The following is a 72,089-nucleotide window of genomic DNA, read 5'->3' on the forward strand; positions in this document are numbered from 1 at the left end:
TTTCCAAATTTTTTCCTTTGGGGTCAAACTTTCTTATGCTTAGTTTAGCCCTAAAAATTATTCTGGTGGGAAAATGTCAGAATAAATATAACTTCAGCAGTTGTTGCATAATGTGCATATTAAAAATAATGCATGTTTAAGGAGATTTAAAAAAAATTTCTTTCCTTTATTTTCATTTTTGTGTCCGTCCAGAAAACTCAAAGGTAGGATTGATTTGAAACTTCAGGCTTAGACTATATGTATTCCTGAATTATAAAGGTAAGCTTTGCAAAATTTTGGGGAAAAAGAGTTTGAAATAATTTTTGAAGCTTCAAAATGATATTACACACATACACAGTATTTTGTTTTGCTGATTAACAGTTGTCATGAATATAAAGGGAAGGGTAAACACCTTTAAATCCCTCTTGGCCAGAGGAAAAACCCTTTCACCTACATTCGGGCTGCGGAATGCACCCGCCACCTTCCAAAGACTTGTAGATGGTCTCCTAGCGGGATTAGGAGAATATGCAGTCGCCTACCTTGACGATGTGGCCATATTTTCGGATTCCTGGGCAGACCACCTGGAACATCTACAAAAAGTCCTTGAGCGCATAAGGGAGGCAGGACTAACTGTTAAGGCTAAGAAGTGTCAAATAGACCTATACAGAGTGACTTACCTTGGACACCAGGTGGGTCAAGGAACTATCAATCCCCTACAGGCCAAAGTGGATGCTATACAAAAGTGGCCTGTCCCAAAGTCAAAGAAACAGGTCCAATCCTTCTTAGGCTTGGCTGGATATTACAGGCGATTTGTACTGCAATACAGCCAAATCGCCGCCCCACTGACAGACCTAACCAAAAAGAAACAGCCAAATGCCATTCAGTGGACCAAAGAGTGTCAAAGGCCTTTAACCAGCTTAAAGCGACATTCATGTCTGACCCTGTACTAAGGGCCCCAGACTTTGACAAACCGTTCCTAGTAACCACATATGCATCCGAGCGTGGTGTGGGAGCAGTTTTAATGCAGGAAGGACCGGATCAAGAATTCCACCCTGTAGTGTTTCTCAGCAAGAAGCTGTCTGAGAGGGAAAGCAACTGGTCAGTAAGTGAAAAAGCATGTTACGCCATTGTCTACGCTCTGGAAAAGCTATGCCCATACATTTGGGGACGGCGTTTCCACCTGCAAACCGACCATGCTGCGCTACTGTGGCTTCATACCACCACGGAAAATAACAAAAAACTTATTCGGTGGAGTTTAGCTCTCCAAGGTTTTGATTTCGACATCCAATGCATCTCAGGAGCTTCTAACCAAGTGGCTGATGCACTCTCCCATGAAAGCTTCCCAGAATCAACTGGTTAAAATCGTCCTTGAAATGTGAAAAATATTGTTAGTCTTGGTAGTATATTTAGAGGTGCACGTGTCTTATTAATTCTGTTTTCTCCTAGAGCTCCAGGAAGAAATCACAGCCAGCGTTTCACCCTATCTGTGATTTCGGGGGCGTGTCATAAATATAAAGGGAAGGGTAAACACCTTTAAATCCCTCCTGGCCAGAGGAAAAACGCTTTCACCTGTAAAGGGGTAAGAACCTAACACAACCTCGCTGGCACCTGACCAAAATGACCAATGAGGAGACAAGATACTTTCAAAGCTGGAGGTGTGGGGGGGAAACAAAGGGTTCTCTGTTGTCTGTGTGTTGTTTTTGCCGGGACCAAAGCAGGAATGCAGGTCAGAACTCCTGTAAAAGGTCAGTAAGCAATCTAGTTAAATTCTGTTTTGTTTAAATGGCTGATAAAATAAGTTGTGCTGAATGTGATGTATATTCCTGTTTTTGTGACTTTTTGTAACATAAGGTTTGGCCTAGAGGGATTCTCTATGTTTTGAATCTGATTACCCTGTAAGGTATTTATCATCCTGATTTTACAGAGGTGATTCTTTTACTTTTTCTTCAATTAAAATTCTTCTTTTAAGAACCTGATTGCTTTTTCATTGTTCTTAAGATCCCAGGGTTTGGGTCTGTGCTCACCTATGCAAATTGGTGAGGATTTTTATCAGGCCTTCCCCAGGAAAGGGGGTGTAGGGCTTGGGGGGATTTTGGGGTGAAAGAGGTTTCCAAGTGGGCTCTTTCCCTGTTTTATTTGTTAGACGCTTGGTGGTGGCAGCAATAAAGTCCAGGGACAAAAGGTAAAATAGCTTGTACCTTGGGGAAGTTTTAACCTAAGCTGGTAAAAATAAGCTTAGGGGGGTTTTCATGCAGGTCCCCACATCTGTACCCTGGAGTTCAGAGTGGGGAAGGAACCTTGACAACAGTATCTGCACATTGTGATATGTTATGATAGTAATAATAATGCAATGTCTGTCAATGGGATTATAGTCCTGAACCCTCAATGCAGCTAACAAAGGCTGTTTTGTATGCTTCATGGAGGATGTGTTCAGACTGAAGAACAACTGACCTTTTAACTCCAACAGCATTTATGTAAAAAGAATTTCTCATTTACCTTTTGGTAATCAGATTTGCACTGAAACATAGCAAAATAGTTGGATTTTATATGCAAGTAAAACTCACTTTGTAGAAAATAAGGCTTGCGTAAATAAAGGGGCTCAGTCAGTTTCAGTATAACTATACAGCAGGCCAAGGCTGTTTAAAGATTCTGGACACAGACCATCTGAAATGACAAGGGTCATCTTAAGTGGAAGTTGCGTTGCTAGGAGACTGAAGCCATGGAGTATCATGATAATATGTAGTCTTCTGGTTTAAATAAGAGATGTTGACAGTGAACCTACTCACCAGACTGTGCTACATTTTCACCTGGTCTGCACAATCTTACAGGGGAATAACTGGGAGCACAACCACTCCTTACTGCTCTACCTGGGCTACCCAATCCTTGGGTCCAAGCACACAAGGGTAAGGGGAACCTGCATGCAGCCTTACTTCCTCCTGGAGTGGGTAATGGATCGAGCCTGGGCACTACCCCACCCAATCCACCAGCTGATGGTAATACCAGAGGTGATAATAGGCAAGCAATAAAATTTCTACCCACTCCCCACCTTAGCAGCAGTGAGAGAAACATGACTCCCAGAGCTGCTCCTGGGCCAGTACTATTATACTAAAGGCTGTGTCCTAGAATAGAATCTAGCTCATGATGAAAAAAGGTGTTTGTTATAATAGCAAAGACTGTATTAAATAAAACAATTGAAATAAAAGTGTTCAAGACAAACCCTGCCAAAGTGTCTCATAACAACTAAATGGCCACAGAGACTTGTTTACTGCTTGATTGCAAAGTCAAAGGAGTGATACCAGCATAAGTGAAATAAGAATAATTAGAAAGAATAAACAGGTACTGATATATAGAAAGGGGAAAGATTTATGCAGCTGTGCCAAGGTAAGGCTGCTGGAGAATGGATGGTTCAAGTGACTCTGTTTGACTGATGGACTGATTAAATATGTTTCAAAAATAGCAAAGAATGCAGAGACGTTTATAAAGTCTAGAAAACTTCAAAAGGGTGACTCAGTATCAGAAAAGAATGGGGCAAAGTCATGCAAAGTTACCCAAGGAGGTTACACCATGGAACAGAGTACCTCATAGAAGTTTCCAAAGCCTGCAGAGCTATGTATGGCAAAACACAAGACCCTAGAAAAATGCTCAGACTACAGGTATTCATCAATGGCCAAATAGTTTAAAATACCACTTTGAACTAAACTTACCTTGAATTGAGCTGAACTTTCTCTCTCTCTCTCTCTTGAAAGGCTAATCAGCGTGGACTGACAAGCTGAACTGAACAATTTAGCTATATATCTGTTTCTCTTGATAAGTGACAATGACTTATACATGCATTTTCTTCTAACCAAGTAACATTCTGGTTATTCTAAATTAAATACTTCCCAGAGTGTTTGTAGCTAAATAAGGGAGCCTATAAACAACTTAAAACTATAACTGGAATTTGTGTTTCACTAACACGTTTCAACATAGCAATCTAGAAATAAATGGTTAGGAAGGTTGACACTAGAAAATTTGTTATACTATGCAGCATAACCCTACTTTAACAGGAAAGTGTTTTGCAGGCAGAGAACCAAGATATGAGTGAAACCGTGCACACCTAGAGCAATTTCAGCCTATCATCTTTAGATAATGCATGAATTGTGATGTTAAGCAAAACTGACAGCAAATTCACAGAAGGTGGAATTACTGCATTATATACTAAAGCATTTAACTTTGTTTAAACACATAGTTAGGATAGTCCAGAACCTAACAAGAAACCAGCTTTTGGTTACAGATTACCTGTGGTTACAGCTAGTAGTCAAAGTAGATTAAAACAGGAGAAGAAGCTCTCCTCACAAGAGGCAAGGTGAGTTGCTCCGCCAAACCAAAAGGAGACCTGCTTATGGCCCCACGTGAATTGCTAGGGAAAATAGGAGTGTATACCAGGGGTTATTGTGTGTGATATTTGCATGTCTATGAAAGGAAAAGGCTTGGCCATGGATTAACATTATCTGAAAAGGCAATTTTAAATTTTATTGACATTTTAGTAGTTGTTTGAATGTCTACATTTCTAACTTTAGAGTTACTTTCAGCTGAACTGTCATATTTTTTCACTGGCACAGAAAGCTTGATCAGCAAGTTAATAAGGACCTTTATTATGATCAACAGTTTCAGCTTCACATCAAAATCATCTCCTCAGAACTGTATAGAATTGAATAATACTTAGATTTGATGTGATTTCATTCATTACATCTACGTTTTTCACATCCCATGATATATGTATTCTTCATTTAAACTTTGTAAACACTATTAAAACACAACACTCTACTCAGCACTGGTGAGGCCTTAGCTGGAGTACTGTGTCCAATTCTGGCAACCACACTTAAGGAAAGAGGTGGGCAAATTAGAGAGAGTTCAGAGGAGAGCAACAAAAATGATAAAAGGTTTAGAAAACCTGACTTATGAGGAAAGGTTAAAAAAGTGGGCATGTTTATCTTGAGAAGACTGAGGGGGGACCTGATAAGTCTTCAAATATATTAAGGACTGTTATAAAGCGGATGGTGATGACTTATTCTCCATGTCCACTGAAGGTAAGAGAAGACGTAAGGGGCTTAATCTGCAGCAAGGGAAGTTTTAGGTTAGATATTATGAAAAACTTTCTAACCATAAGGATAATTAAGATCTGGAATAGGCATCCAAGGAAGGATGTGGAATCTCCATCACTGGAGGTTTTTAAGAACAGGTTGGACAAAAAAAAATGTCAGCGATGGCCTAGATTTACTCAATCCTGCTTCAGACCAGAGGGCTGGATTTAATGACCTTTAGAGCCCTGTATGTCTGATTCTATGACTATTTCACTTTCTTTTGGACCCTCACCTGTCAATTTCATCACTTTATTACGTTTAAAGAGGAATATGATATGCTGCAATTTCATTTTCAATGTTCAAATCTGACATATAAGGGTCTTTGGGGATATGAATTATTAAAAACAAACCCAATGTTTAGTTCATTTTTAAGGGACCTACACTAAATAGATCAGTACCAATTAGTGTTCTGCTTCATGGGATCTAAGCTAAACACGCAGAGTTTGAAAACCCCTTGGCTGGCCAATCTGAGAGGCGACTGTTGCTTTGCATGATGGCTTTGTATTCATGCTGTGTTTTGGTTTCCTGGTGATACTGTGTCTGAAGATTTTCCATTTGGCAAGGAGGGCAATGCTAAATGTCATGTCCATCCATCATCTTCATGGCTTTTAATCTCAAGATCATATGCCCATTGTTTGGTTCCTTCTTGAGGGTCATGATAATGAAAAAACTCTGAGTAGGAATAAAATAAGTCTGAGATTGAGAGGGGGAGAGAGAGAGAGAGAGAGAGATGTGGCTATGATTTATCTAATCAATTCTCCAGCACTGCACAGGCCATAGGATATTACTAATGATTCTTGTGTGTAGCCCAACAACCTGGGGTTCAGTTTTTTTATATCGCTGTCATTCTGTACTCATGGATTTGTTTTGTATCATCATCTCCTTAGCTCTCTTTGAGCATGATCCTACTCCCACTAAGTGAAGGAAAAACTCCCACTGAAATCAATGGGAGCAACATCAGGGTCTTTATAAATCTTCCCTCATGCTTATTCTCACTGATGTTTTCTGAAGGAACAGAAATGGACACCAAGTAGAGTCAAGCACGAGGGTTTATTACGCAGAGTGCTGGCGGAGTGTCACTTTGCTGATTAGGCTCAGTGAGACACTGCTAAACAATTGATTACAATAGATTATATAGGGTGCCAATGGGCGGAGAGAAGCGATGGGGTGGGACTTCCTGAGCCCCTGGATAGGTTCTAGCAGCAGGACCAGATTAGCACAATAAGCCAATGGTCTAAAAGATAACCTGAGCTATGGACGGAGCCATTATGTAAACATGTTGCTAATACACAGGTGTTTTCCCTCAAACTGTTCCTTTTGCAATGTGTAGGTTAAATTCTGATTTTTGGATCCATAGGAATGAGGTAGCACTTCCGGTTGGCCACCAGGTACATTCCTGGGGGTTTAAAGCAAAAAGACAGTGAAAAGTACACAGCAATATCAATTGTTTTAGGATTCACCATTGTGTTTCTGAGAACTAGAAGTGGCATCTGTGAGGGACGCTATATCTGTGGCAGGGAGGGTGTCATATCTCATACTGACATGTTAGGCCTCTCCCTGGACTCTGGTTGGCATTTGGGGAGTGTGTCCGCATCTCCTTCCTGCACCGGGGAGTAGACTTTGAGGCTCCTCTCAGTGCATTGTGTGCCTGTAACTCATGATAAGGACTCCCAATTACTTCTCCCCGTCTGGAATTATGCTGACTCCGCTTATCTAGTTGAAACAAAACAAGGTTGTCTTCTGTTCACCCAGCTTTCCCTTAGCCATATATTGTCTATTGTTAGCCAGGCCTCATGCCTCACACCAGGCCATGAAGTTTGGGCCTGTGAGAGAGATTTTTTTTTAACAGACACTGTAGTCAAGATCTTACATACATACGACTGGGATTTTGGCCCTTCATTTTTTATTCCCATCCTATCTCCCCTTCTTCTTTCCTCTCTGCATTAAATGCAGCCAGAACCATGCAGCATTATTGTTATTAGGATCTGGTCCTCATTGGGCTGAGCACTAGCCAGATACATACCAACAGACAGTCCCTGCCCCAAACAGTTTACAGTCTCAGATGAGACACAAATGGCTTCAGCAAACTAATCTAGGCAGGGCTCGGATAATACTGATGGGAACATTTTTTACACCGTTGAGCTGTGTGCAGAACTAGTAGAGTCCCCAATATAAACAGGAAATACTACAGTCAGTTATTACAAATACCTCATGGGTTAATGAATTTTCGTCGGTGGATATGTGATCAGTGGTGTTCCCTGCATTGCCAGTCATTATTCTACCAGACCTTAATTATTACACATGCTGAAAAGATTAATGAGGCATTTGTTCTCAGGGAATTACCTTGTTAGGAAGATACATTTTTTCCAGTGAGTTGTGCAGATTAATTAATAGCAAATGACTTTATTTATGCAAGGATAATTTGTGTATTCCATCTCAATACTGCCCTAGCAGTTCGTATGCTGGTGATAGAATGACACAATAATTATGGTAAATTAAATGCTCTGAGAACAGTACAGCCCTGACTCTTTGCAAGAGGACTAAGAGCTTTGTGCCTTGAGTAGGAGACTTTTACAAAGCCAAAGCCCCACTTTTGACATGGAGAGTGCAGGACAGAAAGAAACCGTAAAAGGTTTACTTTGGTCGCAGGACTCAACTTAGCCATGGCAGGACAAGTAGCTGACTAGGTCACTATTTTTCAGTGATTATTGTGGCTCAGATAGAGAACTTCCAGAGCAGAATGAGAAAGTGCAGTCCAAAGATATTTGCCACCAGGGAGCTCATCCTTAAAATGCAGGCAGAGGGAGATGTCCATCTGGTGAGAAGATAAGTTACCCAACTGAAGGTTGCGGGGAGAGAGATGAGGCCTCCAGAGAAGCAAGGAGGGTGAAAAAAAGACAGGGACCTCGCTAGAAATAGTCCTCACAAAAGAACTATAAGCTATGGACACCAGGGAGCTATTTTTCAGTGTGTGTTATGTATTCCCTGCTCTTGGTTGGACCACAGAAATATGAGTCTGCTACTGATGCTAGCTGGTGTATTTAGTCTATGGCTCAAGCTGTAACATCTTGTGCTTTAGCTACAGAGGCCTGACATTCATCCCTGGTGATGACTAAGGCGACAGTTATTGCAAGTGCACCTAAGACTCAACTGAACAGGCCTCAACGAAAATATTAAGTAGTAGAACTGCATATTAAATGATTTTCCTGTCCTGTGAAACACTTCAAAGATTTCAAATATTGTTCCTGTTCTGCAGCAGGATGAAACCAAGGCCTTTTGACCTTTTTCATGAAAGCATGCCTACTTGAGAATAGCCAGTAGCCTGGTGGTTTGGGTAGTGAGCTGGGTTGTGGGAGACCAGCCCTCAAGCCCCTACTCTGTGTTATGCAGAACAGGGACTTGAACATGGGTCTTCCGCATCCCATGTGAGGACCCTAATCACCTGGCTAAGGGCTATTCTGGCATGGGGGAGCTCTCTGTTTCTTCTATTGGAGCTGTTCCAGTTTGCATAAATAATGAATTATCCTTTGGGCCAGAGACTCTAGTGCCTGGTGGTCATGGCACTTGAGCCTAGGAAATGGCAGACCCCGGGACGTGAACCCGAGAAACCTTCCCTGATTAAAGTTTTATCGTAACTGGAACCTTCTCAAGAAAAGTTTTGGTTTTGACAAATCCACATTTTCCAACAGAAAAGGTTCTATCACAAAATTCCTAATTAGCTCTAATAAGAAGCCATTTCCAAAAAATAGGGGAGGTTAGTCGGAGAAGTGTGTAAGGATGTCTATTTTCCCCCTGCTGTCAGGAATCAGGCTGTGCAGCAGAGTTAGTCTCCAGGCAATCTAATGAGTACAGCTGGTCTGTAGTAGGCTGCCTGATTGACTACACTGGTTGGAGGAATCAGGAGACCAGCTCTTAGGCCCAGCAGCAGCAATTCATTGCTATTCAAAGTATTTGCCCCCAGCTGTAAGAACTCCTGCCTTGGACCCAGACCTGTCCCTGCATTGCCTCACTGTAGGTAACTTGAGTCCTCACTTCTGATGCTGGCTCTGGCATGTGATCCCTGACTCTCGTTCTGACCCTGATTCCTGGCTAGTAACTCCTGCCCTGACCATTAGGCCTGATTCCTGCTCCAGCCTCCGGGCATGTCTTTCCATATCGTGTGACACCCGTTTTCCAGAAAGGGCTTTTCAGGGAGGAATATTGATGAACTCTACCATCTTCACTCCAACCTGTGAAAAAACAAAACTGAAATGTAGCTTGGCTGCAATAACAGTATCTGGAGCCCTAGCTCCATCAAAATAAATGGAGGCCCTGGGTGCACCCCCGCCCTGATGAAATTTCCGTATAGAACTTAATGGACAATTGTATCAGCAACAGATAATCTTTCTGTTGCTTTTAGGGTTATATCATCTCTATCCTATTCTATAAGAAGGCTTAAAACCACTAGAATGGAAATAGTTCTACATTAAAGTCTAGCAATCTCTGGAATGATCCCTCTCAAACCTTTATTAAGAATCTATAAAACATTATTGGTTCCATCCCTGATGAATGAGAGAAACTGCAGGGTGCTTATCTGAAGGAAACCATTTGATATTCACTTATTGCTACTAATCATGTTACCAGCAGTGTTACAAGGCCAACAATCCCCCACCCATCCCATAGCTGATTGTGTGCTCCTGCCTGATCATCAGGGATGAGATCCCAGAGAGCAGTGCGGATCCTCTTCTGTCGTTGGGTTCATAAGATTGAAGGTCTGGAGCAACAGATAACGACCCTGCATTGCATACGAGAAACTGAGGATTTTCTGGACAAAACTCAGGATAGGCTTCTAGGGGCACAAAGCTCTAAAGATATAGAGCAGGTTGCACAGAGGAGCCAAGAGGCCAGTGAAGATGCTTGGCAACATGTGACCTCCAAAAGAGGTAAGCGGAATGTCCGGGTTCCAGTAACACAGACACAGGTAACTAACCGCTTTCATGTTCTCTCCACAGGTACCGTTGCGGAGAGTGGACCAGATGATATGTCTGGGGCGAGGAAGCAGAAGGAGACTCCGCTGGTTGGAAGGCATGAGATGCGATGTCCTGAGGTTGGGGGTTCCACGACCACCACTCCCAAGAGGAGAAGGCGGGTGGTGGTGGTCGGGGACTCTCTCCTCCGGGGGACTGAGTCATCTATCTGCCGCCCTGACCGGGAAAACCGAGAAGTCTGCTGCTTGCCAGGGGCTAAGATTCGCGATGTGACGGAGAGACTGCCGAGACTCATCAAGCCCTCGGATCGCTACCCCTTCCTGCTTCTCCACGTGGGCACCAATGATACTGCCAAGAATGACCTTGAGCGGATCACTGCGGACTATGTGGCTCTGGGAAGAAGGATAAAGGAGTTGGAGGCGCAAGTGGTGTTCTCGTCCATCCTCCCCGTGGAAGGAAAAGGCCTGGGTAGGGACCGTCGAATCGTGGAAGTCAACGAATGGCTACGCAGGTGGTGTCGGAGAGAAGGCTCTGGATTCTTTGACCATGGGATGGTGTTCCATGAAGGAGGAGTGCTGGGCAGAGACGGGCTCCATCTTACGAAGAGAGGGAAGAGCATCTTTGCCAGCAGGCTGGCTAACCTAGTGAGGAGGGCTTTAAACTAGGTTCACCGGGGGAAGGAGACCAAAGCCCTGAGGTAAGTGGGAAAGCGGGATACCGGGAGGAAGCTCACACAGGAATGTCTGTGAGGGGAGGGCTCCTGCCTCATACTGAGAATGAGGGGCAATCAACAGGTTATCTCAAGTGCTTATATACAAATGCACAAAGCCTTGGAAACAAGCAGGGAGAACTGGAGGTCCTGGTGATGTCAAGGAACTATGACGTGATTGGAATAACAGAGACTTGGTGGGATAACTCACATGACTGGAGTACTGTCATGGATGGTTATAAACTGTTCAGGAAGGACAGGCAGGGCAGAAAAGGTGGGGGAGTAGCACTGTATGTAAGGGAGCAGTATGACTGCTCAGAGCTCCGGTACGAAACTGTAGAAAAACCTGAGTGTCTCTGGATTAAGTTTAGAAGTGTGTGCAACAAGAGTGATGTAGTGGTGGGAGTCTGCTATAGACCACCGGACCACGGGGATGAGGCAGATGAGGCTTTCTTCCAGCAGCTCACGGAAGCTACTAGATCGCATGCCCTGATTCTCATGGGTGACTTTAATTTTCCTGATATCTGCTGGGAGAGCAATACAGCGGTGCATAGACAATCCAGGAAGTTTTTGGAAAGCGTAGGGGACAATTTCCTGGTGCAAGTGCTAGAGGAGCCAACTAGGGGGGGCGCTTTTCTTGACCTGCTGCTCACAAACCGGGTAGAATTAGTGGGGGAAGCAAAAGTGGATGGGAATCTGGGAGGCAGTGACCATGAGTTGGTTGAGTTCAGGATCCTGACGCAGGGAAGAAAGGTAAGCAGCAGGATACGGACCCTGGACTTCAGGAAAGCAGACTTCGACTCCCTCAGGGAACGGATGGCCAGGATCCCCTGGGGGACTAACTTGAAGGGGAAAGGAGTCCAGGAGAGCTGGCTGTATTTCAAGGAATCCCTGTTGAGGTTACAGGGACAAACCATCCCAATGAGTCGAAAGAATAGTAAATATGGCAGGCGACCAGCTTGGCTTAATGGTGAAATCCTAGCGGGTCTTAAACATAAAAAAGAAGCTTACAAGAAGTGGAAGGTTGGACATATGACCAGGGAAGAGTATAAAAATATTGCTCGGGCATGTAGGAATGATATCAGGAGGGCCAAATCGCACCTGGAGCTGCAGCTAGCGAGAGATGTCAAGAGTAACAAGAAGGGTTTCTTCAGGTATGTTGGCAACAAGAAGAAAGCCAACGAAAGTGTGGGCCCCTTACTGAATGAGGGAGGCAACCTAGTGACAGAGGATGTGGAAAAAGCTAATGTACTCAATGCTTTTTTTGCGTCTGTCTTCACTAACAAGGTCAGCTCCCAGACTGCTGGACTGGGCATCACAAAATGCGGAAGAGATGGCCAGCCCTCTGTGGAGACAGAGGTGGTTAGGGACTATTTAGAAAAGCTGGACGTGCACAAGTCCATGGGGCCGGACGAGTTGCATCCGAGAGTGCTGAAGGAATTGGCGGCTGTGATTGCAGAGCCATTGGCCATTATCTTTGAAAACTCGTGGCGAACCGGGGAAGTCCCGGATGACTGGAAAAAGGCTAATGTAGTGCCAATCTTTAAAAAAGGGAAGAAGGAGGATCCTGGGAACTACAGGCCAGTCAGCCTCACCTCAGTCCCTGGAAAAATCATGGAGCAGGTCCTCAAAGAATCAATCCTGATGCACTTGCATGAGAGGAAAGTGATCAGGAACAGCCAGCATGGATTCACCAAGGGAAGGTCATGCCTGACTAATCTAATCGCCTTTTATGATGAGATTACTGGTTCTGTGGATGAAGGGAAAGCAGTGGATGTATTGTTTCTTGACTTTAGCAAAGCTTTTGACACGGTCTCCCACAGTATTCTTGTCAGCAAGTTAAGGAAGTATGGGCTGGATGAATGCACTATAAGATGGGTAGAAAGCTGGCTAGATTGTCGGGCTCAACGGGTAGTGATCAATGGCTCCATGTCTAGTTGGCAGCCAGTATCAAGTGGAGTGCCCCAAGGGTCGGTCCTGGGGCCGGTTTTGTTCAATATCTTCATAAATGATCTGGAGGATGGTGTGGATTGCACTCTCAGCAAATTTGCAGATGATACTAAACTGGGAGGAGTGGTAGATACACTGGAGGGGAGGGATAGGATACAGAAGGACCTAGACAAATTGGAGGATTGGGCCAAAAGAAATCTGATGAGGTTCAACAAGGGTAAGTACAGGGTCCTGCACTTAGGATGGAAGAATCCCATGCACCGCTACAGACTAGGGACCGAATGGCTAGGCAGCAGTTCTGCGGAAAAGGACCTAGGGGTGACAGTGGACGAGAAGCTGGATATGAGTCAGCAGTGTGCCCTTGTTGCCAAGAAGGCCAATGGCATTTTGGGATGTATAAGTAGGGGCATAGCGAGCAGATCGAGGGACGTGATCGTTCCCCTCTATTCAACATTGGTGAGGCCTCATCTGGAGTACTGTGTCCAGTTTTGGGCCCCACACTACAAGAAGGATGTGGATAAATTGGAGAGAGTCCAGCGAAGGGCAACAAAAATGATTAGGGGACTGGAACACATGAGTTATGAGGAGAGGCTGAGGGAGCTGGGATTGTTTAGCCTGCAGAAGAGAAGAATGAGGGGGGATTTGATAGCTGCTTTCAACTACCTGAAAGGGGGTTCCAAAGAGGATGGCTCTAGACTGTTCTCAATGGTAGCAGATGACAGAACGAGGAGTAATGGTCTCAAGTTGCAGTGGGGGAGGTTTAGATTGGATATTAGGAAAAACTTTTTCACTAAGAGGGTGGTGAAACACTGGAATGCGTTACCTAGGGAGGTGGTAGAATCTCCTTCCTTAGAGGTTTTTAAGGTCAGGCTTGACAAAGCCCTGGCTGGGATGATTTAACTGGGAATTGGTCCTGCTTCGAGCAGGGGGTTGGACTAGATGACCTTCAGGGGTCCCTTCCAACCCTGATATTCTATGATTCTATGATCCTCTTTCCAAATCTTTTTTTCTGGGGATGGTTTTGCAGTGTGCATAGCAAGTCTGCTTGTCACTTTCTTTTTGCTTCCCACACTCCATAATGGTCTCCAGAGCATGGGTCATCAGCCGCAGTAAAATGATCAGCCTCCTCCAGCCCTTGCCTATGGATGGCTCTTAGAGCTCAGGCTCACAGCTGGCCTTGATAGTGCTCTATTTCAAGCATCAGCCAGATCATCCTCAAGGCTGTTGTGGAGAAGCCAGAATGCCATTCTAACTCAATCACTTTCTGTCAAGAAGAAAAAGCACTTACAAGATCTTTTGACACTCAATTCCCCATTCACATCTCCCTCACTTGGTCTTATTGTGATTCACATCTTGGTTCACATATATCTCAGCCATAATTACAATCAGAGTGAGATCATGGTACATAAACTCATTCTGTCCTTACCTGATATTCCCTGCAAGGTCACTGGCTCACACATGAGGATCAACTTTAAATGGTCTGGCTCTTCAGCAGCTCAGTATCAAGATTTTTGACCCACTATGGTAGTAAGTTTTAGGGGTTTGTGTGTGTGTGTGTGGTGTGCATGCACGCACGCATGCATTAGATTCTGTCAAACAGCTCAGCACAGCTGTTTACTTAACACTCCTTTGATGTGTATTTTCTAATTTATCAGTGCTCAATTATCTTAAGTAAGACTGCAGTGGGAATACCCTGAACTACCACATTGGTCATCTCACTTTAATGAACAGCTGTATAGACCTATTTAAGAGGGAAACAAACTATGGAGATTTAATAAGCGTAGGTACTGTAGAGGATTGAAAAATGAATGATTGTTGGTTACATTATACTACAGGCAAAAATGGCTTTCCTTCTTGAGAAATAACTATACATGTTTATATCTGATGATTCCAGTAAAGTAGCTTGTTTGAAGTGATTGGGAAGAGTTTTGCAAAAATAAACTTGACTATTTTTTTTAGTGAACAAACATGCTGGATATTGGTTGCTAATAGAATGATTAAGAATGACAACTCCAGTGTGTGTATTTTTACTCCTGGGCGTAAGGGACCTGATTCTTCTCTTATATCAATGACGGCAGCTTTTTCTTAATGCAGTTACTCCTGCTTTGCATTTATAAAAATATTTTTTTCTTTCACTATGTCCAGTTTAAGAACATAAGAATGGCCATACTGGGTCAGACCAAAGGTCCATCTAGCCCAGTATCCTGTCTTCCGACAGTGGCCAATGCCAGGTGCCCCAGAGCGAATGAACAGAATAGGTAATCATCAAGTGATCCACCCCTGTTGCCCATTCCCAGCTTCAGGCAAACAGAGCCTAGGGACACCATCCCTGCCCATCCTGGCTAAGCCATTGATGGACCTATCCTCCATGAACTTATCTAGCTCTTTTTTGAACCCTGTTATAGTCTTGGGCTAGTCTGGCAAAGAGGATGAAAAAAGAGGATAAAAAGCTGAGCAAATATGTTTTGACTATTGCTGAACCTCACAGAATTTCTCATATAGTCAAATAACTTTTTCATCATTCCACTTGCTCTAGTGTATATACAGAGCTACAAAAGATGTTAAATTTAGGACTCTGAATTTCAAGAATGGTTAGGCAAATACTGAGGGTGACCATGAGCAATATCCCATCTGGAGTCAAGACCCACCCACTTCTTATGGTTTTGGCTGAAACACATTCTCAGGGTAGTGCATGGAAAATTATATTATATTTTCAGCATATTACAACCTTGTTGGCAACCCCAATGTTGGTTGGAGCCTCCATTGCCAAGCCCTGTACTAATACATAGAAAGACTGTTCCCTGCCCAAAAAAACTCACAATATAAACAGAGAAGATCTGCAGCATGTGGGAGGCAAAATAGACATAGAGAGGCAAAGTGACTTACCAAAGGTCACGCAGCAGGCCAGTGACTGGGAAGAGAGGCCAGGTCTTCAGACTCCCTAGTCTAGTGCCCTATCCAAGACCATACTGCCAAATGTTCTAATTGGTCTACCCACCCATTAGATTTTATACAGCCATGAATGGTATGGGTTCAACTTGCAAGTAGCATCCCAAAGCTCCCACAGCACTTCCAGAAATGAGGACCCTGATCCTGCAGTCGGGGCAAAGCCTGGGAATTGTGGTTTAGGTGAGGGGACAGACCAAAGCACAGCCAGAGAAGAAATTGTATTTGATTTTTCCAATCTGCTCTGAATCCAATCATTTTTTGTCCATGCAATATATAGAAGATGCCTCACAGTAAGCAGTAATCCATTTTTTTCCCCTGAGTGGAGGCAGCCTGGATTCACGTAGGCTGTCCACCACCCAGAATATCCATATTATTCAACATCTGTATTACGGCTATTGGAAGAGCAGGTGAGATGACACAGGCTGAAGTGCTACAAGTAGACAACACCCAACCGTACATCTTCTTTACATTAAACATAAACAGCTCCAACTCCTGACATTCTCAATGTCCGTCGTACTAACTCTTCTCCACCCTAATAATCCCATACATGAAGGTCTTTTCCCTCCGATAGTTTTTTTTTTTTGTTCTGTGCAGCCACATAGCCACAGCAATAGAAAACATCAACTTTCTCCTAAACATAGCCAGAAGATAAGATTGGATACAGGTGGACAGCAATCTGGAACAAAGGAATGAAACGTCCTGCCTTGCAGAATCTCCATCTGCTTCTTAATGCAGCAGCCCAACTGTTCAGCAAGATAGGCTACTGGGAACACGTAACCCCAATTTGCAATTGACTCCACATTAAACACGGGATCAGGAACTGGTTTGAGGCTACAGTCCTGATATTCCAAGCCCTCCATGCCATTGGCCCTAGCTATCTGAAAGACACACTGTTTCCATGACCATGTTTTTAAACAAAGGCTAAGTTTCTCTGGAACAAAACCATTGACCACAGGAAACAGAACCTTCTCAGGAGCAGGACCAAACTACAAAACTGACCACATATGCATTGACTGAATGAGGCAGGGGTTTTGTGAGGAAAGAGTAGTATGTGATCTTATAATTAAAGACTGTACAAACTATTTTGTTTCCTAATTTTCAATAACTTACATCACTTATCAAGAAAAAATTACAGTGGAATATATTTCTTAATCAATGAGGGTTCTTTCCAACATAAATCTTATTTCCAGGGGTGCCACCTAAGGATTGTCCACAAGCTTCTAAGGCTTGTCACCCACTGAGCTTAAACTGAGTCAAGAAACAAAATAGCCTCTGATTTTTTGCTCCCGTCTTTCACAGACTCATGAAACTTCCCCAGATGGCCATGTATAGGAAAGTGTTAATGTGATAAGGGTTTACAGTGCACATGCACGATAGAGTTCACTGTTGTCCATCCCTAAAGGAGATGTCTCCTTAGATAACTGACAATAGTAGCACCAACTGACCAGCTACACTGAGCCCCATGGAATAATGAGCCGAATTCTTCCTCTACTGGAGAAAATGTGGTTACTCCCTGGAGGGATGTGATCCAATATTTCATGCTAAAATGTGAAATCTGAAAAAGTGTTACACCTTCATGGGCATAGGCATAGAAGGAAATAATATAATTAAATTAAATCATCTTCAGTATTTTAGTCGGTAGCCAAATATCTAGAGGGTGGTGTATTTTGGATGACAAAAAATACTAAATGTCGCTTTTGGCTGAATTGACAACACCAAAAATAAAAATAAACTTACAACTGGGAATGTGGATGAAACTATAGGAGCCAATTTCAGGCTCTAGTGAATAACATAACTAGTTCATAGAGGTGGAAAACTTCATTAACCTAAGCTGTCTACCGTAGGCTTGTTCTCTTCAGAGGTCACTGTGGAGCCCACCAATGTGGTCCTGCATCTGAGGAGTTCTTATGTCTAATCCAGTGAGTAAGGAAACCAGATCCACATTTTCCAGAGAAGATCATGGTTCATTAATTCTGTTCAATAATTCCTAAAGTAATTTACTGAAATATTTGTACAAAACCATCTGCAGTAATATCTCTTAGACAGGCAGTGCATCATGTGAGACATCAGAAATGATCCTCAGCAAAAAGGTTTCAAATTATTGGCAGTATACTAGATTTCCAGTTTCCAATGCTTGTCAGTGCTGAAACATAGTCTGGCAAGTTTTGTTGACATACCTGATGTAATTAATATCATTATCCATACCCAAAGCTAATGCATTTTGAAAATGTAATCCTTTCTTCTCTTGTGTCCTACTTATAAAGCACCTCAATATATTTGAGAGCATAAATAATCTTACATGATCTCTCAAATGTCTGTCTCAAATCAAGATTTTGCTTAATTTTTTTAGATTTTTTTAGAACAAAAGACTCCAATCCGGTTCTCTCAGATCCATTGTGAGGTTTGCCATGCAAGTCCATCCAGAAGTTAATTCTGATTGAGCTAGTAAGCATTTTACCACTCTCTGATGATTCAACAAAGTCAGCAAGTACAAGTGACAGGAGCTTCAGTGTAATGGAAAGCCTGTGCATGTTGTCCCTATCAGGACCCAGCGGGTCATATTCCTGGAAGAAATAGACAAATGATGACTCTTACATTCCTATGCTTATTTAATATTTGTAAAGGCAAAAATCATTATACTATTAATCCTTCAAAAATATTAATCAATCCATCCATCCATCCTTGCAGCTATCCTGAGGGCACGCTTTTCTTCATCACCGCTAGAGTCTCTCAGTTGAAGGCTAGAAAATAGAACAGGCATCTGGTTAGCAGAGCCCCCATCAACTGGCTGTGCACGTTTCCCCCTGCACGTTACGGCAGCAGAGATTTGATCTGCGATCCTTATAACCCAAAGGTAACAGCTCCACCAGGTGAACTTGCCCACAAGCTGTGAGAACTAGGCTCACCTGGAAGTGACTCCAGACATATTTTACATACTAGCAGTGAGAGGGAACAGCAATGTAATGAGATTAACACCGATTACCACAAATACCACTTTCTAGTGAGATTACCGTGTATAAGGCACTACAATTGCCTTATTTATGCTATCAATGTTTGCAATTCTGTACAATCCTGACATTCGTGTATTGATTTACTTAAAAGCATGCAATTGGCTAGGTATTTGAAACCTAAAGACTCTCTGACTGAGCAATATTTACTGCAATGATAGCTGGAAAAGAGGGTCCCCCCTCTTTTGTCTTAAAAGCTTGTGGGTTTAAAACATCATCACTATTGCTTTGTATTATACAGTGTTAGCAACAGTTACTGGGATTGATTAAAATGGCCAGAACAAAGCCACAGAGTTTATCCAATCTCAAAAGCTGTTTATTAGAATTACAAAGCAACAGAGATTCTCTCTATTATACAACATGCCATAACATGGGAAAGAAGGTTTAGCAGGTTTGGGGGGAATGGGACCCTGTGTGTGTCTGTGGGCCTGCGTGCACCTCCTGGGCCTGCTAAACCTTTGTGTGTATGTAAGCAGTGTCAGGATGAGCTCCACCCTGACATCTGGTGGTGAGGTGTGGCAAGTTGTGGAAAAGAACTTCAGGGGCCGATCTCATTTGCATAGGCACACCCACCACGCCTAGAATGAGACCATAGCTGCCCAAATGGTCACTTTGGCTGCTGTGGGATCCCCAGTGTCTCTGTTATTGGGGCAGGAAGAATAAATTGTTATTACCCTGATTATGGGAACTGTGCTTGGAACTGTACGTGGCCTTTTGTTATGATGGAGGGATTCACCATCAACTAAGTAGCACTCGCTAGGCAAGGGTCATGGGTTCCAAAACTGTGTGAATGGAGAGAGGCTGGGGACAAGTAGTAGTACTTGGTGGCATGGGCCCCTTGGTGAGGGCCTTACATGCTGATTGCACTTCCTCCTCTCTCCACTGTGGAATATCAGAGCTAATTTTGATTTCATTAGAAGTCTAGTTATAGGCTGCTGAGCTCACTTTGGGCTGACAGTGCACCAGCACTGGGGCTCCCCTACTATAAGCTGAATTCACCTAAGAGCTGAAATCACTGAGTGTTGTGTTAAGTAGTGGGGGAGCCTGAAGATATATTGTGGAGCAGTTTGCGGGACGGCTGGTGAAGCAGTTCGACGTGGAGCAGCGTGTGGATGACAGGAGCTGCTTGTGGGCCGTGGAGCTGAGTGAAGGAGTTCGTGGGGCAGCTGAGCGAAGGAGTTCGTGGGGCGGCTGGCGGAGCGGAGCGCAGCTGAGCGAAGGAGTTCGTGGGGCGGCTGGCGGAGCGGAGCGCAGCTGAGCGAAGGAGTTCGTGGGGCGGCTGGCGGAGCGCCGCTATGGAGCTATGGGGCGGTCCGCTTCAGATCACGTAAGGTGCCTCTTACCCCCGTCCCATTTCCACCCAGGTTGGGAGGTAAAGCTCCGCCGATAAACTTTCGAACTCTGGGGCTGCCCTGACCAGGGACAGAGACTTTTGGGGCATTGGACTTTTGGGACTTTGGGTGATTTGGGGTTGCTGGACTCAAGAACCAAAGGGAAAAGGGCATGCCCCAATTTGCCTGGGGTGGGGTTGTTTTTGCTCATGGGTTGTGTTATGAATCCTGTTGGTGGTGTTTCCCCAACATAATGCCACATTGTTTCTCTCTGTTATTAAAAGACTTTTGCTACACTCAGACTATGTGCTTGCGAGAGGGGAAGTATTGCCTCTTGGAGGCGCCCAGCGGGGGTGGTATATATTTTTCCCAGGTCACTGGGTGGGGGCTCGAGCCGGTTTGCATTGTGTTATTGGAATGGAACCCCTAGATATTGAACCCGGCCCTTGTTGCTGCCAACTCTGACGGGCAGAAGGGTTACATGTATGGTACCATGTGTTATTTAAGGGGCACAATTGAATGGCTGTGCAGAAAGCTGGTTTTATTTTTGCACCAGTCCTATGGTTCGGCTTTATGCTGCTTCAGGAATGATCTTTGTCAGATTAGTGAAAAGAGTAAAGTTTATATTTTTATTTTTAAGGATCAGAATTCCAACCCATTTGTAAAATGCAACTATAATTATAGAAATGGAAAGGGTCGAACATCAAGGCTTGTCCACTGATGCTGACTTGGTGCAAACCCCCAGTTTACACTCTCATTTCAAATACCAGTACTAGTCCTAAGAGTGCCAGAACTTGCTTCTGGTACTATTACTCACATGTAAGTGTGATAGTACTGGACTACTAGCTCCTTAAAAAAGTGCGGGAATAACTTGAGCCCTGTTTTCAACCCTGCCCCAGCAGGGTAATTGGATAATGCCCCCTTTATTGTTTGTGGTATATTGTATCTCTTCAGTTCTCCTTTGAACAATGTATCCATATTTCAAAGGTCATGTCCTGTTGTCCTCTTCTGAAAAATAAAGACCCAGTGCCTGATTCTTCTGATACTTTCTCCTGCGTAAGTCCACTGACTTCAGTAGCAGCCCTCCTTATGCCATTGGAAATCAGTAAGGCCAGAGTCAGCCCCCTAATTTCTGCAGCCTTGTTAGATGAATGTGTTCCCCAACTCCCTGAACATTTCTGGTCACCTTACAGTCTTTCCAGCTACAATATCATCTTTGCAAGAAGACAAATAGAAATGAATGCAGAAATGGCCTCAACAGCCATTCATACAGTGCTAAAACAATGGCCTCTAGTTCCTAGTGAATGCCTCTATTAAGAGTAGTTCCTGGAATTGAGGTAGTTACAGTTTGGCATGGCCCCACATAACAATATGTTCAGAGCTGCTACTGAAAGCACAGAGCAGATCCTGTTTCTTGGGCTCCATGTGTCATATCATGCATGCCTAATAAAATGAATGGAAACAATAAGCCCCTGCTCTGAAAGACCCAGTGTTAAAATATTAAATGTTTATTAATATCTTTCATTTGTCTAGTGTTTCCAAGGAATCCCAAGGGCCGTACAAACAATACAATATTGTACACTGGACTTACTCTGCCATCCACTACAATGAAAACACTTCGGGACAGAAATGTAGCAACTGATCCTCTATCGTTTTGAAATATTAATTTTTCTTCATGAAGCCCATTATTATTCTTGATCTCTGTTCCCTTTCTGAGCTTCTTGAATCTCCTACTTTACGGTCGTGTGTTTTGGTTTGGTTTTTTGTTTTGTTTTCCTGTCCCCTTTTTAATGGTACAGCGCCGGGGGCGGGGAGGTAGGAAATACTGTCAGTAGGAAATATCCCTTTAATTCTAAGTAGAGAAATCTTGTCTTCTAAGTTAACAATCTTACTACTCTGTGTTCAGTTATTTCTGTGGTGAGGAAGCAATAACAATTCCTCCATATAGCTATGAAGAGAGTAACTGTAGTTGCTTGACAGAGATTTTTAAAGGATAGTGTTTTGTCTGTCCTGCCTGAGGGCTTTTTTGTATCTTTTGACTTTAGGCCAACACTTTCTAAAGTCAAAGTGAAATATCACAGGGGAAAAAAAAGTAAGTTAATCTAGAGCAACCTACACTACGATTCCATGTTATTTACCAAGAAATGCAATACATGCAGCAAAGTTAAACTGTATAAGGAGAGACTCAATACATTATGTATGTCAATGTACTATTTTATTCTTATTTATTATTTGTAATATGGTAGCACCTTGAGGTCTCAATCAGGATCAGGGCCCCATTGTGCTAAGTGGTGTATACACATGTGAGAGTTGGTACCTGCTCTGAAGACCTTACGGTATAAATAGAGATATTTATTTTGTTTTTGAAAATGTTCTTATCAGTGTGAATGGAATAAGCCAGACTTGCCATTCATGTGGCCACCTGGAGGTGTTTCGCAGCTTGCCAATCAGTACTTATAGTTAGGGTGGCCAAAAACTGGAAGCTGCATCTAGACCAAACCAGGACATGCTCCTTCCCCAACCAAAGATGCCTTTTGGTGGGTAGTACATCCTAGTGCACCTCATACTCAGAAATAACCCAAGCCAAATTTGAAATAGCCCTAGCTGGACCAGAGAATTATTTTCCAATCACACTGCTATGAGGAAGTGAGCAGGTGCCCTAGTTCACTAGAGATATTTACAGAAAAGATGCCAATCAGCCCAAAGGAAGATGAAACTTGGGGCCAATCATTCACCCCTGAGAGAGCCCTACAGGGAAAAGGAGACCATCTGGTCACCTCAGAAGAAACTTAGAGGGTGATTCCAGGATACTGACGACTTTGAAGACACCTTACTAAGCTGGTCTCCCATGTTTAAGAAGGATGAATTCAAACTGGAACAGGTACAGAGAAGGGCTACTAGTATGATCTGAGGAATGGAAAACCTGTCTTATGAAAGGAGACTCAAGGAGCTTGGCTTGTTTAACCTACCCAAACAAAGGCTGAGAGGAGATATGATTGCTCTCTATAAATATATCAGAGGAATAAATACCAGAGAGGGAGAGGAATTATTTAAGCTCAGTACCAATGTGGACACAAGAACAAATGGATATAAACTGGCCATCAGGAAGTTTAGAGTCGAAATTAGATGAAGGTTTCTAACCATCAGAGGAGTGAAGTTCTGGAACAGCCTCCCAAGGGAAGCAGTGGGGGCAAAAGACCTATCTGGCTTCAAGATTAAACTCGATAAGTTTATGGAGGAGATGGTATAATGGGATAACATGATTTTGGCAATTAATTGATCTTTAACTATTCATGGTAAATAGGCCAAATGGCCTGTGATGGGATGTTAGATGGGGTGGGATCTGAGTTACTACAGAGAATTCTTTCCTGGGTACCTGGCTGGTGAATCTTGCCCACATGCTCAGGGTTCAGCTGATCACCATATCTGGGGTCAGGAAGGAATTTTCCTCCAGGACAGATTGGAAGAGGCCCTGGGGGTTTTTTGCCTTCCTCTGCAGCGTGGGGCACGGGTCACTTGCTGGAGGATTCTCTGCACCTTGAAGTTTTTAAACCATGATTTGAGGACTTCAGTAGCTCAGACATAGGTGAGAGGTTTATGGCAGGAGTGGGTGGGTGAGATTCTGTGGCCTGCGTTGTGCAGGAGGTCAGACTAGATGATCATAATGGTCCCTTCTGACCTTAATATCTATGAGTCTATAGGTCAGATCCTGCCCCGGTTGATGTCAGTGGGAATTTTGGCATTGATTTCAGTAGAAACAGGATTGGGCCCCCACTGATTTTTTTTACTTTGCTGAAACAGGCAGGATGTGCTTATGTCAATAAGTGTCTGAATAAGACAGCTGTTAATTGTAATAAACTAATCTCATCATGGAAGTTCCTACGACTGGTGGTTCTTTGAGTCCGTTCACAATTTTTTTTCTTCCTTTTTAATTAAAGGGCAACTTCCTATAGCCAGAAGTAAATAACCCAATCATACCATTTTAAAGCAATCTGAATTGATTGGGAAAGGGGTGAAAGATGTTATTTTTAATACAAATAATTTGATTTCTGAGATAATGATTGGATTAAAAAAGCATCGTGTTGGAGTGATTCAGTTAACTGAAAGTGACCATAAATACCAAAACAAAGCAAAGTGCTCTGGTTAAAATGTCCTGCCTTCACTAAAATGTCTTCTGTTTCTACAGCTTCTAACGCTACTATTATTATTTGTATTATTTTAGAACGTAAGGCCCTAGTCATGGACCAGACCCCATTACACCAGGCACTGTACAAACACAGAGAAAGAAGATGGTCCCTACCCCAAAGAGTTTATAATCTAAGTATAAAACAAGACACAATGGGTGGATACAGACAGGGGAGTACAAGAAAGAAATTAGACAGGTTTGGTCGGCCTGATGGGCCATGGTCTCAGCACTCAACACATAGCCTAACCATTGTCCAGTTTTTTATAGGTATCACCACAAAGGAGAGTTCTCAGGAGAGATTGGAAGGTGAATTATGAGGTAGCTACTGGATTTTTACAAGGAGCTCCTCCCAAACAGAGTGGGAGCATGGGAGAAGCTTGGTTGTTTGAAGATGGAACAAGAGGGAAAGCGGCATCATGGGCTGATCGGAAGCAGGAGTCAACATCTTGATGGTGAATGAGAAATGATAGGCAGACTTTATCTTATGTTTGACGCAATACAGAAGGGGGAACCAGAGGAGGGATGCAAAGAAATGGGTGACGTGGTCAAATCAACAGGCCAAGAGAATGATCTTTTCATTTTTCACACTTGCTATCTGGTCACCCTAGGTATGAGTGGGACAAGATATCATTTGCCAAAACAGAGAAAAGGATGTTGTGGTAATTGAGGCATGAAATGAGACCCTGGACAAGAGTTTTAGTTGCATGGCCGGAAAGGAAAGGTCCTATTTTAGTGATGTTATGCTAGATTTAGATATAATAATCTGAATGTTAGGACACAGAGAGAGATCTGAATAGAAGATGATGCCCAGGTTATGGGACTGAGTGACAGGCAGGATAATGGTGTTGTATACATTGATCAAGAAAGGAGATCGATCTTCATATCAGCTGCAAATTTTATCAGCAGTGATTTTATATTTATATCAAGATCATTGATGAAAATGTTGAATAGTGCCGGCCTAGAACTGCTCCCTGTGGAGCCCCACAATAAACATTTCCCTTTGTTGATGATGATTCCCCGTTAATGACTAATCAGTCAGATAATCCCTTTAACATGTGCTTTATTGATACTGTTTTAGACAAAAAATCCCAGAAGCTAAAGGACAAATACCACAAACAGTATAGCAAGGCACACATGGAGGTCAAACGCCTTCTGAGAGCAGACAAACAACATCATATTGATAATCTGGCAACACAAACAGAGGATGTAGCTGCTCATGGTGAACAAGGAACAGTCTACAAAATGCTGCGGCTTATCAGTGGTAAATAGCAGACACCAACAAACACTCTCATCAGGGATAAACAAGGCCACCTCCTAACAACAGAAAAAGAACAAGAAATGTGCTGGACAGAGCATTTCAAAGAATTGCTGAACAGGGAGCCACCTAAAGAGGAAGCAAACATCCAGGAGGCAGAAGATCTTGATATCAACACAGATACCCCAACTAAGGAAGAGATCATTCAAGCCATCAAATCCTTAAAAAATGCAAAAGCTCCTGGCAAGAATAACTTGAATGCAGAATTGTTCAAGATCAATCTTGAGTTAGCAGCATCTATCCTAACCCCTCTATTTACATCAGTCTGGGAAAGGGAAAAAGTGCCAGATGAATGGACCAATGGGATTATAGTGAAGATACCAAAGAAAGAAACTCTCAGTGATTGTAATAACTGGCGTGGTATCACAATTTTATCTGTGCCAGGCAAAGTATCGTGTAAGATCATAGTCCAGCATATATCATATCCAGGCAATCGATAGCATTCTCAGAAAAGAGCAAGCCGGTTTTCAGAAAGGGTGTGGATGCACAGACCAGATCTTCACTGTATGAAACATAATAGAACAGTGCTTAGAATGGCAATGGCAACTCTACGTAAATTTCATAGACTTTGAGAAGGCTTTTGATAGCATTCACAGGACCAGCCTATGGCACACTCCGTGGGCATATGGAATCCCTCTCTGTATAATCAACATCATCAAAAGCTTCTATTTCAACTTTACATGCAGTGTTGATCACAGTGAGCTCAGTTTTGAAGTCAAAACAGGAGTATGTCAAGGGTGTGTCATGTCTGCAATCCTCTTCAACATTGCCATCAACTGGATAATGCAGTGTACAACTAAAGACATGCCAAAAGGCATTAAATGGACACCATTCTCATCCCTTGAAGACATGGACTTTGCAGGTGATCTCGCTCTTCTATAACATACCCAACACCATATACAAGGAAAAACAACTCGACTCAACACATTCAGCCAGAAAATTGGACTGAAAATCAACTGCAATAAGACAGATATCATAACCTTTAATATTGCCTCACCATCACCAGTACAGATAGAGGATTATGTTCTGACCGACGTAGAAACATTCACATACTTGGGCAGCACCATTAGCCAGGATGGTGGAACAAGCCAGGACATCCGGAACAAAATCAATAAAGTCAAGAACACCTTCAGGAGCTTAAATACAGCCTGGAAATCATCAAAATACAACACTAAAACCAAACTCAAGATTTATCAGAGCTGTGTACTTTCAACACTACTTTACAGTGCAGAATGCTAGGGAATGAAAAAGTATGACATGTTGTCAGGGTTCCTTCCTCACTCTGAACTCTTGGATACAGATGTGGGGACCCGCATGAGTCTGTGTTTGTTTGCTTGCTGAGGAAGTATCCGAGCGTGTGTTTGCTGGGGGGGCAGTGTGAGAGCCTGAGTGAGTGTCTGATTGGCTGCTAGCCTGCAGGGGGCGGGCAGTAGGGTGTCTGTTTGTTTGCGACAGGGAAGCCTGGCTGTTTAAAAATAGCCAGAGCTTCGCGAACCAGCTGAGCGGCGGAGAACCAGCTGAGCAGCGGGGACAGCAGAGCAGCACACAGCAGGAGTTTGCCTGGGACTGGTAAGTATCCGAGTCTGTGTTTGTTTGCTTGCTGAGGAAGTATCCGAGCGTGTGTTTGCTGGGGGGGCAGTGTGAGAGCCTGAGTGAGTGTCTGATTGGCTGCTAGCCTGCAGGGGGCGGGCAGTAGGGTGTCTGTTTGTTTGCGACAGGGAAGCCTGGCTGTTTAAAAATAGCCAGAGCTTTGCGAACCAGCTGAGCGGCGGAGAACCAGCTGAGCAGCGGGGACAGCAGAGCAGCACACAGAAGGAGTTTGCCTGGGAGTTCGCCTGGAGGGAGCCCAGTGAGGCTTACGTCTTGCAAACTGCTCTGAGGAAGCTCATAGTAGGAAGGTGATATGGAAGGGGGGGGTTCAGCTGTTGTGACCTGCACTGGATGTGCCATGTTTGTCTTTCTTCCACAGGACAGAAGCGACTTTGTCTGTACAAAGTGCAAGCTGGTCTCCATATTGGAAGAGAAGATTGAAGGTCTGGAGCAACAGATAACAACCCTGCGTTGCATACGGGAAACTGAGGATTTCCTGGACGAAACTCAGGATAGGCTTCTAGGGGCACAAAGCTCTACAGATATAGAGCAGGTTGCACAGAGGAGCCAAGAGACCAGTGAAGAAGCTTGGCAACATGTGACCTCCAGAAGAGGTAAGCGGAATGTCCGGGTTCCAGTAACACAGACACAGGTAACTAACCGCTTTCATGTTCTCTCCACAGGTATCGTTGCGGAGAGTGGACCAGATGATATGTCTGGGGCGAGAAAGCAGAAGGAGACTCCGCTGGTTGGAAGGCATGAGATGCGCTGTCCTGAGGTTGGGGGTTCCACGACCACCACCCCCAAGAGGAGAAGGCGGGTGGTGGTGGTCGGGGACTCTCTCCTCCGGGGGACTGAGTCATCTATCTGCCGCCCTGACCGGGAAAACCGAGAAGTCTGCTGCTTGCCAGGGGCTAAGATTCGTGATGTGACGGAGAGACTGCCGAGACTCATCAAGCCCTCGGATCGCTACCCCTTCCTGCTTCTCCACGTGGGCACCAATGATACTGCCAAGAATGACCTTGAGCGGATCACTGCGGACTATGTGGCTCTAGGAAGAAGAATAAAGGAGTTGGAGGCGCAAGTGGTGTTCTCGTCCATCCTCCCCGTGGAAGGAAAAGGCCTAGGTAGGGAGCGTCGAATCGTGGAAGTCAACGAATGGCTACGCAGATGGTGTCGGAGAGAAGGCTTTGGTTTCTTTGACCATGGGATGGTGTTCCATGAAGGAGGAGTGCTGGGTAGAGACGGGCTCCATCTTACGAAGAGAGGGAAGAGCATCTTTGCCAGCAGGCTGGCTAACCTAGTGAGGAGGGCTTTAAACTAGGTTCACCGGGGGAAGGAGACCAAAGCCCTGAGGTAAGTGGGAAAGTGGGATACCGGGAGGAAGCACAGGCAGGAATGTCTGTGAGGGGAGGGCTCCTGCCTCATACTGGCAATGACGGGCGATCAACAGGTTATCTCAAGTGCTTATATACAAATGCACAAAGCCTTGGAAACAAGCAGGGAGAACTGGAGGTCCTGGTGATGTCAAGGAACTATGACGTGATCGGAATAACAGAGACTTGGTGGGATAACTCATATGACTGGAGTACTGTCATGGATGGTTATAAACTGTTCAGGAAGGACAGGCAGGGCAGAAAAGGTGGGGGAGTAGCACTGTATGTAAGGGAGCAGTATGACTGCTCAGAGCTCCGGTACGAAACTGCAGAAAAACCTGAGTGTCTCTGGATTAAGTTTAGAAGCGTGTGCAACAAGAGTGATGTAGTGGTGGGAGTCTGCTATAGACCACCGGACCAGGGGGATGAGGTGGATGAGGCTTTCTTCCGGCAGCTCACTGAAGCTACTAGATCGCATGCCCTGATTCTCATGGGTGACTTTAATTTTCCTGATATCTGCTGGGAGAGCAATACAGCGGTGCATAGACAATCCAGGAAGTTTTTGGAAAGCGTAGGGGACAATTTCCTGGCGCAAGTGCTAGAGGAGCCAACTAGGGGGGGTGCTTTTCTTGACCTGCTGCTCACAAACCGGGTAGAATTAGTGGGGGAAGCAAAAGTGGATGGGAATCTGGGAGGCAGTGACCATGAGTTGGTTGAGTTCAGGATCCTGACGCAGGGAAGAAAGGTAAGCAGCAGGATACGGACCCTGGACTTCAGGAAAGCAGACTTCGACTCCCTCAGGGAACAGATGGCCAGGATCCCCTGGGGGACTAACTTGAAGGGGAAAGGAGTCCAGGAGAGCTGGCTGTATTTCAAGGAATCCCTGTTGAGGTTACAGGGACAAACCATCCCGATGAGTCGAAAGAATAGTAAATATGGCAGGCGACCAACTTGGCTTAATGGTGAAATCCTAGCGGATCTTAAACATAAAGAAGAAGCTTACAAGAAGTGGAAGGTTGGACATATGACCAGGGAAGAGTATAAAAATATTGCTCGGGCATGTAGGAATGTTATCAGGAGGGCCAAATCGCACCTGGAGCTGCAGCTAGCCAGAGATGTCAAGAGTAACAAGAAGGGTTTCTTCAGGTATGTTGGCAACAAGAAGAAAGCCAAGGAATGTGTGGGCCCCTTACTGAATGAGGGAGGCAACCTAGTGACAGAGGATGTGGAAAAAACTAATGTACTCAATGCTTTTTTTGCCTCTGTTTTCACTAACAAGGTCAGCTCCCAGACTGCTGCGCTGGGCATCACAAAATGCGGAAGAGATGGCCAGCCCTCTGTGGAGATAGAGGCGGTTAGGGACTATTTAGAAAAGCTGGACGTGCACAAGTCCATGGGGCCGGACGAGTTGCATCCGAGAGTGCTGAAGGAATTGGCGGCTGTGATTGCAGAGCCACTGGCCATTATCTTTGAAAACTCGTGGCGAACCGGGGAAGTCCCGGATGACTGGAAAAAGGCTAATGTAGTGCCAATCTTTAAAAAAGGGAAGAAGGAAGATCCTGGGAACTACAGGCCAGTCAGCCTCACCTCAGTCCCTGGAAAAATCATGGAGCAGGTCCTCAAAGAATCAATCCTGAAGCACTTGCATGAGAGGAAAGTGATCAGGAACAGCCAGCATGGATTCACCAAGGGAAAGTCATGCCTGACTAATCTAATCGCCTTTTATGATGAGATTACTGGTTCTGTGGATGAAGGGAAAGCAGTGGATGTATTGTTTCTTGACTTTAGCAAAGCTTTTGACACGGTCTCCCATAGTATTCTTGTCAGCAAGTTAAGGAAGTATGGGCTGGATGAATGCACTATAAGGTGGGTAGAAAGCTGGCTAAATTGTCGGGCTCAACGGGTAGTGATCAATGGCTCCATGTCTAGTTGGCAGCCGGTATCAAGTGGAGTGCCCCAGGGGTCGGTCCTGGGGCCGGTTTTATTCAATATCTTCATAAATGATCTGGAGGATGGTGTGGATTGCACTCTCAGCAAATTTGCGGATGATACTAAACTGGGAGGAGTGGTAGATACGCTGGAGGGGAGGGATAGGATACAGAAGGACCTAGACAAATTGGAGGATTGGGCCAAAAGGAATCTGATGAGGTTCAATAAGGATAAGTGCAGGGTCCTGCACTTAGGACGAAAGAACCCAATGCACAGCTACAGACTAGGGACCGAATGGCTAGGCAGCAGTTCTGCAGAAAAGGACCTAGGGGTGACAGTGGACGAGAAGCTGGATATGAGTCAGCAGTGTGCCCTTGTTGCCAAGAAGGCCAATGGCATTTTGGGATGTATAAGTAGGGGCATAGCGAGCAGATCGAGGGACGTGATCGTTCCCCTCTATTCGACATTGGTGAGGCCTCATCTGGAGTACTGTGTCCAGTTTTGGGCCCCACACTTCAAGAAGGATGTGGATAAATTGGAGAGAGTCCAGCGAAGGGCAACAAAAATGATTAGGGGACTGGAACACATGAGTTATGAGGAGAGGCTGAGGGAGCTGGGATTGTTTAGCCTGCAGAAGAGAAGAATGAGGGGGGATTTGATAGCTGCTTTCAACTACCTGAAAGGGGGTTCCAAAGAGGATGGCTCTAGACTGTTCTCAATGGTAGCAGATGACAGAACGAGGAGTAATGGTCTCAAGTTGCAGTGGGGGAGGTTTAGATTGGATATTAGGAAAAACTTTTTCACTAAGAGGGTGGTGAAACACTGGAATGCGTTACCTAGGGAGGTGGTAGAATCTCCTTCCTTAGAGGTTTTTAAGGTCAGGCTTGACAAAGCCCTGGCTGGGATGATTTAACTGGGAATTGGTCCTGCTTTGAGCAGGGGGTTGGACTAGATGACCTTCTGGGGTCCCTTCCAACCCTGATATTCTATGATTCTATGATTCTATGATTCTATGAAAGCCCCCTAAACTTAGTTCTACCAGCTTAGGTTAAAACCTGGTATGCTGCCACCACCAAACGATTTTAAAAAGGATCAGGAAGAGACCACTTGGAGACATCTTCCCCCAAAATATCCCCCCAAGCCTTAAACACCCCCTTTCCTGGGGAGGCTTGAGAATAATATCCTAACCAATTGGTTACAACATGATCACAGACCCAAACCCCTGGGTCTTGGAACAATGGAAAAATCAGTCAGGTTCTTAAAAGAAGGATTTTATTAAAAGAAAGATAAAAATAATCTCTGTAAAATCAGGATGGAAAATACTTTACAGGGTATTCAGATTCAAAACTCAGAGGATCCCCCTCTGGGCAAAACCTTAAAGTTACAGAAAACAGGAATAAACCTCCCTCTTAACACAGGGAGAATTCACATAAAAGATAAACTAATCCGCCTTGCCTGGCTTACCTATACTGGTTGCAATATTGGAGACTTGCTTTAGGATGGGTTGGAGAAGATGGATTTCTGTCTGGCCCCTCTCAGTCCCAAGAGAGAACAACCACGTAAACAAAGAGCACAAAGAAAAGCCTTTTCCCTCCCTCCCCCCCCACCCCGCAAGATTTAAAAGTATCTTGTCCCCTTATTGGTCCTTTGGGTCAGGTGCCAGCCAGGTTACCTGAGCTTCTTAACCCTTTACAGGTAACAGGATGTTGCCTCTGGCCAGGAGGGATTTTATAGTATTGTATACAGGAAGATGGTTATCCTTCCCTTTATATTTATGACACATGTGCAAACTGTCTTCATTCCATACAACCTGCCTCAGAAAAATCCTCCATATCTTTTGGCCCAGAACAATCTCAAACCAAAATCCATTGACACAGTGCAGCCAAGAGGATATGAGCACCATCATTGCCAGGAGGTGTTGGAGATGAATTGGCCATGTGCTTCGGATGGAAATTGATTCCATCACCAGAGTAGCAATAAGATGGACACCTGAAGGCAAGTGAAAACGAGGCCACCCGAAAACAACATGGTGAAGAGTTGTGGAAGCCGAGCTGAAAAACCAGGGGCACAGCTGGGGAACCATTGAAAGACTTGCCAGAAACAGACAGGAGTGGAGGAGCTTTGTCACTGCCCTAACCACCAGAGGCATAAAGGCAACATGATTATGATTATTGATATTGTACAGTGCTAATTTTTTAATCAGAATGCCTAAGTACCACATGGCAAACCTCTTCAAGTCTAAATCTATTACAGCTACACAGTCAACTTTTATCAACCAAACTTGTAATCTCATCAAAGCATGAAAGCAGGTTTGTTTAACAAGATCTATTTTCTGTAAAACTTTGTTGACATGTTAACTGTTGTATTCCTATCCTTTCATTCTTTATTAATTGAAATTCCATATAATCTTTTCTATTATTTTGCCTGGGACTAATGTCAGCCTAACCCAGCTCACCTCACTTGCCTTTTTTGAAGATTCTATAACATTAGCACGCTTTCAGTATTCTGGAATTTCCCCAGTATTTGAAGATTTATTAAAAATTAACATCAGTGGCTAGAGAACTCCTCAGCAAGCTCTTTTAGGATTCTTGATTGCAAGTCATCTGAGCCTGATAATTTAAAATTGTTCAAACTGTTTAACATCCTCCCTGCTTACTAGCGGACTGGGAAGTATTTTATCATTCCATGTGATACAACACATTGTCCAGCTTCTTCCAAATGGAGAACTAAAATATTTATTGAACACTTCTGTCTTTGTTGCATCATTATTAACAGTTTTACCATCTCTAGATTGTAATGGGCCCATACCATTGCTAGGATCACTTGTTCCTAACGTACTGTAAAAACTATCGTCCTTAGCCTGCCCGTCATGGATTTTTCCCTGTCTTTTAACTTCTCTTTTCCATTTTCTAGACTTCATAGTTTCTAGTTTATATAGATTGCTGCCTCTTCCCCTTTCTTCCATTTCGATTATATTGTTTTTTTATTTCTAATTGCTGCCATTGCTTCACCACTGAACCAGAATGGCCTTTTAGCCAAAGTTCTCCTCTTTTTCAATTGTGGAATCATGGCTTTTTGGCCATCGAATAAAAACTTCTTTAAAGAACTCCCAATTTTCATTCATATTTTTCTGTCTCAATTTTTGCTCCCAGTCAATTTTGCTCACAATTCTCCTCAATTTTGGGAAATTAGCTCTTCTGAAGCAGCAAATATATATGTTATTGTTTGAGCCTGTCTTCTGACTGTCCATATTGAATGCAATCAGGTCACCATCACTGGTCCCTAGGCAACTACCAACTTCCAGTCCAGTGATTAATCCATCTTTATGTATCACAGTGAGATACAAAATAGTTATCTTGTGTTGGGTACAATACCTCTTGTGTTAGATCATCATCTGTAATTTTTAGGAACTCAAGTGATGTTTTACTACTGGCTGTATGGGACCTCCATCATACGTCTCCCAATGTGAAGTTCCCCCATAGCAAAAATTTTTCTTTCCACATATTACAGCTAGGTGCTTAAGGAGTAATTCATCCTGTTCTCTGGCTTGATTTGGTGGTCTGTAACAAACCCCACCCCTGCCTCCTTCAGAGCTTTGTTAGTTAGCACACTGATCCATATGCATGCAAGATCCTGTGGTTCTGATTTATCAATAACTCTAAGACTTTGTCACCTCAAGATTAGACTATTGCATTGCACTCTACATGGAGCTACACTTTAAAACCTGTCAGTGATTGAAGCTGATGCAGGATTCAGTGTCTGGCTTATTGAGGGTGCATTCACACTGGGATCACATGACAATAGTGCTCTGGGATCTGCACTGGCTGCCCATTGATCTCAGGTGGAGTTTAAGATGTTGTCTGCGAGTGATAAAGACCTAAATGGCCTGGGACTAGATTACCTGAGAGATCACCTCTGTCCTTGGTGTAGTAATTAAGACCCCAAAATTATGAGTTATTACTACTTAAAAATTGCCCAGACATCAAGGCCTTTTACAAAACGTAGACTGTATGGTTGCCGACTGTCTAATCACACAAACCCAAACACCTTTGCCCCACCCCTTCCCCGAGGCCACACCCCTTCCATGAGGACCCACCCCTTATCTGAGGAGCCGCCCCTTCTCACTCCATTCCCCCTCTCTCCATCGCTCACTCTCCCCCACCCTCATTCACTTTCACTGGGCTGGAGCAGGAGGTTGGGTTGCAGGAGGGGGTGCAGGGTGCAAGCTCTGGGAGGGAGTTTGGGTGCAGGAGGGGGCTCAGGGATGGAGCAGGGGTTTGGGGTGCAGGAGGTGGTGCAGGCTCTGGGAGGGAGATTGGGTGTGGGAGGGGGCTCAGGGCTGGGGCAGGTGGTTGGAGTGTGGGAGGGGGTTTGGGATGCTGGCTCCAGGAAGGGGCTCAGGGCTGAGGCAGAGGGTGCGGGTTACGTACCCTGGGAGGGAGTTTGGGTGCAGGAGGGGGCTCTGAGATGGGGTTGGGGTGAAGGAGGGGGTGAGGGGTATAGCCTCCAGCCAGGCAGCACTTACCTCGGGCTACTCCTGGGTGGTAGGCAGCGGGGGGCTCAGGCACGCTCTCTGCCTGCCCTGGCCCCATGCTGCTCATGGAAGCAGCCAACATGTCCCTGCAGGGGAGGAGGGCAGGGGTCTCCGCATGCTGCCCCTGCCTGCAAGCACCTCCCCCACAGCTCCCACTGGCCACAGTTTAGAGACTGGCAGATGAGTAGAACTTTATGTCCAGATAAGCCCAGTTTTTCACCATCTTTCTCCCTAGGTGTTGATGTGTTAACTAGGGAGTGTGTTACCCTGGAATGTGTTACCTAGGGAGGTGGTAGAATCTCCTTCCTTAGAAGTTTTTAAGGTCAGGCTTGACAAAGCCCTGGCGGGGATGATTTAATTGGGGATTGGTCCTGCTTTGAGCAGGGGGTTGGACTAGATGACCTCCTGAGGTCCCTTCCAACCCTGATATTCTATGATTCTATGATGTGAGAGTGCTTTATCCAGCTCACACTGCCTCCCCTCTGTAAGGTGATGAATCCCTCTTGGGGGAGAGGGTGGTAGAGCCCTTAAATCTAGAAAGCACCTACACATTGTGGGAGATACTAGAGATCAGGGGTGTGGAGCAATTTGTATAGTGGAGGTGCTGAGATCCATTGAACCAAACCATAAACCTCTGTATATGATGGAAACCTCTTCAAGTCAGGGGGTGCAGCAGCACCCCTAGTTCCAGCACCTATCCTAGAGATTGATAATAGAGGTGCAAACTAAATGTATACCCCAAATAAAAAAAAAACAATAAGAGGACCAGAAAAATGCCACCATGGCTAAAGAGCAGTATGAAAGAGACAGTTAGACACACGCACAAAAAACATCCTTTAAAAACTGGAAATCAAATCCTACCAAGGAAAACAGAAAGGAGCATAAACTCTGTCAAGTCAAGTGTAGAAGTATAATTAAACAAGCCAAAAAGAATATGAAGAGTAACTAGCAAACACACAGAAACTAACATCAAAATTTTTGAAGTACATCAGAAGCAGGAAGCCTGCCAAACAATCAGTAGGACCACTGAGCGATCCAGATGCTAAAGGAGCACTGAAGGAAGACAAGGCAATAGCACAAAAACTAAATGATTTTTTTTTTGCATCAGTCTTCACTGCAGAGGATGTAAGGGAAATTCCCACATATAAGCTATTCTTTTTGGTGACAAATCTGGGGAAGTGTCCCAGATTGGGGTGTCAAGAGAGGAGATTTTGGAACAAATTGATAAATTAAACAATAAATCACCAGGGACTGTTAATCTTAGAAGAGAGACCACTAAGGGGGGGATATGATAGAGGTCTATAAAATTATGAATGGTGTGGAGAAGGTGAATAAGGAAGTGTTATTCACCCAGTGCTAAATTTGCAATGAAAGTGGTGCCAGGGCTCAAGCAATGATTTAATTTTAAACTTGTTATGGCTTTGAATGTGCGGGGGTATTATTGTCACTACCAAAAACTGATGGTCGTTGTGTGAAGCATTGACACGAGTGCATCTCGCAAGCAGCAGCGCAATGCTCCAGGGTCATTCCTCTGGTAGCTGAATGACATGTCAGTGGAGATGGAGTGTTGGGCTGCTGCTGGTTGAATCTCCTACGCTCACAAAAGAACTTGCAGAATGGATAGGTAAGGGCGGCATAGTATGATATTCCTACCCTTACTTCTGCCTTGCTGCTGGCAGCAGCACGGCCTTCCGAGGTGGGTGGCAGCTGGCTGGGAGCCCAGAGGTGCTGGGACTATGAACTGCCAAGCCTAGAGTTGCCAGGGCCCAGCACAAATTAAGCACTGTATTCACCCCTTCACACAATACACAAACCAGGGGTCACCCAATGAAATTATTAGGCTACAGGTTTAAAACAAACATAAGGAACTACTTATTCACACAACACAGTCAACTTGCCAGGGAATGTTTCCAGGGAATGTTGTGAAGGACATAAGTATAACTGGGTTCAAAAAATAATTAGACAAGTTTATGGAGGATAGGTCCATCAGTGGCTATTAGGCAAGATGGCCAGGGATGCAGCCCCATGCTCTGGGTGTCCCCTAAGCCTCTGACTGCCAGAAGCTGGGACTGTACAACAGGGATTGGATCACTCAGTAATTGCCCTGTTCTGTTCATTCCCTCTGAAGTATCGGGCACTGGGCACTGTTGGAAGACAGTATACTGGGCTAGATGGATTACAGGTTTGATCCAGTATGGTCTTTTTATGTTCTTATAATAATTAATAATACTAATCACATAATGGCCAATATTGGTAACTTAAGAGAATTCAACCATCTTACTTGAGGCCATTGGTTGATCACTTCTGAGATCAGGAAGGCTCCCTAAGCACCTGTGTCTATGCATAATTGCTTAGATGCATTATGGAAACTTTCCACCATCATCAGAAACAATAGATACAGGCAACTGCGGAGGGCATGATATCAAACTTGATGGATTAGTAGCCTGAATTTGTAGGGGATTTCTATGTTTCTGAATTTTCTAGTTGACTTATTGTATGGGTGAGTGTTGATCCACGTTGGGTTTGCTGTCTTAATTAATCGGTATGATCTTGAGCTACATATCATAAAATAAGTGTAAGGGCCTAAGACTCTCACTCGTTGTGCAAATAGAAAATTATATATTTTATAGTTATTTTTGCTTTGCTTTGAGAATGATGCCTATCTACCTCATGATTTTAGTGAAATCCTAATGCATTATTTGCAACATCACAAGTCACTTCACTAGAAATGATTTTGCCATCACTCTACACTGGAAATAACACCCATCATCCACTGCCCTGAAAATGATTCTGCCGTGAGTGAACTAGGCAGGAACAGCTAACTAATTAGACTTTCTTTGGACTTGGATCTCAGGAATTCTTAATCAGCAATGAGAAAAGGAAACACAGAAAAGACCATGTAATTTAATTTAAAAGATTGTGTTAAACAATGTAATGACCGATTCTACTCCCATTTACATCAGAGTAAATTCAGAGTAACTTCATTGATAGTCACTGATTTTACACCAAATTGGGAATAAATGATAGCGGAATCATGCTCAATATTTGTAGTTAAAATAAAATAAAGTCTGACTATGAGGTCCGGACATATAACATTTATAGCTGTCACATCCATTTTTGTCTATATCAGCATCTCACTACTCTCGTCAGTTCTTCTGATTTCTTTCTTGATTGTACCTTGATTTGCTTTGCATAGTTCTCTTGTTTGGAATATACTGGTCTTGTGTATTTTATTACCCACTGTTGCTTGATATTGCTTTGTAGCATATGCTTTTTAATCGCGTTAGAATTGGTCTCTGCAAAAACAGTTTTTTTAATTCTGCATCAGTCAGTTTTGATTTTCAGGATATATCATGCTCATCCATATTATTGTCTATGTACTGCAGTGGATTTTTTGCAGTATTTCATGTTTGGTTTTATTGCTTTGGCCATTGTTTATGGTCAGAGAGAGTCATAGACAGTTCCCTTGCAGAGTGCCTGATGGCTCATTTTAAGATGCAGTTACATCTAGCACTGTTACAATTTGTTCACCATAGATTTGAACTAGACCCTCCTCTTCCCCAAGCTTGTAAATTCAGGCTCTTAATGGCTAGAAAACACAATGCCACAGATGCTGCATCAACCGGACAATGAATCAGAATTACTGGACATCATAAATTGACAGCTGAATGCTTTGCTTGTGGTTCTTTTTATTTGGAAAAAACATTGCACACACAGTACATGTCACATTTCAGACAATCCTTGGGAATTCTGAGGGCCAAATTTCAACTGGTGTAAATTAGTACAACTCCATTGACTTCAATGGGTTTGACTAGTCTTTGTCCATCTCTCATCTTTGAAATCAATGGAGCTGTGCCAGTTTGCACCAGCAGAGAATCTGGCCCTCAAAATGTACAGTCATTGCATAGCTGGTGTCAGTGAAGTTGCTTGTATGCTGAGTTCTACAGTTAAACAGAACAATGATCGAAGGCTTGTTAACATTTTTATGACAAAGTTCTGTTTGTAACATTCTAACAGATAGAAGATCCTACAAGGCATTGCTATAAGTCCCAAGGTTTTGCTTATGACTCCTCATTCGGCCAGAATTTAACAGTGGACTGTGTCTTCTCATATATTGCATGATAACTGTGGTAAGTAAAATGTATTTGGATTGTATTCTCTCGTAAATGGGGGGAAAACCCTCCTTCAGGAACCATGTTGCCCCAAAGAGGAAAGTTCATTGAGTAGTGGGCCATTGATTTATGCTTCACATTCCTCATGGCATTTAGGGGTGTAATGCTGTGGAAACCAACTCATGCCACTGAGCCCACTGGAAATAGCTCACAAAAGCTTATGCTCAAATAAACTGGTTAGTCTCTAAGGTGCCACAAGTCCTCCTTTTCTTTTTGTGTTCCTAGAGAGGTTTCCCACTGGCTATGGGGAAGTAGGTAGAATGCTTGGAGCTGTAACAGCCCCCTTCCGGGCCCATCCTCAATCAAAGACTCTGCCAATCTGGCACCCATCTGCGTCCCATCAGCCCAAGGAATTATTAGGACTTTGTATTTGCTCACATAAATGTAATGAAATAGAAGATATAAATAGGGAAATTTAAATATTTGGAACAAAGGTGATTAAGAAAATGAGAGCATTTCCACTGCAGACATTTCTAGTGTATGTAATCAGATTTTGTCACCAGTGCAACTTTTGGAAAAGGGATGGCTACTTCAATAACTAACTAGGAATGTTAATAATTGCACCACAACTAACGCTGCTATAAATGATATAGATGGCAACGTAAGCTTGCCAGAACAGGTCTAAAAAGTGAGTCAGAGAGAAAGAAAGAATATCCATGGTGTGGAAGTGCAAATATCATAGTCTGATCTTGATTCAAACGTTGGGATAAGCCACCTACTGGCAAGGCTTTTAGGAGGAGAATTGCCCTAACACCAGCAGATCAGACTGCAGCCAGCCAGCCAGCAGTTAATTTTATCAGCATCAATCAGTGAGAACACATGGCCAGGGAATTCAGCACATCCCCCTGCCAGTCTTTGGTGGGGGGGCTAGTTAACACTGCCTATCTTTCCCAGGTGTGAATGCTCTTCCTGGGACACAACTATCCCATGAGAGGCCCAAGGTGAAATGAGACTACCATATATCTCACGGACATCCCAATGCTGAGGCTGTTAGCAGCTGAAAGTTGTCATTTGAAAAAAAAATCACAAATGGAGGAGTCCCTAAAGAGAGAAGTGTTTTACTGTTCTTGTCTATAGTGAAACTGGCATTGAAGAAGCGTATATTATTACACAGTTTATCATTGACCTTATACTGGTATACAATTTATTTCCATTTGAGCTAGACTGGATGTCATAAATAAGGCTAAAGGCCCTTCTGTGACAGCTCTAAGTATTTATGTAAGCAGTTTAGCCAAAATAATAATTTGTAACAGGTAGAAATTACATCCAAAATTGCTTGCACAGTTTTCCCTGTTCAATGACTTCCCATCATCGTATATGTTGCCGCTTTGCCCTCAAGTGCTGCACAACCCAAATGGGAGACAAGGAGGATAGATGATGTGTTCTTCTCAAGCAGATGAAATACATTTCTTCTGAAAAGAAAAGGTTAGACTGTTTTCTGCAAATGTCACAGAATAAGTCATTGTTGTCCAGAGGCAGCATTAACTGATGCTCTGTTCATTTTACATAGCTATTTACTAAACCAGTCAGTAAAGTAAATAAGTATATAAAGCTGAACTCTACCCTAACAAACGCTGAATAATATAGCGCTATACATCCATAAGCCCTGTGGTCTGAATCCTTAGAGAGTAAAGAGCTCTCTATTGTCATCTGTTGGTGAAATGGGAAAAAGCAGCCCAGAGTTGCTTAAGAACTGCAGAAGAGTTGGGGCTCCATTGGGAAGGGAGTTCTCTGGTGACCTGTGGTGGAGAGCTACGAGAATAGACTGAATGGGCCACAGCATATTTACATTTTAGTTATGTGACAATATGGGGCATTTTGGTTAAAATACAGTTAAATTTTCAGTTTGGGGACAATAAAACACATTTGATCTTGCTGGGAAATACAAAGATAAAATGATGACATGCCTGGGATCACACAGAGCATTACTGCTGTCAGGCACAGCTGAGCATGGAAACCTGAAATCACTCCAGCTGGGTGAGGTTGTAGAGCCCCCAGAGCAACCTAGGTAGCTGTGGCCTGCTAGAATCCTTAGATTTCTTTAACCCGGGACAGTTAACTGTGAGTGGAGAGCTGGGGAAGAAGGACCATATCAATCTTAAGGCCCTATGGGGTGGGGGAATATTACTGCATAGAATTTGTTGATGTAATAATTGCTGATTTCCCCAAGTTTATTATATTGTCCTCCCCACTTCTCTTTCTTTTAAACCCTGGACTCAGTGCTTGGAAGTGAAGAAGTATTGCCCTTCAGAGGCACCCAGGGTGGTAGATATAGTTTCGAGCTTGAGCTGGTGTCATAAATATAAAGGGAAGGGTAAACCCCTTTGAAATCCCTCCTGGCCAGGGGAAAGTTCCTCTCACCTGTAAAGGGTTAAGAAGCTAAAGGTAACCTCGCTGGCACCTGACCAAAATGACCAATGAGGAGACAAGATACTTTCAAAAGCTGGGAGGAGGGAGAGAAACAAAGGGTCTGGGTCTGTCTGTAGTCGTCTTGGCCAGGGACAGAACAGGAATGGAGTCTTAGAACTTTTAGTAAGTAATCTAGCTAGGTATGTGTTAGATTATGATTTCTTTAAATGGCTGAGAAAAGAATTGTGCTGAATAGAATAACTATTTCTGTCTGTGTATCTTTTTTGTAACTTAAGGTTTTGCCTAGAGGGGTTCTCTATGTTTTTGAATCTAATTACCCTGTAAGATATCTACCATCCTGATTTTACAGGGGGGATTTCTTTACTTCTATTTACTTCTATTTTTTATTAAAAGTCTTCTTGTAAAACACTGAATGCTTTTTCATTGTTCTCAGATCCAAGGGTTTGGGTCTGTGGTCACCTATGCAAATTGGTGAGGCTTTTTATCCAACATTTCCCAGGAAAGGGGGGGTGCAAGTGTTGGGAGGATTGTTCATTGTTCTTAAGATCCAAGGGTCTGGGTCTGTAGTCACCTAGGCAAATTGGTGAGGCTTTTTACCAAACCTTGTCCAGGAAGTGGGGTGCAAGGTTTTGGGAAGTATTTTGGGGGGAAGGACGCGTCCAAACAGCTCTTCCCCAGTAACCAGTATTAGTTTGGTGGTGGTAGCGGCCAGTCCAAGGATAATGGGTGTAATATTTTGTACCTTGGGGAAGTTTTGACCTAAGCCGGTAAAGATAAGCTTAGGAGGTTTTTCATGCAGGTCCCCACATCTGCACCCTAGAGTTCAGAGTGGGGGAGGAACCTTGACATGGTGGCACAGTGGTGGGATTAACCTGAAATCATTTGAGATCCAGTTGAGATTTTTTGAACTAGAAATACAGATTTTAAAAAGGAAATTTTTTTTCTTTGGAAAGAAAGTCCAGAAAGCAGCTTTGAAACTGAAAGCAGCTTGGTTTCTCTCTGCTTTGTGGCCAAGCAGAGACAAAAGGGGATTATCTTGTGAATTGCAGGTTTTCTTTGCCTGGAGGCAGGGTACTTAACTCCTGCAGGGAAATTCACAGTCTTCCAACCCAGAGGTTTTTTTTTCTTTTCTTCCTAAAAGTAAATAGGGGGGGTGTGCTCTACCCATTTGCCTGGAGACAAAAGTGGCAGGGTTTTTTTTAGGATTTTGATTTTTTTTTTTTTGTTTTACAAGGAGCACAGGTTTGAAAAGAAATTTTTTTTTCTTTGGGCTGGGTAAGCAGGTTTCCAAGTAGTTGGAGGTTTTTTGCTTTAATTTGGGCCCAGAGCAGAGACAAGGGAATTGTCTTTTTCTGTAGGCTGACAATCACTATCAGAGAATAGGTATTCTATTCCAGCACAGCAAAATTTTACAGCCAAGTTTTGTTTGTTTATTTCTAAACCTCAGGTGTAAAGTTAGTTAAAAACAGAGAGGTTAGAATGGCCAAATCCTCAGCTCGACGACAGCTGGAATTAGCCAAATTTCAGGCTGAGGAAAAACAAAGGGAACATGAAAGACAGATAGAACTCATGCAGCTGAAGAAGGAACAAGAAAGGGAGGCAGAACAACACCAAGAGGCTGCCCACAAGAGGGAAATGGAGGCAAGGAAGCATGTGGAGGAGAAGAGGGAAAAAGAGAGGAAGCATGTGGAGGAGGAGAAGGAAAAAGAGAGGAAGCATGTGGAGGAGATGGAGAGGATAAAGGCCCAGCAGAATATACCAACAAACCCTAGCAATCCTTCTCCAGGTACCACTTCCCATCCCAGAAAGTTCCCCACCTACAAGGCAGGTGATGATACTGAGGCCTTCTTAGAAAACTTCGAAAGGGCCTGCCTTGGGTACAACATCTCTACTGACCAATACATGGTAGAGCTGAGGCCGCAGCTCAGTGGACCCTTAGCTGAGGTGGCAGCTGAAATGCCTAAAGAACATATGAACAAGTATGAACTGTTTAAATCCAAGGCGAGAGTCAGAATGGGGATAACACCCGAGCAGTCTCGTCGGAGGTTCAGAGCCCTAAGGTGGAAACCAGACATGTCATTTACCCGACATGCCTACCACATTGTGAAACATTGGGATGCCTGGATATCAGGAGCAAGTGTTGAATCTCCAGTAAATTTGCCCTTCCTAATGCAAATGGAACAATTCTTAGAGGGTGTTCCTGAGGAAATAGAAAGATACATCCTAGATGGGAAACCCAAAACTGTAATCGAGGCAGGAGAGATTGGAGCCAGATGGGTGGAGGTGGCAGAGAAGAAGAAACCTGGTCGCAGTTGGAGCGGAGACCAGAAGGGACCACCCCAGACCACACCCTATTACCGGGGGCCGCCCAAAGCCCCACCTACCTCCCAAAGAACCCTCCAGACCCCTTATCGTCCCACCACCCCGTTCTCCAGCAACCCTCCTCGCCCCAGTGACCCGTCAGCTGGACGATGTTTTAAGTGTAACGAGCTGGGGCATGTAAAGGCCAACTGCCCCAAGAACCCCAACAGATTACAGTTCATTGCACCGGAATCACACCAGAGGTCCACAGGCCCAGATACCTCCCAGATACCCTTGGAGCGGAGGGAAACTGTGAGTGTGGGCGGGAAGAAGGTCACCGCGTGGAGGGACACCGGAGCACAAGTGTCAGCTATCCATGCTTCCTTAGTGGACCCCAATTTAATCAACCCAGAGATCCAAGTGACGATTCAACCCTTCAAGTCCAATTCTTTCAATTTGCCTACAGCCAAGTTGCCTGTCCAGTACAAGGGCTGGTCAGGAATGTGGACTTTTGCAGTCTATGATGATTATCCCATCCCCATGCTGTTGGGGGAAGACTTGGCCAATCATGTGAAGCAGGCCAAGAGGGTGGGAATGGTCACCCGCAGCCAGGCTAAACAAGCCGTGAGGCCTAGCTCTGTTTTGGAAACTTCTATCAGGACCCAGTCAGAGGTGATGGACCTGGACCCCAGGCCAATGTCTGCAACAGCAGTAGTGGATCCAGTCCCAGAGACCCAGACGGAACCAGTCCCAGAACCAGCCGAACAACCAACACCAGACCCCGTGTCAGCACTGAATCCAGTACTTGCAACCTCAACACCAGAGGGCCCCACCGAACCTGAACTGGCAGCAGCCGATAACCCTACACAAGAGGCTCAGCCAGAGCCTGAATCCCAACATAGTGCACCAGCGGAGAGCAGTTCACAGTCAACAGAAACAGCTCCATCCCCTATATCGCTTCCAGAGGGACCAAGCCTAGGTCCACAATCCCATGAGGAACTGGTGTCTCCAGCATCAAGGGAACAGTTCCAGACCGAAGAGGAAGCAGATGAAAGCCTCCAGAGAGCTTGGACGGCGGCACGGAGCAACCCACCGCCTCTCAGCTCTTCTAATCGATCCAGGTTTGTTGTAGAAAGAGGACTTTTATACAAGGAAACTCTTTCTGGTGGACACCAGGAAGACTGGCATCCTCAGAGACAGTTGGTAGTTCCAACTAAATACCGGGCCAAGCTCTTGAGCTTAGCCCATGATCACCCTAGTGGCCATGCTGGGGTGAACAGGACCAAAGACCGTTTGGGGGGATCATTCCACTGGGAGGGAATGGGCAAGGATGTTTCTACCTATGTCCAGTCTTGTGAGGTGTGCCAAAGAGTGGGAAAACCCCAAGACCAGGTCAAAGCCCCTCTCCAGCCACTCCCCATCATTGAAGTTCCATTTCAGCGAGTAGCTGTGGATATTCTGGGTCCTTTTCCAAAAAAGACAGCCAGAGGAAAGCAGTACATACTGACTTTCATGGATTTTGCCACCCGATGGCCGGAAGCAGTAGCTCTAAGCAACACCAGGGCTAAAAGTGTGTGTCAGGCACTAGCAGACATTTTTGCCAGGGTAGGTTGGCCCTCCGACATCCTCACAGATGCAGGAACTAATTTCCTGGCAGGAACTATGAAAAACCTTTGGGAAGCTCATGGGGTAAATCACTTGGTTGCCACTCCTTACCACCATCAAACAAATGGCATGGTGGAGAAGTTTAATGGAACTTTGGGGGCCATGATACGTAAATTCGTAAATGAGCACTCCAATGATTGGGACCTAGTATTGCAGCAGTTGCTCTTTGCCTACAGAGGTGTACCACATCCCAGTTTAGGGTTTTCCCCATTTGAACTTGTATATGGCTGTGAGGTTAAGGGGCCATTGCAGTTGGTGAAGCAGCAATGGGAGGGATTTACACCTTCTCCAGGAACTAACATTCTGGACTTTGTAACCAACCTACAAAACACCCTCCGAACCTCTTTAGCCCTTGCTAGAGAAAACTTACAGGATGCTCAAAAAGAGCAAAAAGCCTGGTATAATAAACATGCCAGAGAGCGTTCCTTCAAAGTAGGAGACCAGGTCATGGTCTTAAAGGCGCTCCAGGCCCATAAAATGGAAGCATCGTGGGAAGGGCCATTCACGGTCCAGGAGCGCCTGGGAGCTGTTAATTATCTCATAGCATTCCCCACCTCCAACCGAAAGCCTAAGGTGTACCATATTAATTCTCTAAAGCCCTTTTATTCCAGAGAATTAAAGGTTTGTCAGTTTACAGCCCAGGGAGGAGACGACGCTGAGTGGCCTGAAGGTGTTTACTACGAAGGGAAATGTGCTGGTGGTGTGGAAGAGGTGAACCTCTCCATGACCCTTGGGCGTATGCAGCGACAGCAGATCCAGGAGCTGTGCACTAGCTACGCGCCAACGTTCTCAGCTACCCCAGGACTGACTGAACGGGCATACCACTCCATTGACACAGGTAATGCTCACCCAATTAGGGTCCAACCTTACCGGGTGTCTCCTCAAGCTAAAACTGCTATAGAATGGGAGATCCAGGATATGTTACAGATGGGTGTAATCCGCCCCTCTGAAAGTGCATGGGCATCTCCAGTGGTTCTAGTTCCCAAACCAGATGGGGAAATACGTTTTTGCGTGGACTACCGTAAGCTAAATGCTGTAACTCGCCCAGACAACTATCCAATGCCACACACAGATGAACTATTAGAGAAACTGGGACGGGCCCAGTTCATCTCTACCTTGGACTTAACCAAGGGGTACTGGCAGGTACCGCTAGATGAATCTGCCAAGGAAAGGTCAGCCTTCATCACACCTCTCGGGCTGTATGAATTTAATGTACTCCCTTTCGGGCTGCGAAATGCACCCGCCACTTTCCAAAGACTTGTAGATGGTCTCCTAGCGGGATTAGGAGAATATGCAGTCGCCTACCTTGACGATGTGGCCATATTTTCGGATTCCTGGGCAGACCACCTGGAACATCTACAAAAAGTCCTTGAGCGCATAAGGGAGGCAGGACTAACTGTTAAGGCTAAGAAGTGTCAAATAGGCCTAAACAGAGTGACTTACCTTGGACACCAGGTGGGTCAAGGAACTATCAGCCCCCTACAGGCCAAAGTGGATGCTATCCAAAAGTGGCCTGTCCCAAAGTCAAAGAAACAGGTTCAATCCTTCTTAGGCTTGGCCGGTTATTACAGACGATTTGTACCGCACTACAGCCAAATCGCTGCCCCACTGACAGACCTAACCAAAAAGAAACAGCCAAATGCTGTTCAGTGGACCGGAAAGTGTCAGAAGGCCTTTAACAAGCTTAAAGCGACACTCATGTCTGACCCTGTACTAAGGGCCCCAGACTTTGACAAACCGTTCCTAGTAACCACAGATGCATCCGAGCATGGTGTGGGAGCAGTTTTAATGCAGAAAGGACCTGATCAAGAATTCCACCCCGTAGTGGTTCTCAGCAAAAAACTGTCTGAGAGGTAAAGCAACTGGTCAGTCAGTGAAAAAGAATGTTATGCCATTGTCTACGCTCTGGAAAAGCTACGCCCATATGTTTGGGGACGGCGTTTCCACCTGCAAACCGACCATGCTGCACTAAAGTGGCTTCACACCGTCAAAGAAACTAACAAAAAACTTCTTCGGTGGAGTTTAGCTCTCCAAGATTTTGATTTCGACATCCAACACATCTCAGGAGCTTCTAACAAAGTGGCTGATGCACTCTCCCGTGAAAGTTTCCCAGAATAAACTGGTTAAAATCGTCCTTGAGAAGTGGAAAATATTGTTAGTCTTTATGTACTTGGTAGTATATTTAGAGATGCATATGTCTTATTAACTCTGTTTTCCTAGAGCTCCAGGAAGAAATCCCAGCCAGTGTTTCACCCTAGCTGAGATTTGGGGGGCGTGTCATAAATATAAAGGGAAGGGTAAACCCCTTTGAAATCCCTCCTGGCCAGGGGAAAGCTCCTCTCACCTGTAAAGGGTTAAGAAGCTAAAGGTAACCTCGCTGGCACCTGACCAAAATGACCAATGAGGAGACAAGATACTTTCAAAAGCTGGGAGGAGGGAGAGAAACAAAGGGTCTGGGTCTGTCTGTAGTCGTCTTGGCCAGGGACAGAACAGGAATGGAGTCTTAGAACTTTTAGTAAGTAATCTAGCTAGGTATGTGTTAGATTATGATTTCTTTAAATGGCTGAGAAAAGAATTGTGCTGAATAGAATAACTATTTCTGTCTGTGTATCTTTTTTGTAACTTAAGGTTTTGCCTAGAGGGGTTCTCTATGTTTTTGAATCTAATTACCCTGTAAGATATCTACCATCCTGATTTTACAGGGGGGATTTCTTTACTTCTATTTACTTCTATTTTTTATTAAAAGTCTTCTTGTAAAACACTGAATGCTTTTTCATTGTTCTCAGATCCAAGGGTTTGGGTCTGTGGTCACCTATGCAAATTGGTGAGGCTTTTTATCCAACATTTCCCAGGAAAGGGGGGGTGCAAGTGTTGGGAGGATTGTTCATTGTTCTTAAGATCCAAGGGTCTGGGTCTGTAGTCACCTAGGCAAATTGGTGAGGCTTTTTACCAAACTTTGTCCAGGAAGTGGGGTGCAAGGTTTTGGGAAGTATTTTGGGGGGAAGGACGCGTCCAAACAGCTCTTCCCCAGTAACCAGTATTAGTTTGGTGGTGGTAGCGGCCAGTCCAAGGATAATGGGTGTAATATTTTGTACCTTGGGGAAGTTTTGACCTAAGCCGGTAAAGATAAGCTTAGGAGGTTTTTCATGCAGGTCCCCACATCTGCACCCTAGAGTTCAGAGTGGGGGAGGAACCTTGACAGCTGGTATTAGTTAAGCCTTTAAGGAAACCCCTAGAAAACCAAGCATGGCCCTTTTTGCTGCTGTCAACACCTGACAGAAGATTACACATATGTTTGTATATATGTCATACACTTATGGAGCCAAATTTTGATCTCCGTTACAACAGTGAAAAAACAGTGTGAACTTCAAATGAGTTATTCTGGATTTACACCAGTTTATATAACGACCATGCTATATAGATACAATTAACTTAGACATAATGAAATCTTGTATATTATATTATTTTTGTTTATTTTTGGTATTACAGTAAGGCTTAGAGACCCCAGCCAACATCAGAGCCCCATTTTGCTAAGCACTGTATGAATAGTAATACATAGTAAGAGTCTGTCTCTGTCCCAGAGATCTTGTAATCTAAATAGACAAGACAAAGAGTGGGAGAGGCAGTCCCAGAGAGAAATGAATTGCCCCAGGTTATCCAATAGGTCATTGGTAGAGCTGAGAAGTGGTCTCCTGAGTAGCAGTCCACCGGTCCACGCTGCCTCTGTATAACATAAGATAAATAAAATGCAAAAATGTTAACTCCAAGATCTACAACACTATTCTAAAATAGTAATAATTACTAGTAGGGATGGGTGAACCTAAAGTAGTTTTGGGGGTTGGGAACCTCTCTGATAATTTTGGGGGGTGCAGGATTTGCAAGCCTTTTGATACGAGCCCGTCACTTGAGAGTGGTCCACACCTCACAGGATCAGATCCTACACAGAAAAAGCTTGTACATATAATTCAAACATGACATATCCAGGAGGTCAGAACATGAACTTATTACACAGCAAGACAGTTGTTGTGAGTGTTTTGATACCATAACAATACTTCCATGCTCAATAAGTTAATGTATATAGGTCTTGCAGGATATGTATTTTAAGAAAGAATTTGAATAAAGAGAGTGAATGTAGGAATTGCCATATGGATCATACCAGTGGTCCATCTAGTCCAGTGCCCCTGTATGACAGTGGCCAAGACCAGAAGTTTCAGAAGAAGGTACAAGCAGGTAGTTAAAATAACCTGCACTCAAGGAAAGTTTCTTTCCAAACTTCTAATGTTAACAGTTAGCTTAAGCCCTATTTTTTAACTCTCAATGGACCAGTCATGTTCCATTACAACTTTGGGGCCATGATCAAATTTTTCTTAAGAAAAGCAAAAGAGGAAAATAAATCATAGAGACAGAGGGTATTATGATCAGCTGCAACGTATTTGTGTGTTAACATCTCCAGTACACTCTTGTTCAGCCTCCTCCCCCCACCCGTGTAACAGCAACCCTCCTTGACTCTTCGTCTTTACATAAATAACAGTAGCCTCAGCTCTTCACCTCTTATATCCTCAGATCAGAATTTTCAAATTAAAGCTGCTTCATGTTGTGAAGTATAGATTTGTTCAAAGAGCTTCTGTTCTGATGCAACTAGCTTATTTATCCTACTCCAGTACATATTCTACCAGTAGTCTGACTTGACTTGCAGCTGTGTGTACTTTTGTAAAACTAATATTAAAAATAAATAACAGAGTTAGAGTGTCCTGGCAAGAATAAATGGAGCTAGACTGGAAGGGGCATTGGTCCAGATTTAGGAAGTTTGCTACCATACAGTACATTTCTCAATATCATATGAAGGACATTTTATAACTCTTAGGCCTTGTCTACACTTAAAACTTAGTTTGAAAGCTAGGGTGGTCAGGGATGTGAAAAATCCACACCCCTGAGCAACGTAGCTATTGCGGCGAGTGTAGACACAGCTAGGTCGATGGAAGAATGTCCCCATTAACCTAGCAGCCATCACTCAGGGACGTGATGTTCCTACACCAACAGAAAAACCCCTTCTATGTGTGTCTACATTGTGGGGTTCTATTGGTATAGCTGCACCCTGTAACTATACTGGCATAGTCCGTATAGTGTAGACATAGCCTAAGTCTATGTGATCCTAGACTAAATTATTCTGGCGTAGTTGCATGACCCTGGCATTGGGGTTTATGACAAAACTAACAGCTCTTGTCACACGTTGATGGTAAAAAATATCAGAAAATGTGGCTTTTTTCTAATTTTGGACAGGATCTTTATTGGAATAAAAAAATAGCATTATCCCAAAAGATGAATAGATTTTAAGGCCAGAAGAAACCACTATTCCTAGGTAAGTTGTTCCAGTGGTTCATTGCCCTAACTCTTAAAAAATTGTGCCTTATTTCTAGTCTGAACTTGTCCAACTTCAGCTTCCAGCCATAGATTTTGTTTATCCCCCATCTCTGCTAGATTTAAGAGCCCTTACTGTCAGAAATCTTCCTGCGCAGGTACTTAGAGAATTCAATCAAGTCACCTCTTAACCTTTTCTTGGATAAACTAAATAGATTGAGCTTCTTGATTCTCTCACCATAAGGTAGTGTGATGCAGTATATTTTTTTAAAGGGGAATATGAGTGAATTATGGTACATGAGCTTGTTAGATTTATAGCCAGGAACTCAGCAGTCAGAATCACAGTTAGAACTAGAAGCCAGTCTAACTCAAGTTGATGATCCCATCACAGGGCTCTTGTGGAACAGTGCACTGGCTGCCAAACACTTCTGTAATTGAGTCCAACATATGACAAAATCCTCCCAAGGGCTTTATTAAGTTGATGTCAAATACAGTGTACAGAAATATCTGTAAAATGAGATGAGAAGCCTGAGGTGCATGCAGGATGCAGTGGCTGTTCATTTTAGCGTTGCAGATAAAACATATGCGGGAGAAAGTTGTGCCGCGCTGACCATCATGGAGGTTATGGGATCCTACAGTGAGGGTGCTGAGAGCCATTGAGCCAAACCATAAACCCTGTATATAATGAAACCCACTTTAAGTCAGGGGGTGCTGTACTCCCCGCACTCCAGCACCTGTGAAGCTGGTGTGATATTGCTTGCATCCTCAGTGACTTGGTCGGCTACATGAGGCAATTTTGTGATGACTAAAAATATAAATCATCTTTCTTTAAAAGATTTCCACTGCACCATCGATGTTACTTGCGGGATGGCATTTTTAAGGTGGAATTGAAAATCTCTCTTGTTGTTCAAAATGCTCTTGACTATATATTGCAGTGAGCTGTGAAAGGGTCTAATCCAGCTCCCATTGAAATCAACAGAAGGAGGCTTGTAAATGAGCAGGAGCTCATGCAAATGTTGTTCTTCTGTGCTGGGTGCATTTGGGCCCTGATAGCAAAATGGTCAGGTACGTACTAAAGTCCATCTCTGTTCCGGGCAGCACTTAAGCATGTAAGTTGGATATTAGGAAAAACTTTTTCACTAAGAGGGTGGTGAAACACTGGAATGCGTTACCTAGGGAGGTGGTAGAATCTCCTTCCTTAGAGGTTTTTAAGGTCAGGCTTGACAAAGCCCTGGCTGGGATGATTTAACTGGGAATTGATCCTGCTTTGAGCAGGGGGTTGGACTAGATGACCTTCTGGGGTCCCTTCCATCCCTGATATTCTATGATTCTATGATTCTATGTGTTTAACTTTAGGAATGAGTGTAAGTCCTGCTTAAGTGCTATCATGAAACAGAGTCTCTCAACGGAGTTAAAAATCATACCAAATGTAAAGAAAAGCAGATAGTTTTCTCTCCTTGCTAACAAATATATTCATTTGCTGATTGAAAAATGGCTTCTTTTTTTCAAAATGAAAACTTGCTGTGAAAAATGGTCATTTCTTCCAAAATTTTCCAGTTGTTCAAGAACAAAAAACCCAAAACCTGATTTATTTTTTTTAAGTTTTCAGTTTTTCCATCAAAAGTCCACAAAATTTTCAGAAAATTTTGGAATCTTTCACAGAAAATACTCACCATTTTCCAACCAGCGCAGCTTCTTGTTATTGTCTGAATAGTGTCTGGCATGATGGGGTCCTGATCTTTGATTGGGTTACTAGGTAATGCTGTAATACAAATGCTAAATAATAACAACTCTACTTCATGTTCCTTTGTGTGTGGCTTAAGATTACATATTTATCCATTATCCAAATCTAGTAAATTGTGGTTTTCTACTACTACTTCATTTGTTAGCCTGAAAACTAACTCCACATTCTGCCCATAGATGCATTCACACATAACCTGTTAGTGCTAAACACTATACATGTGATGTCAGATGGGCTCCATTATGGCCCATAAAGCCCTAGTCATTATTCATCATAACTGCAGCTAAAAGTGCCAGCTCATTCTCATTGTGGAGGGCTATGTATGACATTTTAAAATAACAATTGCACAGGACATTTGGGTCCCTGACTCCCTGTGTGGGAATGTAATGCATCTGTTGTAATATTTATACATTAATTTTGCACCCTCTTCATGGAGAAATCTTTGTTATGGCTCTGTCAGCCTATTGTAACTGAAAGTGGTAATGTTAGAATCAAGTCAAGTATAACAGGCTGCCACACAGGAATTGGGAAATGGTTTCAGAGAAGCTTCTCTCATTAAAAAGAAAAGGAGTCCTTGTGGCATCTTAGAGACTAACAAATGTATGAAGTGAGCTGTAGCTCACGAAAGCTTATGCTCAAATAAATTTGTTAGTCTCTAAGATGCCACAAGTACTCCTTTTCTTTTTGCGGATACAAACTAACACGGCTGCTACTCTGAATTCCCTCATTAAGTTTCTCTTTATGTAATAAAATATGTTTCTTATATGTATATAAAGCCTGTAAAACACCAGCACTCTCAACAGCACTATAGGTTGTTTCTAAAAGCTACTGACACTCTATTCGTTAAGCCCTTCCCTCTACACTAAATAAACTCTGCTGGCAGGGAAAGTATCAGAGGGGTAGCCGTGTTAGTCTGTATCCACAAAAACAACAAGCACCTTAAAGACTAACAGATTTATTTATGCCTAAATTTATGCCTAAATAAATCTGTTAGTCTTTAAGGTGCCACCAAACTCCTGGTTGTTTTTTTTGGCAGGGAAAGGTTTTCCTATGGAAACACCTCATTGGCCTCATTCAAACTGGAAATGTAACAATATTATCATGGTCATAGGGATTTTAAGACAATTTTTATTTCTGGAATTTGCAGGCCCTTGTGAGAAAGAATAGAACTTCAACGTTCAAATATGATCAGTCAAAATATCATTTCACTAGAGTCTTGTTCGGTGAGAGTCGTTACTCTTTATGGTTGTTCTACACAGGGGGGATAGATTTATGTACCACTGCGATCATTGTATTGTGCTCTTAAATTTGCAGAGTCTCCTGGGAAATTGGAACATTCTTGCAGGCTTCTGTGTTTCAGTGTTCATTTATAGGGCAGACTGTTGTAGCTGAGGTTTCAGGGGTGAAATCCTGGCTCTGTTTAAGTCAGTGCGAGTTTTGCCATTGACTTCAATGGGGGCAGGATTTCACCCTTGGCCTCTTTTTGGAAAGGAGCAGAGAGAGCGGCAGGCCTTACCAAAGTTGAGAAATGGGCATGTATGACTGACAGTCATATTAAAGGCCTAAGAATGGTTGGTTACAGATTTTCAAACAAACACCGTGGGCCAAATTTTTACTAATAATTCTGGGCACCCTCCTTTAGTTGCCCGGTGCATATTTTTCAGGTGCCCAAAAAAACTTAACTTGCATGTACAAATGAGGAAGTCAGTGATATCTTTGGTTTGCACTGGCAAACGCTGTCTGCTCACAGAAACTTAGTTTCTGAGTGCCTAAAAACATAGACACCTAAAGTAGGCTGCCCAGAAATAGAGGCTTCTGAAATTACTGCCTGAAACCACTTTCAACCAAATCTGTATATGGTCGTAGGATCATATTTGCATCCCCTATGCAAGACTGTAGTTAATCTCAGGGAATTATATTTGAATTGTAATAAAATAAATCATTTAATTCTTACATGAGATGCTAAGGAAGACCTAACTCTTTATAATTTGGTCTTTAACAGGCATAAGATATTTTGAATGTCAGACTTTTTATGTCAGCAGTTTAGTTTCCAGGATATGTAGATATCATCTCATTTTGATGAAGCCTACTGCTCTCAGACCTCCAAAAAGAGAACCCATCCTAACCAAAAATCAAGATGGTCCATGGAAAGGAACTGTGCTGCCCCTGTTTTGACTTACAGTGGTTTATATAGAACCAGTGGGGCAGGGGTAGTCAATAGGCAGCCCTTTTCAGCAGACCATGGGAAGCACGCTGGGACTTGGGGCTTCAGCCATTTTATCTCCCATTTACTTTAAAGGAATATGCAAGTGCTCAGTCCCCCTGAAAATCAGCCCCCTAACTTGTGTTTAGCAGTCTAAGTGGGGATTTTGGAGCCTAACTTTAGCTACCCGGGTGTTTTTTTAAATTTTGGCTTGTATAACAAGCTCATCTTTTCCAGGTGAGGTCAGAGCAGGGTGAATTATCAATGTTTTCTGGACCTGAGGTAGAAGCGTGGACTGTGGCTGGACTTAGATATCTATGCTTTATGTTTGTCCTTTGCAAAGTGTAAAATACCTATCGCTCCTTAAGAAGTAAAGGGAGACTTCTTTCCTATTAGTCAGAGATTCTGGTGTCTCTGTGGCGAAGCAAACAGCATGGATGTATTGTATAAATAATGCTAAAGAGAAAACCTATAGTGCTGCATGGTAACTAAATGGGGATTGGTTTCAGAGTAACAGCCGTGTTAGTCTGTATTCGCAAAAAGAAAAGGAGTACTTGTGGCACCTTAGAGACTAACCAATTTATTTGAGCATGAGCTTTCGTGAGCTACAGCTCACTTCATCAGATGCATACCGTGGAAACTGCAGCAGACTTTATATACACACAGAGAATATAATCTCTGGTAATCCAGCAGGACAGTGGGGTGGGAGGAGGTATTGTTTCATATTCTCTGTGTGTATATAAAGTCTGCTGCAGTTTCCACGGTATGCATCCGATGAAGTGAGCTGTAGCTCACGAAAGCTCATGCTCAAATAAATTGGTTAGTCTCTAAGGTGCCACAAGTACTCCTTTTCTTTTTGTAAATGGGGATTGAACACCTCCTAACACTCTCAAGCAGCTGTCAGTACAGTGACAGGGAAACACTTTCATAGTTAATTCTTTTACAAATTACCCAGATAAATGAAGTTGCAGACACTCAACCTGGATTTTTTTTATGAGGGGAAAACATAATTATTAATTTTGAAATGCTACTATGATTTGAATGAAATGTATTATCTTTGCATTAAGAAATGGATACCACATTTTGCAATGGATCCCTGTGAGAAATTAGGATTCAGTACACAGTGCGGAGACAAATCTCTCACCTGAGAGGCAAATGGCAGTATTTGAAATTGCATTTGTGCACCTATAATTTTGGCAACCTTCAAAATGAAGAGTGAAAAAAAATCTAGAAAAATGGTCAGATCCTCAGATGGTGCAAATTGTTATTAACTCTGCTGAAGTCAATAGCACTATGATGCTTTATATCAACTGATATCTGGTCCAGAAGGTTCTCATTTGTGCACGTACATTTCATTTTTTGCTGCTTTCCTTTTCTGGTGCAGAAGTTGCTCACAGATTCAGAAAACTGATTGACTCAGAAATGTAGCATATTCTTCTACTTGGAGTAAAATGTTGCTTTGTTCTGTGTTAGTATAGAGACTCTGAGCATAAGACACCTGCCAGACTGTTCTGAATTTAGAGTACTTTCTATAAAACTGTCTTCATCAAGACTTATAATGGTCACCTTTTTTAAAAAAATCAACACTTATCAACAGCTATCACATCGGGGCCAGAGAGATTATGCAATTGTCCTCTCCATAGTGGCTCTTGTTACTGCTATGTAATTAGGTTGTGTTTACATAGACTGAAACACAACTTCAAATTCATTTATCAATTTCCTTCTGTGTTCCCACTGAGATAGACTGTAGTTATGGTCTAAACTGCCATTTACTGAAAATATTAATGGGTGAATATGCAAACACAACCCAGATGTTTTCGGGGTTACTACATAGCCATTTAAGTTTGAATTCAAATATTAAATTGCAGTTCTGTCACATTTTTTCTTTTCTTTCTTCTCACTTAAGCTAGAAAATTCTAGCTGTGATGGCAAAGAGGGATCCTGAAAAGATTACAATTGGCAAACTTAATTCGGTTGACATAGTATGTTTGTTTTTCAGTTAGGCATTTGACTTAGTACCGTACAACATTCTACTCTTAAAAATTAGCACTGTACAAAATCAATGTGGCACATATGAAATGAATTATAAACTGGCTAACAGATCTTAAGATCATGAAGGTTAATAGAGATTTACTAATAAGTAGTAGATATTTGTAGTAAAGGCACAAAGGGACTGGATATTATTCAACATTTTTATCAATAATCCAGAAGAAAATGTAAAATCATTGATGATAAAGTTTGCAGGTGACAGTTTTAATAATCATCAAGTTGACTCAAATAGGACTGACGAACAACATATTTAGTAACCAGCAAACCAGAAAAAAATATTTATTTTTGACTTTTCAATAAGACAATTGGTGTAAACTTAGATGGTGCTTGAGCAGAAATTCTATGTCAGTCATGATGTGGTTTATAGCAACCATTCTGACTTTAAGAAGTGGGCATTATTGTGCTTTTACTGTTTCATCGTGAATGACTGACAGGCAGTAGAGTGGGCCAGAGGGCTATAAAACCACTAGCCATCTTTGAGCAATGTTCAGTGCGCTGTGGCTGTGAATGCTCACTGGAGATACACAGGATGTGCAATACCTCTGTGAGTGCAGAATGAGTCTGCACTCTTCTTCTTTTCCTCTCTCGTTTTCCTCACCCTCACCCATAGCTCCCCCATTCCATCATTTTTAGGAAGTACAAAACTGGCAGTTTGCAGAGTCCTTGCACACCTGATGCCCAAGACTGGGATTGTGCCTGACATCTGCACAGGCCCTTGCTCTCTACTTTGCCCTTTGCACACCTGTACAGGGCTGGGCATAATTGTGCCCACATTTGTTATAATGTGCCATCTTGCTTGCTCTTGATAAAGTATACAGCTGCCTTAACATGTGCCATCAAAGGGTCACCTTTCTAACTCCTACTCTAAATTAGTTGTACATATCCTCTAAGTGAATTGTTTAAATCAATAGAATCAAAAATCTGTGTACTCAGCCACAAGCTGAAATACATCCTTGTAAGCCATCCTTTTTTGTAAGCAAAGTGTGTCTGATAATTAAATACAATAACACCACAATGTTACTGTCAAAGTTCCTTCCCAACTCTGAACTCTAGGGTACAGATGTGGAGACCTGCATGAAAGACCCCCTACGCTTATTTTTACCAGCTTAGGTTAAAACTTCCCCAAGGTACAAACTGTTTTACCTTTTGTCCTTGGACCTTATGCTGCCACCACCAAAGTGTCTAACAAAAATAACAGGGGAAGTGCCCACTTGGAAACGTCTCCCCCCAAAAATATCCCCCCAAGCCCTACACCCCCTTTCCTGGGGAAGGCTTGATAAAAATCCTCACCAATTTGCATAGGTGAACACAGACCCAAACCCTTGGATCTTAAGAACAATGAAAAAGCAATCAGGTTCTTAAAAGAGAATTTTAATTAAAGAAAAAATAAAAGAAAAACCTCTGTAAAATCAGGAAGGGAAATACCTTATAGGGTAATCAGATTCAAAACATAGAGAATCCCTCTAGGCAAAACCTTAAGTTACAAAAACACACAAAAACAGGAATATACATCCCATTCAGCACAACTTATTTTATCAGCCATTTAAACAAAACAGAAAAGGCGTACTTGTGGCACCTTAGAGACTAACCAATTTATCTGAGCATAAGCTTTCGTGAGCTACAGCTCACTTCATCGGATGCAGAATCTAACGCATATCTAACTAGATTGCTTACTAACTCTTTACAAGAGTTCTGACCTGCATTCCTGCTCTGGTCCCGGCAAAAGCATCACACAGACAGAGAGGACCCTTTGTTTCCCACCCCCCCGCTTCCAGCTTTGAAAGTATCTTGTCTCCTCATTGGTCATTTTGGTCAGGTGCCAGCGAGGTTATCTTAGCTTCTTAACCCTTTACAGGTGAAAGGGTTTTTTCCTCTGGCCAGGAGGGATTTAAAGGTGTTTACCCTTCCCTTTATATTTATGACAGTTACCCACTTGGAATATATTGACATACCAGGTCGCAAGCTAGCAAAACAGACTATTACAGAGTCAGAAGTTCAAAACTCTTGGAGAAAAAGAAGTGTTACGTTGATTAAAGCTATACATGGGGGTAGGGAATTCAGCACTGCTCAGAGAGATTTCTTCCCTTATTGGTAGTTTTGCAGGCAGTGAAATTAATGAAAACTGTGTTTGGAGACAGCGTTATCTGCTTTAATGTCTGTGCAGGTTGCTTTGAACCTTTGGCTCTTCCATTCTTTAAAACTGCAAAATGTCTATTTGAAACACTCCTAAAATTATTCTGATTTTGCTGTGCCAAGATCAAATGGATAAATTATATTTGTGTAAATTGCCTGTAGTCGAGCAGATTGGCAGCCAACAGACCCGGACGGGGAGGAGCCCCTCTTTGAACCCTGGCGGGCGGAGCCATGCCACACTCAACCTTCCCGCCAGAAGTCAGTGGGCGGGACCGGAAGTACAAAAGACGGGCTGCTACAGACCCCAAAGGAGCCGAGGACTGGCCAGGACCATCAGGGTCATTTACTGATCCGAGCACGGAAAAGCTGCAAGCACTGACAAAGGCCTTCTTCCCCAACAACCAGGACGACCCCCTACAGAGCCAAGTACACCCTAAGAGGGAGTTGGGAAGTGGCCAAGGGGTAGCTGACCCGTCTGACTGCAATGCTGACAGCAAGCGAGTCAGTGTGTTGCGGTCAGGATCTCTGCTGACCCAGTGGCAGACGGCTCTGCCACTGCTAGGGCCCTGGGCCGGGACGCAGTGGAGTGGGTGGGCCTGCATCCTCCCTGCCATCCCAACCCATGGGTGGCAGTCTCCCCCTCTCTTAGGCAAGAAGCCTGCACTTGTTGGCCCTCTGCAAGAGCTAGGAGGCCCAACTGTTTGCTGCTCAACCTGAGTACACACCTGAGCCAGAGACTCTTTGCTGCCTCACCCTGACCAGGGGCTGGGGCTCCGTAACTGTGTTTGTTGTTCAGCCCTGATCACAAGCCCGAGCTCATTTCTCCTGTCGCCCTGCTGATTCCCTATGTCAGGCAACCCCTGAAGACATAGTGGGGCATATTGGCCGCCCACAGACCCGGAGGGGGAGGAGCCACTCCCCCCGCAATGGACTACACTGCCATATTTACATAGTTTTGCATGGAACTATGTTATTTTTACTGAATTCGATAAAAGCAATTGTAACAATGTACATATTTTAAGCATTAAAGGATTATTTTTCAGATTAAATTTAGCACTTCAAAGATGTAAATGCAGAACAATTACTATAATCTCACATGGTAGGCGTGATTTTTGTATCTTTTTCTCTCTGTGGTCAAATTCTTTGCCATAAATTATAATTGTGCTTGTTTTTATTTTGCTGTTTAGTTAACTCAATTGTTTATAATGTGATGCAGGCCTGAAATCTAACCAAAAGTTCAAATTTACATTAGGTCTGATTTCTGGAGTGACAGGTTTAAATGGCAGTAAAATATGTTGTGGTGACTCCCTTCCTGAGTTTGTACTGTACTTATCCACTGTCTTCTAAGTTGATTTTCAAAGCTGCTGAGCAATTTAATAGGTGACATTTCTGGCTAAGCTGATATTTGGTTGGTTGTTTTGAGGTGCTTGCAGTCTGAACAGAATATTGTAAATGGACAATGGACACGATATACAACATTATGCTTAGAATCAGTGATGAGAAAATGAATAGGCAAGCATAATATTTGTGTATAGCTGACATCTTTTCACATGTATTCACCAATGTAGTATTGGCACAGTGGATCCAGGGGTTGGCAGTGAGCAGCATTCTCAGAATTGTTGCTGAAACTTCTGCCATATGAGGATGGTCCTTTTCAGCCCCTTTAGTGCACAGTCCTGGCTGTTTTCCCATGCGACTAGTTTTAGAGCTAGAAAAGCAGAGATGACATCCTGGAAAACAGACAAGTGTTGTGAAACATTTCTGATTTATCATTGGACCTCTGGCTTACATAGCTATCTGACGACAACTTGAATCCTTTCTGATTTTTGTGGTATTGCTTTATAAATCTTTATAAAGCATTTTCTAAGAACATCTGACAGGCACAGAGATCTGACAAGACATAAAATGACTGCAAGTTTGTCACAGCCGTGAGTTTAAAAAGTTTCTGGAGACACCAGAGAAAAGGCAACCAATCCACATAACTCATATCAAGACAATCAAATTTTATTTTTTTAAAAACGTCAGTACCGTATTTTCAAACCTGCTTTTTTGGTGTTTCCTACAGGAAACCTTGATACAAAGTATCATAAAATGCTTTAACACACCCCATTAAAATATCTTATGGGAAAGTTCTATAGAACAGAAAATTGATTAAACAAACAGAGTCCCGGCAAAGTTATTTGATAAACATATAAAACTTAATAGAGAATGATATCTTCCCAACTTTTAAACTACCTATGGATATAGTATTATTTAGGAGGCTATCCTGCTGTAGTACATGCTATATGCCTTTTCCTTGGGGGTGGGAGGCACACATTCATCCCTGGTGAAATTCCCCTTAAGCTAATAGACTTACACTAGGGAAGAATGTTGAACCACACCCCCATTCAGTTGTCTATTGTATCCATGCAATCCAGGAACTTGTCTGGGTGGAATAGACTTTTGGATCTGACTCACTATGCTTTACATTAGATAAAAAAATCTGACCTTCTCTACCCAGAACATCTTCTGATCTCCTTTAAATCCCCAATATTTAGGAAACCTCCCCAAGAGCCATTTCAAAACTCTGAGGAGGACTGGGTAGATGAGCAGTCACCTTCTTGTGCTGATACTTCGGAGGCAATGCTGCCTACCTGACAATCTACAGTAACCAAATTGGCCACATGACCCACATGGGACTGAAAAGGAATAGCTTCCAAAGAGAGAGAATTGTTTTGTGACTTTAAGACTCTCTCTTTATTTCAGCATTTTCTTGTAATAATCTAGGATCTGATCCTGTTGTCCTTACTCTGACATCTCTCCCACTGAGGTAAGGACTTCAGGAAGGGCATTGCAACTTATTGCATTTGCTGAGTGATAAATGTTTTCCACACACACACCAGATCACAGAACAGCTGTGCAAGCAACAGAATTAGACTGTAATCTCCAGTGTAAGTATTCACCAAAAAGATGTAAATAGCTTTATTGCAGCAACTAAAAGCCCCTGAAAATTTGACACTCTAAATCATATTAAATTGCACACACTCATCAGCCTAAAGTGATCATGAAAATCCCCAAAGCTTTAGTGGCTACACTTGCTGCTCTGGAGAAGGCTATAAAAATAAAAGTACAAGCAAAACTGTGAATGAAATTCATTTGACAGTAAACTGGTGCCCTCCCATTCCCTCAAACAGCCATACCTCTTGTGAAGGTGCACAGAGCAAGTGTTATCTAATGGTTGGAATAGAATTGGGAGTTAGGACACCAGGGCTCTATTCCCAGCTCTTCTACTGAGTGTGACAGTGGGCCTCAGGATGGTTTCCTGAGAAGTGGGGATCATAACACTTGCCAGTATTGTGAGGATTAATTTGTTAATTTTTGTAAAAACCTTTGAGATCCTTAGATAAAGGGGACTGTTTAAACGCAAACTGTGTTTGTTGTTATTTTCAGCATTGTTACTGCTGTGTTGGTTTCAAGATTTTAGGACCTCCTTCATAACATAAGCCATCAAATGTCACCTAGTGATTCCTGCATCAATCACATGCCTTCACTTGCTTATTTAAGTTATTTTTGTACTATGGAAACATCCTTTAATTTTTTATGGAGATAATTTTAAAAAATTGAAATTCCAGCAATGATTGTTTACAATTGTTTATTAACATAATACAATTAGTACCATTTTAGTTCTGACTGAACTCTTTAACAGTTTAAATATTTCAGCAGGAGCACATAATACTACCTATTGTTTATTCAAAGATGCAGAAAGACATGAAGAAGAACAATTATGTACCAAAAATACATAGAATTAATATTTAAAACATGGAATTTAAGTCTAGCAGACACACTAATAAAATACTACTAATTTACCCTTATATAATGCTTTCCATCCAAGGATCCGCACGTGCCATTTAAGTACCAGTGAGTTATAACTCACAAAACCAGGTGAAATGGGTTAAGTATTATTATCTCAATTTTCAAGCTGAGGAAAAATGATGAAGGTTAAGGACCTGATACAGATTTCCTTTACACCAGTGTAAAACCTGTTTAACACCAGTGGAACAGCACCACTGTAAATCTGTCAATTGCAGTTCAACTGGAGTTACACAAGTGTACATTAGAATGAAACCCTGGTCACTGAAGTCAATGATAAAACACTTACTGATTACACTTGGGTCAGGATTTCACTCTTGGTATAAGTGAGATCAAGATCAAGATGCAAATGGCCAATGCCACACAGCAAAGCTGTGGCAGAGCTGAAACGAGTACCCGGTTTCCTAATTCCCAGCCCTGTGCTTTAGCCACAAAACTATCTTTACCCTCTCTTTACTTACCCAGTCTCAACAATACAACTTTTAGACATTGTTTAAGGGATGAATTCTTTGAAATTATCTTTCTTAATCTTCTGCTACATGTCAGTCAAGTAATAAAAGATATTATTAAAAGATCTCTCCCCGCTATTTGGTTATGAAGTCCAAGTTTTTCAAACCTGTACACCTAAAGTTATGCTCCTAAATAAATTGCAGATTTTTTAAATGCTGAGGGTTTTTTGTTTTATTTGCCTAGTCCAATATAACTTTTTCTTCTTCCACACAACCACCATACTCCAATTGTCAGTGTTTTGTCATTATATATATAATACACAGGTTCTTAATACACTCTTAGGTCCATCTTCATGCAACTGTCTATCTTACAATTTTCTATAAGGCCCATCAAAACCATCAAAGAGATTATAAATAGCAAAGCTAGACTGATCATCTAAAATAGGCAAATCTCATTTGCAAATCTGTTTTATCTATGCTCCCTAGCAAGCATGTTCTAATACCAGTTGTTTCTGAGCTGCTGTGTAGTTCATTAAAAAATGACAGTGGAAATTTTCCCCAAAGACGTTTCATAATGGGTGCAAGAGAGAATCTGCCTTTCCTTTTCCTCTGAGGCAACTGAATTTATATGGGACTTCCATAGTGTCCCATAGCAATTGTTAGGCTCTCTCAGTCTTTACAAAGTCAGGAGCATTGCTTTCTTTTCTCTATGTACACCTGTTTACGTGCACCCTTTTGTTCTGTCACTTTGTCTGAGTTTGACTTTTTTTTCTTCACTGCTTAGAAAGGGTCTTGAGTTTTAGCAAAGAAGAGGGGAGATTGATAAGCAGAAATTTCCAGCTGCATCCATCGCGTGACACATTTAGGAACCAGAATCCTCAGCTGATGTAGCTCCAGTTGGCTCTAGCAAATAAAAACTGAAAAAATATATTCAACAAGTCTATCTCTGTCACCATTACTATATTAATGTAATACAAGATCGGTATTTGTGTAATCCAGTATCAGTAAACAATATCACCTCCAAAGAGGAGCCATGTAGTTTTATGAACAGTGCCAGAGGAGAATATGTACTTTGTGATCTATTTGTCTGGAATTACTAGCTTTACTCGCTATGCTAACTCATTAAAACTAGAGTTTAACCTTTTCTAATTGGGTTGTAACTGTACAGAATGAGTTCTACTCCATTCCTGACATTCCACTGTATACTGAATCTTAAAGGCACAGTGCTCTTGCATTATATCCCATAGCTATGCAACAGTAAAATGACAACTCATGGAGAAAGGAAGAAAACCCGATGTCTCGCAGTTATGTAAGTGTGATAAAATCATGTCTGAGAAATGGGAGTGAAAAATAAATCCCAGGACTAGTGATGCTCTCTGTGGGTAGCAAAAACATAAATGACAGGTTTCAGAGTATCAGCCGTGTTAGTCTGTATTCACAAAAAGAAAAGGAGTACTTGTGGCACCTTAGAGACTAACAAATTTATTTGAGCATAAGCTTTTGTGAGCTACAGCAAATCTCCCCACTGTACTTTCCACTGAATGCATCCGATGAAGTGAGCTGTAGCTCACGAAAGCTTATGCTCAGATAAATTTGTTAATCTCTAAGGTGCCACAAGTACTCCTTTTCTTTTTGCGAAAAACATAAATGGATCTAAGGAAGCTGTCATGTTGTAAGGATAAGGCTTTTTTCCTGTAGCCATATTGTATGAGGCCTTTGTCTGTGGCCATATTAGAAAAGCAGCAGCCATGAGCTAAGGAGCAGAAAGTCACATCCTCACATTCTATCTAAATTACATTAAAACAATGTAATACCGGGCTGTTAAGAAGGCGATCCTGTCCTAATAGCACCCACCCTCACCGGATTAAGGGCTTGTCTACACTGGCACTTTACAGCACTGCAACTTTCTCGCTCCCCGCGCTGGTAGCTATTCCCCTCATGGAGGTGGGTTTTTTAGAGCGCTGGGAGAGCTCTCTCACAGCGCTCTGCCACGACCACACAGTGCTTTAATGTTGCCAGTGTAGACGAGCCCAAAGAAACAGATCTTAAGATGATTAAAGGAAACTTAGTTTGATAGCATTCTGCCTGGCAAGAAATCATGCATCAACAGTTGTGGTTGTGAAATCCTCATTTCTTTACTGTTTTGTCTTTATGTCCCCACTTCTCTATTGTTTATCTGTATAACCTCTGTATGGTTCGTTGATTGTTTCTGTCTGTTACATAATTAATTTTGCTCGGTGTAAATCAATTAAGGTCGGGGGGGGTGAACGGTTAAAAGGTTGTTTTACAATGTTAGAATTGGTTAAAAGATTGTTTCATAATATTTTAGTAAAATGATTAGTTAAGGTACAGGTAAACAAGACTCAGGTTATATATATAAACTGGGGTCCAAAAGGAAGTTCTTTGGAACCAACTCCAGGACACCGCCCCCGAGATCAGAGTTGCCAGACCTCAACACTCTGCCAACCACACCGTCCAGAAGCTGGAGTCCCCCAGATGACCTGATCCTGATCAAGAAAAGTTCATCTGCCTTATTGGGAGTGGTGAGCATTGTATGCTTAGTGTGTGTATTTTGTTTTGGTAATTGTTAATAAAGAGAAGTTAAGTAGGATATTACTGTGTAAGGCTCTTTCACTGGTAAAAGACCCCACAAACCCACAGAATGTAAGGTTACACCCTGAGCCCATGGAAGGGTAGGTGTGAGTGCCTAAATTAACAGGGTTACACCTGATCTCTAGGAACTGGGTAAAGGTGGATGCCCCTAGAGTGTGTGAGTAACAGAGAATTTTGTGCAGGTAACAATGTCAGCTGGACCATACTGCAATAGATGTATTACCAAATTGATCATATGCGGATATGAGTCATTCTAGAGTGTACATGTAGTAATTCTGAAGGATATGATTGTAAGAACTGAGACCTTAATCTAGTCTGAAGTGTTTGTTGATTATAATTAAACTCAGAACTCAAGATGGAGAAGGGAAATTGTTGTAGGGCTAGCTACATGGTACTTCATTTTCAGCTGCTGATCCTTCACTTTTCTCTTCTGGAGACTTGAGCCTGGAGTACAAACTATAAAAGGACAGCTATAATTTTGGATCTGACATAAAAAATGTGGGTAATTTATGGTGCTTGTGCATGTATTGTAACCCTAAATACAAGAGTCTCCAGTAGATTGAACCAACAGAAAACCATCCTTTCTCTTTTAAAAAAAGAAAAGGAGTACTTGTGGCACCTTAGCGACTAACCAATTTATTTGAGCATGAGCTTTCGTGAGCTTATAAGGTAACCTATTTCCCCTTGTTTTTTCCTACCGCCACCCCCCTCAGACGTTCTTGTTAAACCCTGGATTTGTGCTGGAAATGGCCCACCTTGATTATCATACACATTGTAAGGAGAGTGATCACTTTAGATAAGCTATTACCAGCAGGAGAGTGGGGTGGGGGGAGAGAAAACCTTTTGTAGTGGTAAACACCCATTTTTTCATGGTTTGTGTGTATAAAAAGATCCTCTGTACTTTCCACAGTATGCATCCGATGAAGTGAGCTGTAGCTCACGAAAGCTTATGCTCAAATAAATTGGTTAGTCTCTAAGGTGCCACAAGTCCTCCTTTTCTTTTTGCGAATACAGACTAACACGGCTGTTACTCTGAAACCTTTCTCTTTTAAAGAGTTCTACAGTTTTGATAACTCATCACGAAAATGATTTTTGTCATGTAATCTACAATCCAACTACAATTTTTACACACGTGTGGAGTGATAGTTTCCTTCTCAGAGAAGAATGATGGCCCAGTGGTTGATGAGCTAGTCTGGGACGTGGGAGACCTATATTCAATTCCCTACTCCTCTATAGACTTCCTATATGACTTTGAGTTAGCGGCTAAATTGCTCTGTGTTTTGTTCCCCATCTATAGGAGGGATAATAGAACTGCCTTCCCTTACAGAAATGTTATAAGGATAAATACATTAAAGCTTGTGGCATGAGCAGGAACAACATTAGTACCATAGGTAGAATCAGATTCTTATTTTCTAACCCTGGTTGGTTGAGATATTGTACAATAAAATTGTCACTGGTTACTCAGACCGTGTAAAACTACAGGCCATTTACCAAATAGGTCAGGATAGTGTGCTAATATGGACAGACAATTTTTAGAAGTGTCCATACAAAACTGTTTGATCCAAAGCCAACAGCTCCGAAAATAATGGTGCAAAAGCTCAAATGAACCTGAACACCCTCAGCTAAAATCAGTATCAATTCATTGCCATCATGTGCAACAATATAATCAGTCACGTCATTAATGAATTTTGTGACTGATCAAAGTCTACATTTGAGGAAAAAAATGATTGCCTAAAACCTCAATACTGATAATTTATCTAATTAATTAATCTTATGCCATTTAGGAGCAGGCGAAAGCGTTTTCCTTATGGTTGTTGCTTTGTGTTTTTCTCCTAGTTTTGTGAGCTAGAAGTAAATGTTCATTCTAACAAATTTCAGCATGCTTAATCATAATAGCATATCTATTTTTTAATTCATCTCTAATTCAGTTTTCAGTGGCTTTTCAAAATTTTGGCCAAGATGTATATTTACTTTAATATGTTCTGCCAAGTGATGATCAGTTCAGTAGTTATTTCACTGTTAACCCGTTCAGTACATTAGAGTGAGACTTTTACAATAGGGTAACTAATAAACATATATGTATTGCATATATATATAGTATTGTGCACATACCATTAATAAAACAAGTCCATAAACCAAACATTGAACAGTGAGACCAGTGCCAACAAATACATCCCCTAATGTTGCATGTCCCCTGGTGCCCCCATTCTCCTTTCCCATTCTTGCATGTTTAGTGCATACTTGGCACCGCTACACAGAGCTGGAGGCCTGCAGAGGGGGTACATTTGCCCTGCCCATCTGCTGTTAAGTCCCAGCTGAATGGGTCAGCCAACCATGAGCGTTCCAGATCTGCATCAGGTGTACCGTGGACTCAGGACATGGTGTGTATGCAGCAGGAACCAGTTCCCTTGCAGTCATAAGCAAAAGCAGCCTCTTTAACAGGTATTTGGGGGTTGGACTAGATGACCTTCTGGGGTCCCTTCCAACCCTGATATTCTATGATTCTATGATTCTATTTCGGCTACATTCTAGCTTCCTCCCTCAGCTGATGTTCCTGCTCCAGAAACTACACGGCAAGCCTCTCCTCACGTGCTGCAATTCTGTCCTCTTGCTCTGCGGCCTGTCTCTGCCTTTCCACTTGCTGTGAACCCCTTTTCCCTCTGGTATTGCTCCTGCTTGTTGGCCTTGTCCAGAGTGCCCACCATAAATGCATCACGGAAAAGCTTCCACTTGAGTGGTCTGTGACAGATCTGAATCCCAGAAGCCTCCTGGAGTGTGGCCGCACTGTCCAGGTTGAAGGACTGAAAAGCAGACATTAAACAGCTGCATTATTGTCTCTGTACTTCAAAACAGGTTCAGTGCATCCACAGAGAAAAAAGCCTTGTGAAATCTCAAGGCCAAAAAATTATACTTTATAAAACTGAGCTTCATTATATTGTGAGGAAACGCTTCAGTTCCCAGAGCTCTGTGGACACAACTGAGTCAATCACAGTGAAAAGAGTGTGCAAATAATGGTAAGCTAAAATTACAATTGTTTTTTCTTTAATAATTGCAGACTACCTTGGCCTCTGATGATGGGGAGCCATGGCTTGCTACCTAAGCCTTTTCTATACTTTCAGGCATTCCAAATGCAGGAGGACATAATTCTGGAGGTACCAGAGTGGCAAAGGGCCATTTTATTCCAAGTTGCTGGTTGTAAGCCAGCCATGTATGCCACAAAGGTTTTTCAAACTCATAGTGACTGAGCAGCACACATACGAGTGGAGTGGGCTGATGACTTACAGAGGTGGGCCAGGAATCATAGAATCATAGAATATCAGGGTTGGAAGGGACCCCAGAAGGTCATCTAGTCCAACCCCCTGCTCGAAGCAGGACCAATTCCCAGTTAAATCATCCCAGCCAGGGCTTTGTCAAGCCTGACCTTAAAAACCTCTAAGGAAGGAGATTCTACCACCTCCCTAGGTAATGCATTCCAGTGTTTCACCAGGAAAATGCACCCTTACCCAAAACTTGACTACAATCTGAAGTTGCTACTGCAGGAAGAGTTTGCAGCACCTAGGGTTGGGTCAAAATTCACAGGGAAATCAACAGGATGCTACACATGAGTTTGCATGGATTGTTGCCTCCCTACGGCTTCTGATGCAGGCTGCTCTGACCATACCTACCCATGGACTACATGAAAACACACATGGTAATACAGGCTCTCAAAGAAGTACACAGCTATCCCCTCCACTCCCTGGCACACTTCTGGAATACAGTATAATCCTGTTTATTCAAAACACTATTAGCCAAATCCCTCCACAATGCCTGAATCCCTTACTTGTCCCCCAGCATGGGAGCCATGAGAGGCATGCTGCAGAGGGCATGGATCTCATGCTGGGGGACAAGAAAGGGATTTGGATAATGCCGAGGTTCAGATAACAGAAAAGAGACCCCCAGCCAGGACTCCAAGGACGAGGATGAGCCTCTGGCCGTGGCAGGAGGTCACTCTACTGCTGAATGGCTCCTGCAGCAAGCCCTCTGCAGCCCTGCTGTCAGGTGAGGGAGGGAGCGGGGCATATCTGGGAGTCCTAGCCGGGACAGTAAGGATGAGGAGGAGCATGACAAGCCGGCAGCTGTGAGGGAGGCCACCCTGCTGCTGAATGGCTCCTGCCCTCTCGATGATCCAAATTTTTAATTATCCAAATAAAATCCATCTCCCCCATGCTATTTGGATAATTGAGAGTATATTGTACATACACATCTTCAGCCATACTTTGGACCTTGAGTTACTCACCCATGGACTACATTTAATTTCCCCCAACTGAGACAGTTTCCTGTTTACGCGGTGGCGTGGCCAATTTGTCTGGCCTGGCACACTAAAACGGAAAGCAATACAGGGTGCTTACGGTTAACACCCCAGCACATCTTTGTAAGAATATACGAGATTCTAGTAAAAAATTAATTTGAAATGCTTGTTTCACCGTTATTTGCACATCTCGGGCTCCATTTCAAATCCCGCGTGGTGCAGGAGGTGGGGTGAAGCCAAGGCGTTGACGCACATTCCACCATTAGTGGAGCCACGCTGCTTATAATAAATTTTGCATTGTGATAAAGCAGAGAAACCTCACACCAGCATGGAAATGTTAAAGAGAGTCTATGGGCCCAGCCAGACCTTCCCCACTATACCTACAGCCAATGCCAGGCCTGGAGGGGGAAGAAAAGGAGAGAACCTGGCTCAGTTCAGGGCTGGCTGGTGAAGAGGTAGGAGCTAGCTGCCTCCCTACACGAGGGGAGCATCTCTAGGAGCCTGACAGCCAGGACAGCCACTGGGGAAGAAGCACTGCATCCCTGACCAAGGGAGACACTGGGGGAGACCGGGGAGTACCCAGCTGTGAGTGAACTGTGTGACTGAGCAATGGAGACATTGTGAGGTTAGGCCTCAACAATCTTATATCCACCCTGCTCAGAGGGACCTGAGGCCATGGCAGGACACTACCAAAGGTCCACAAGGGGGCATTACTTGAGTCAAGCCATTACAGACTGACTGAACTGTAAGGGCCATGCCACAAACTGAAGGGACAGAGGGAGGAAGTAGGCTAGGGCAGTGGATTTAATTTTATACTCTCTTCTGGGAAGATCCTGCTAGTGTTGCTTCACACATGGCCCTGGGCAGGGACTTGGTGGAGTGGGAGGGCCCAGGTCCCCCTATCAGCCCCTTAAGGAGAAAGGCACTTCTGCCAAGGAAGCAAAGGGCCAGCAGTCAGGAGTGCCAACCACTAGGCTGTGCAGCCCTCTGAGCACCCTCTAACAGGCATAAACCAGAAATACCTCCCACTCTATATTAATAGCAACAAACATGGAGCGAAAAACTTACCAGTCTCTGGGGCCACTTCTGCCTCTTATGTGTCTTCTGCTTCTTGTGTGTCTTCTTCCTGGCAAACTGCTCCTCTGGGGAGGCATCAAAAAAGCATTTCCGAGTAGGGACTCAGGATGTGCTGCAAAGCCTCCGTGGGGACCGCTGTGAGCACAAGAGTCACCTCGCCAGCCCAATGCAATGCCTGCTCACTCCCCTCCAGTCCTACACGAGAGTCTGGGGTCAGAAGGTTGACCTGGCTGACTAGGCTATTGTGAACTATTGTTGGTTCAGTGCTTGGCACAGTACCCAGCACCCAGTCAACCCCCTCGTAAAAGAGGCGGGATGATGGAGAGTTCCCAGAAGTTCTCATACCTTGCTTTCCGAGAGTCATTCTTGAGCTACTTCATCTGCTCCCCAGTGTCCTGGGGGCTGGGCCTGAAGCGCTGGCTGGCCTGAGCCAGACAAAATTGTGAGTAGAAAGAAGGTGGGGTTGGATTTGAGCCTGAGTCTGAGCACAAGTTTACATTGCAGTGTGGACGTACCCATGTGGACGTACCCACCCTGTATGTTTCTTATGGCAGCATGTAGAGTACATACACTTCCCACTCCTCTAGCATGGCTATAAATAGTAACGTAGATGGTGAGGCACTGCTTAGGTGAGTAGAGTACAGAAGCATGTGGGTATGTACCCTGCATGGGTCTCTACACGTCTAAGCAGAGCCTCCCCATCTACACTGCTATTTTTGACAGTGTAGTGTCCCACTGGCTCCCCGCTGCCTCCCTCCTGCCAGAGCCTTTCCCTGACGCGTCTGGCTACAGACCACAGTGTGGCTGCAGCTTATTTTTCACTGTGGCACGTAGGTACAAATACCCTACACGCCACCGGCAGTGGCGTGCAGTGT

Source organism: Lepidochelys olivacea (genome assembly GCF_965140295.1).
Source record: "Lepidochelys olivacea isolate rLepOli2 genome assembly, chromosome: 4".
NCBI classification, from domain to species: Eukaryota; Metazoa; Chordata; order Testudines; family Cheloniidae; genus Lepidochelys; species Lepidochelys olivacea.